General features: G+C 36.3%; 3 protein-coding genes across 3 annotated transcripts; 2 read left to right on the forward strand and 1 right to left on the reverse strand.

The window, feature by feature from the left end:
- The first annotated feature begins 3742 nt into the window (after window positions 1–3742).
- Window positions 3743–34074, forward strand: LOC110689012 (vacuolar protein sorting-associated protein 18 homolog). The gene is made up of 24 exons (XM_021865762.1): window positions 3743–3889; window positions 3987–4247; window positions 4597–4809; window positions 6137–6276; window positions 7311–7406; window positions 10208–10275; window positions 10805–10906; window positions 11290–11434; window positions 13552–13695; window positions 13799–13918; window positions 14078–14134; window positions 15768–15827; window positions 16724–16831; window positions 19956–20095; window positions 21549–21627; window positions 22728–22790; window positions 23090–23220; window positions 23855–23960; window positions 24913–25101; window positions 27955–28182; window positions 28265–28420; window positions 28788–28949; window positions 32546–32665; window positions 33614–34074. Exons 2-24 carry the CDS (start codon window positions 4085–4087, stop codon window positions 33785–33787), a joined length of 2964 nt encoding a protein of 987 aa, XP_021721454.1. The 5' UTR covers window positions 3743–3889; window positions 3987–4084; the 3' UTR covers window positions 33788–34074.
- A 7778-nt stretch (window positions 34075–41852) lies between these two features.
- Window positions 41853–43899, forward strand: LOC110689013. Its single transcript, XM_021865763.1, has 2 exons — window positions 41853–43365; window positions 43405–43899. Exon 1 carries the CDS (start codon window positions 41925–41927, stop codon window positions 42684–42686), a length of 762 nt encoding a protein of 253 aa, XP_021721455.1. The 5' UTR covers window positions 41853–41924; the 3' UTR covers window positions 42687–43365; window positions 43405–43899.
- Window positions 43900–45718: 1819 nt separating this feature from the next.
- Window positions 45719–48827, reverse strand: LOC110689014. Its single transcript, XM_021865764.1, has 3 exons — window positions 48464–48827; window positions 47325–47438; window positions 45719–46350 (listed from the first exon to the last, which is right to left on the reverse strand). Exon 3 carries the CDS (start codon window positions 46345–46347, stop codon window positions 45868–45870), a length of 480 nt encoding a protein of 159 aa, XP_021721456.1. The 5' UTR covers window positions 46348–46350; window positions 47325–47438; window positions 48464–48827; the 3' UTR covers window positions 45719–45867.
- Window positions 48828–72089: the final 23262 nt, after the last annotated feature.

Consider the following 72089-nt stretch of genomic DNA (forward strand, 5'->3'; position numbering starts at 1 on the left):
TAAGAACTTGTAAACCATCTACAAGGTGAAGGTTACACCCCTTCACGATCCTAGAGATCGCTAACTCCATAGTGGTCTGGAACCATGACTGGATATTCGGGAATGAAGGTACGAATCCAACCTAAAAGAGATTGAACCCGCTTTTATCATAATTTTTTTTATTTTTTATTTACTTGGACTAATCAATCATTTGATGTTGTTGAAGAAAAAAGAATGATGAGCTTTCAAATGTTAACAAGTTTGCATTAAGTTATTATCAATATTATCTGAATTCTGAACCTTGATCTTATTACTTTGGTTAAAAAACACAATAATTATAAGTTATTTTCAATTTTCATCCAAATTAGTTAAGATACCAAGCTAAATATCTCAAAATTCTCATAAAAGATGTGTTAGCATTCTATTTTGGCAAGGTGATGTATTGCTTGGTTTTCTTGTGTAGTTGACGATGGCTAGGATTACTTGAGCTTTATTAACTTAAGGTTTAAGCTGTAGCTCGGGATTAAGAGCTCTGTAAAATAAGAAGTAAAAATGACATTGTAGCAGAAGTGGCCCCTGTGATGAAGAAGAAATTTAGTCTTAATTAGAGAGTAAGAAGACCCTGGGATAGACGAGCTTACTGAGTGTGAAATAGTACTTATTATCCTCTTTAAAGAGATTTGTCATCAATGAGGTCTGCTGCTCTCTTTTACACATGTTTGTGTTTCTCACATGTCTTTGTTTCCCTATTATTCTGCCTGAAAGTCTGAAATCGAGGCCCTTATGGTGCTTCATAGTAAGATATTCTACGAAATTTATTGAATCAAGAATGTATTGTTTGATTATGTAAATGTGCTGGAAAAATTTGTATTCTGTGAAATCTACCAAATCAAAAATATATAACACTTAGTAGTTGTTATGCTCTTATTTTGGGGTTACTTGAAAATTAGCTAAGTGATTGGCAGCACTCATTTAGAAAACCATACTCTGCTAAACAATTATAGTTTTCAATTTTTGATTCTCTACATGAAAGGAATACAAGGATCATATATCTTAGGGAAAAGCTATTCTATGTAAAATAACAATAAAAAAATAGCAAATAAGAAAAATATCATTTTTTTAGTTCGTTGTGTTGCTACAGCCGCTAGTTCTAGTATGGAGCCTCAATTGTGTTTTTCCCTGGCTTTGGCTTTAACTTCCGAAGGATTACTGCCCCTTGTCTTACATCCTTTATATATATATATATATATATATATATATATATATATATATATATACATATATATATATTATTATTAATTTTTTGGTTTGTTGTGGGGTGGATGGTTTCCAATTATCTATTCTCTGTATATGTTTTAATAAGTATATGTTTTAATAAGGATTTGAAGATATATGGCAATAAGCTAACAAAGATAAAACATGATTGGTTTGATATGGCTTAATTTTTTACAAGAATAATGGTTAAGCCCTATTAAGATTTGGTGCATGGTGGATTCCATATAGATGGTGGTGGTTATTTCTTTGGTCTCCTATACTCTAGGGAAGATGACAAAACTCATAGAACTTTTGTATGAATTGTACAATTCTCTATATGTTATATGGACTTTGAATGTTGCTGAATGGAATTTCTTCTAATCAATCTACCCAGGACTAAATGATTAGTAACTCTGTGAGATTATTTAATATATTACATCATAACTTTTGAATTTGCACCCATATAAATCTAATTTTTTTCTGTTTGATTTTTATGCTGAAATGTGCCGTTCAACATTATCTTTTAAGTGAATTTACTTTTTGTGTGAAGCTGAAACATTTTTATATTGTCTTACTATTTCTGCATAGTTTGATCTAAATTCTGAAATAACCAAGAAAGTCTGAATGGTTAATGGCTTTTTATTTCCTCTTTGGATTGTAGGTCTAATTAAGCATTTTGTCACAATCTGAACTTTGTTTTATTGCCCCCTGCAAGCAGATTAAGAAACTATAGTTGTGGCTTTCGGCTAGACGTGAAACGAGAATATCCAAGAAGAAAAAGGTACTTCACCATCCTCTCTATCTCTTTCTATCAGGACTTTGCATATTCATCTTTTATTAATATTCATTGTAGAAATCAAAACTTAAGAATTTTGATAATACTGACAACTTATGTCTTGTCTTCTAAGTGTATGGATGCCTTGATATTTTTGGTAAGTTCTTTACTCCATAATTTTTTATGAAAGTTGGTTGTCATTTTGGTTTTCTTAAATTATTAGATGGAAAATACCTTTCAGAGATTGTATGTATTTTGTGTTTTTTGGCAGATGCATGGCTCCCTAGTATTAGTAATTTTGATCTATTATTAGTCGTTGGAAATATATTCGTTTATGGCTGTTGGGTTCTAACGACTATATCCAACGGCTATAAGCACGAGTCGTGTGCCGTGTTGGGCCGTGCCGGCGTGCCGACCCACGGGCCGAAAGTCGTGCCCGTGCCGGATTTCAAGATTTTGTTCACGGCACGGCCCACGGCCCACAAGTGGGTTGCCGTGCCGGAATCGTGCCGCTCGCGTGTCGGCATGACCCATGCCCACCTTTAGGGGAAATTAGTACTTGTATAGTTTTAGCAATGCAAATCATAATAAAAATATTAATGTTGATGAAAATATTAGGAAAAATTGCCTAAAAAAATACAACCTTTTGCCTATTTTTTTTTTAATAATACAACATTTGGATTATTTTGTCAATTTTAAACAAGATGGTGTGTTGGGGGAGGGGAGTGAGGAGGTGGCTGGAAGGTAGGAGATGTGGTGGCTGGGCCATGGGGGGAGGGGGAGGGGTCGGTTTTATTTATTTTTTATTTATTTTTTGATAATAAAACTAAATCACAATTAATGTCTTAATTAGAAATCAATTAAATGTTAAATTTTTTTTTTATTAAAAATCTAAATTTATTTAAATATTTTGATAAATTAATATTTAGACCAACTACACGGCGACACGTGTCATGTGCAACCGGCTGTTCAGGTCTCAAGTTTTTTTTGTCTTGTTAAAAGTTTCACCCCCAAAGGTTTTATTATTATAAAATAGTCCAAAGGTTGTATTATAAAAAAAAAAAGTCGACCAAAGGTTGTATTGTTTTTTGCAATTTTTTTTTTTAAAAAAATATTAATGTTAGATAAAAAGATTCCTTTTTAAATAAAAAAATGACCAAAAAAAAAAAAAAAATCAATGAGTCATGGTCCCTAAATTAATGCTGACTAGGCTAGGTCCCTAAACTTTTTAGTCAGAAACACCAACCAAGGTGGTTGAGGGACCAAAATTGCACAAACAAGAAATGAGGGACTAAATTTGCACAAATACAAAAGAACAGGCAGTAGTTATGCTTAATTCTACAAATTTGTTTTGAACGCTACCTTGATTTTTTTTTTATTTTTATAATTTAACTTTATCAACAACTATTTAAAAGTTATCTCTACCTCTAACAGTTACTTAAATCACTACTATATCACAATAATAATTTTTCTAGGTAGTGTTGGGATTAAGTTTAAAAGCTAACTTCCTTTTAAAAAAAAAGTTCAAAAGCTAACCGTTACCTAGAGGTGATAAAAAATTGAACCGAGCCGGGCCTTAACACAATTTATCACAAGAACCTCAAAAACTTCCACCGAACATACCAAAAAAAAAACCTCTAACAGGTCAGCAGGTTGCATGGGTTATATGAACTATGGCCCATGACCCGATACTTGCATGGGTTGGGTACCCGGCCCAAAAAACCTCCAATGTGTCGGGTATTTTTCGGGTCGGGTATTGTTTTATTTTATTTTTTTTTGCACGAACCTCCAACTCGGCAACTCATTTTCATTCATCTCCTTTAAACTTGTTTTTTTGGTCATCTAGAAATCGAGCGATTTGTTCTGTTATTGTTGCAAAAAGTAAGAGAAATCCAAATACACTAAATTTTGCACCATTAATGGCATTTTTATGCTTGATTCCTCAACAATTTTGATTATTCTTCTTCGTTAAATGCAGGGTTTAATGTCAGTATTTCACAATCTGAATCAATCCTCGATTCATTTTTGCGTCACTGAATTTTAGTTCAGGGAATTGAGGAAAATCCATGTTCAAAAATGGATTCAGGGAGCAAAGTATTTACGGTAGATTTGCTTGAAAGGTATGCTGCTAAAGGCCATGGAGTTGTTACTTGTATGGCTGCTGGTAATGATGTCACCATGTGGGGTACTAGCAAAGGCTGGATCATCCGACATGATTTTGGACTCGGAGATTCCTATGGTTTGTTTTCTTACTTTTTTTTACCAATTTATATGATTGTGAATATTATGTACATAGTATAATTTCCATCAATTTTTTATTAGTTTATGTAATTTAGAAAATGTCCCAGTGTTAGTTGCCAAGGAGGAATAATGATTGTGAATATTATGTACTTAGTATAATTTAGATGCAATACTTGTGGAATTATCACTTTTGGTTTGTGTAGCCGACCCTATTGAGACTTTGATTGCTTGTAGAATTAGACGATTAGTTGATGATAGAATTTTTCATGTTATTGTAGTTGAATGCATTTTAATTAATAAAAAGCATAAGTAGTCTACTTGGAGTTCTTATATCAGTTGTAAATTAGGTATTGATCTCTGTGGTGGTCGAACCGGGGATCAGTCAATCCACAGTGTTTTTGTGGATCCTGGCGGGAGCCACTGCATTGCAACAATTGTTGGTGATGGAGGTGCTGAAACATTCTACATTCATGCGAAATGGAGCAAACCTCGTGCCTTGAGTAAACTAAAAGGCCTTGTTGTTAATGCTGTTGCTTGGAACAGACAACACATTACAGAAGGTAGTTCTTTTTTTTTTTTTGGTACAAATATTTCCCTCGTTTGAATAAGGAAATCTTTTGCTGTTTGATTGGCTTTCTTGTGCCCTCAATTTGTGTATTCTAGAAGTTCATTTGATGATAATATCTGATGTATCATTTGGGAGTTAGCTTGAAATGGAATTAGCTGGGAGTCTTTCATATAACCTGAGAAATTGATATGTGTAAAATATATGGTTTGAAAAATCAGTTCTAATAGTTTGCAACTGTTGTTGCTCCTGTAAATGACTGCAAACATTCGAAATGATATGTAAGGCTCTTATGATATCAACATTTCATCAATGCATATATGCCGTGATATAGAGTGCAGATTGCTTTGTTAATTCACTTGATTCTCTCTGCATAAATGTTGCCATCTTAGCCAATAGCTAATTTGTTCTAGTAATATATTGGGGCTCTATACTCAATGCTAGGAGAGTCTTACCAGCTGCTACCTCATGCAACACATGATGCTTAGCTGGATTGAACATTCACTTAAATATGCATATATTGGCTTGTGCAGGCATCAAGATGCTAGCTTTTTAAGCTTGCCGATGCTGCTTTTGAAATCTGGTCACTCTTTAATTTCATACCTATAAAAGGACCATTCCTTAGCTACAGAGTCTTCCAAACCACTAAGAAAGCTTGTATTAGCTAAGATAGAAGCCTTTTGAATAGTGTGCGTCAACCACTTGGTGTTAATAGGTCGCGAGGAAAATTTTTTGTTGCAAAAAAGCATATAAATCATCTTTTGCTACCTTAGAATAATTGTATTAAAAGTTTAGGTCTTTGAGAAATACAATTATTATGTTGTAGCAAAAGACTATTAAATATTGATAATAAAAAGAATGATTTCTTTTCTCATTGTACCAAAAATTTCTAGCCAAAGTATCTCTCTTTTGTTTCCCATTTTGTTCCTCCCTCCCTTGGTGTGCATGATAAGAGAAAAAGGTTGGTGAACCATATAGTCTAACTCATATGAGTAAGTCAACTAGTGCTTTGTGTTTTTCAATCAAGCAAGCTATTCACAAGGGAAATATCTCTTATTAATATGGGTTTCATGCTTTCATGCTAGTACTATGCCTTCATGTACAAGTTAACTTGAATAAATATCATTCTACTCTATCAAAGATCATTTCGGACAGTTTCTTATACTTTATTATATGTTACTTTCTAGAAATCTTTTATTTATGCAATATTTTTATGCTTGTTACTTTTTGGTGTAAGGGTGTGTTGGTTCAGATGAGGTTCCTTCTTTTATGGTATTTTGAATACATCAATTCTAATTTCATTTCTCTTAATTTGAATGTAGCTTCCACAAAGGAAATCATTCTTGGTACTAATAATGGTCAGCTTCATGAGATGGCTGTGGATGAGAAGGATAAAAGAGAAAAGTACATTAAACTTCTGTATGAACTTTCAGAACTTCCTGAAGCTTTTATGGGATTGCAGGTAATATGTCTTGTGTCTCTTTTTTTGTTGCTATATTTGCTGAGTATATCATACTTTCTCCGTTTCTTTATAGTTGCAACACACACTTTATAACGGTATTTAAGAAAAGTGGACCTCACATGATAAAATACACTTAAATTAGGGTGGAGAGGTTGTTAGGAGTATAATCAAGTGGGCCATGTGCTTTAAATAAAGGTAATACTACAATTTTCATCATAAAAACCTTCCTTTTATGGTGTGTTGCAATTATTGTGACATTTCCAATTTTAAGGAAGTGTTGCAACTATAAAGAAACGGAGGAAGTATGTTTTTTGGACCATACCACCTCAGACCTATAAATTACTATTTAAGGAGATTTTGTTGCATTCAACACATTTAAGAACTTTTAAGTGGGCTTTTACCAATAACTCATATGTTTTGCTATCTAGGCCAATGACACACATAGTCAACTTAGAAGAGGAGGGTTGGTGACTTGTTGTTTGAAAAGTTACATGGCTGTGAAATGTCTAATGAAAAATAACTCAATTATTGAAATTTATAATTATCATATACATAAATATGAGGAAGAACAAAGAAGATGGAAATTTGGAGGAAAAATCGATATATGGTTGTTTAAGCAATGTTATCAAAGCAGCACTAAAGCGAAGTGCCCTTGATTGTCTGGATAATCCCATTGACAAATTAAAAATTCAGTATAATTCATTCAATAATGTTAGGTTTAAAGAGGATAAAGAGGTGGTGTTCCTGGCCTCCTTGTCAATGCCAACTTGTTGATCATTTAAAAATTTTCCCTTTGTATAACCTTCTGGACTCTTTCCTGAATCAAGGATAACTCCATATAAGATCTCCCACATTCCATTTCTGTAAATTTTTGTGGCAAGCTTCCCAGTGTTGGCCATATTAGATTATTAGATCTCCCATGATATGCTGATTTACTTTTGTTCCAAAATTCAAAGTTCTAAAACTTTCAATGCTCAAAGCTAGACTTGTATTTAGGAATTTCTGATTTGATTTTGTGATTTGACTTTGTGCAGATGGAAACAGCTAGCATTAGCACAGGTACTAGGTATTATGTGATGGCTGTAACTCCAAGGAGGCTTTATTCGTTTACAGGAATTGGGTCATTGGAGGTAGGGTTTAAAGACATTACTGCAATCTACCTTTCAATTTCCTAGGGAAGATATATGTCTCTTTTGAATTTTTTGTTTTCCCTTCTTTCTTTGTATATTTGTTCTCTCCTTTTTCACTCTTCCCTCTCTTAAACTTCTAACATTTCTCAAGTGATTGGTCCTTTGGAATTACGGATTCCAAATTTCCAATGGGTGGAGGATGGCTCTCCCCACACAGCGTCAGTCCATATCAATTTAGGTATGGGTTGGGTTTTGCAAGTTTACTTAGACTTGGGCTATTTAAAAAGTTTTGTGATCGGGGTTATTAAATAATGTATATTATGTTTCTTAGGTAACTTAATGTTTTCGGTCAATTAGTATAATTACAAGTCTATTAATTGCATATTTTTCAAAAAAGTATAATGGATGGAGTGGGCAGGTAACCTTTTTAAATTATTAACACCCTAATATCCTTGATGGGGACCAATGTATAAAAAGGCTCAAGGCATACCAAGGCGTTTTAGAGTTCCTTCCGCCTTGGTGCGCCTTATTGAAGTAAGGCACATATAATAAAAATAAAAAATTTATGAAAAAAAAAATCTTTGTGCGTGGGTGCGCCTAGGTGCACCTCACCAAAATCGCCTCGCCTAGACCATAAAAGGCGCATGGCCCCTAACGTCTTGCGCCTCAGACACGCCTTTCAAACACCAATGGGGACAACTTTAACCCCCCAATACCAACATCCTACTCATGCACAAATTAATGTGGGTTTTTGATATTAACTTATTTCACCTCCCTTGACATTGAATTGCCATTATGTACTGGTTTGTGGGTGTACCCAAGGGTATTATTTGCTCATTAGGAGAGCTCCAAATGAGTAAAAAATTCTCATGAGAAAAAAGATTACTCTTGAATAAACATATTTCTAGGTTTACTTGTTTACATTCTCTCCCTGTTTGCAGCTCTCCTCCATGCATGCTAATTAAAGAAAACATTGTTTTGTTTTCTAATGTAATCCAATAATGGAGGGACTTTCAGCATGTAAAAAAAAAAGGGTTGGAAAACCATCTTGGATAGTGGCGTCGTATCATGGTGCACTAGTTTTGGGAGATTCTTGGTACTTCCTTCTAAAGGACTAGAGATGTCTTAAGTGCCATTAAGAACAAGCCTAATATAGTTAGAAGAATGTTTTCCTTTACTAATTAGAGAAAGCATTCTTATATTAACTTGGTAGGCTTTTAGCTTCACTCAAATAGGGAGTGGATTTGACACATTTCTATTATGTAATTTATATAGAGAGCCTTAGGTTAGAATATAATATCGTCATAGTATATTCTATGGGATCTTGAAGACATTATCATATATTTTTTGTTATTATCTCCTTATTCAAATAAATTTGACACCTAAAAATTGACAAAATTTTGGTGTCTACAATGCCAATGCTTTAAAACCCTATATCTTGTACCTTATAATAATGTAGGCCTAATTACCGATGTAGAATTTTCCGTTCAACATATGGGGCATGTGAGGATCACATAAAATCCTTGAAGCCCCCTTTCACTTTGACTAACTTGCTTTTATTCTATGAGCTAGATCTCCGTACAATTCCCCATCCTTTTGAATAATAGATCATGGATATTGGTCATGACAATTCTTTCACCTAAGGTGTCTCCTAGTTTTCAACCTTGCTAAACTCACATTCCAAATATTCTGTCTTACTTTTGCTCAGCCTAAAGCCTCAAGATTAGCGTGTCTCCATAATTGCAACTTACTTTCCACACCTTTTGTCTCTTCAATCAACACAATGCAAGCATCATGAACCATGGTACATCATCTTGTATTGAACTTATCAATTTATCCATGACTATGGCAAAAAGAAAAGGCTACGTACTCCCCATGTATGGTCAATGATGTACTCCTCATGCATGGTTAATGATGTCAATATATGTACGTCAAATGCCATTCTTGTTTAAGCCCACCAAAGTATTTCTCTTGGTACCTTATTAAAGGCCTTTTCCAAATGAATGAAAACCATGTGTAAATCCTTCGTCTTATCCTCATTGTTATCCAATTGTCTCCTAGTTATTTGAACTAACCACCACCTAAGTGGTATTGGCTTTTACATATACTAAAGGCATCAAATTAAAGAAAAACAAAATTATTTAAGAAATTTCCTAATACACATGGGAGTTTAAATCAAATTTCACCGTATTATCTCTGGTTCATCCTGATTCTGAAGCTATACCAGTCAACACCCCTTTCATGTTTTAGGGATGAATCTAATTCATGAAAATTGAGATGGATATGATTTGTGATCCAAACATTTATAATGGAAAAGGAGTGGAACAATTTTCTTACCCGTTCTTTAGTACCTCTCTACTAGTTGATCCGTTAGTATGTTTGGTGCTTTCGCTTTCATGCTAACTTCGTCAAACAATTTTCTTACTCAATCTTTAGTACCTCTCTACCCCATATACTTCTCGGCTTGCATGAGATTTGTATGCTGCTTTTCTTTGACACGCTAGACCCTAAGGTATAATCTTTTATCTTAGAAGTTATGCATATATTTTTCGCATTCAAACATCTTCTTCACCTTGTTTGTGTTTAGGAGGAAAAAAAATTCTAGAATGTGGAGCGTAAAAAATTTATAATCTTGTATCTTAATAGTTTTGTCCTTGACTATATTTCTTTCTTAATTAGGGGGCTGCATTAGTGTTTCTCTAGTCTTCTCATCTATTTGTGCCATATATTCTGGTTCTTTGATGTGGTTTCTTTCTTGCTGTGTTGCTTTATTCCTTTGTGATTTCACATTTTATTTGCAGAGTGTCTTCTTGGGTTACCAAGATCGAGCAGTGCGTTTCATGGAACTTCCAGGTGAAAATCTCAGTAGGTAAGCTCTATTTACAAAAAATAATAACCTATTGAAATTTGTTCACTATGGTACTTCCACACTTCAATGTCTTACATATCCCTGCTTTGTGTTTGTAATTGAAGATTCGAAGAAGTGGATTGATGCGTGTAGTAAAGGGCACTAAGATGCAATGGGCTTGGGGCTAAATTATTTTGCTAGAATCATACTACCTATTGTTTTTACATAGATATTTATTTTGTATCTCACACATGTGCGTTCATGGGTTATAAGATAATGTGCTTCTGGACTCATTGCCATTTGTTCTGTCTTGTGCTTCTTGTGCTGATTTGTTTTTTGGTCGTCGACTATTTTCTGTTTATTTTTTGGTAATATTTTTAATTTTTATAGAGAATAGCTTGTTTATTGGCAGTGCTGAAAATGATCCCCTTGCAATATATATAAAATATAATTTTTATTAGAATTTGTGCAGGCATGTTTTGATTAATCAATCCTACTCTTAAAGATAAGCATCTTTGATATAATTGATTGTGACTGGTTTATTTTGCAGTGAGCTGCATTTTTTTATAAAGCAGAAAAGAGCAATTCATTTTGCTTGGCTCTCGGGAGCAGGAATCTACCATGGTGACCTGAACTTTGGAGCAAGCCATAGGTAACTCTCAAACATATAATTTATTTATGTCTGACTCATATTCTGTCTAGTATATAATCCACCAAAAGTTTGCATATTTTGTCTCTGCCTGAGAGCTGAGACTATATTTGTTTGGTTCTATGTATTTCATTGCCAGACATAAGTTGTGGTGATATAGCTCATAATTTATTTATGTCTGACTCATATTCTGTCTAGTATATAATCCACCAAAAGTTTTCATATTTTGTCTCTGCCTGAGAGCTGAGACTATTCTTGTTTGGTTCTATGCATTTCATTGCCAGACATAAGTTGTGGTGATATAGCTCATAAAGTTAAAATTTCCAGATAGACATTAGTTGTTGTGATATGGATTGTAAAGACTAATATATGAACACTGTGGTTAGTTCACAGGATGGAGATGAAAATTTTGTGGAGAATAAGGCATTGCTGGATTATTCTAAGTTATTTGATGGTGCTGAAGCAGTTAAACCTAGTTCTTTGGCAATCTCAGAATACCATTTCTTGCTTCTTGTTGGTAATAAAGTTAAGGTAGGTTAATGCCTATTGGTGACGATTTACAGTCTAGAAATATCTGTGCTTTCATGCAAGAATCACTTTTTATATTTTTTCATTTTTGTGTTAGAGTGGATTGCATAAACAATCTCTCAAACTTTTGTCTTTTTTTACTGTTATTTTAATATAATATTTAAATATATGAAAAAAAAATTAATATGAATGATTCGAACCTTTTCCCAGCTTCATGTATTACGGCCACCTTGGAGGCTTATAAATAAATTAGAATAAACCCAAATATGGCGATTGCTGTAGATTGGATCTCGTAATAATTCCAAGTTATCTAAGACTTACATTCTTTAGCTCTTTTAAAATTATGAGGTGTGAAACATCTTTAGGATGTCATGAGATTACTATACCATAAGATGGAGTTATTTAGATTTTGATGAAGGGTTGTATTATCTTAGAGGATGACGAAATAAATTGATAAATGATAATTTGTATTTTCTTGTTGCAAAATACTATACATAGTCTTCTACACGCATTTTAAGAAGCCATTGCCATCACCAGACACTTTCTTGAAATCGTACACCTCTAACGCTCTCTCCCTCCTCCTCCACATATGTCAAACCTCCTCCTTGACCCCACGCAACCACTTTGCTCCTATTCAGGTTTAGAGAGAGAGAGAGAGAGAGAGAGAGAGAGAATAAAGGAAAGAAAAGTAGTTCAGATGTGAAGATAATAAAGAAAGAGGAGTTCAGGGTGATTTTGAGTCTTGTTGGCGACGGTAGTGGTGGCTGTGAGGTCGTGGGGGTGGGATTGTTGTTGAGTTATGGGTCTAATGGTTAGGGGGAGTGTGATAGGAATGAGGGTGAAGGTAAGTGTGGTTTCCACTTTTCAGTGGGGTGTGTTACTTGGACTTATGTACCCATGCTTAACACGGGTGTCCGACCTGACTGTTTTTTAATTTTTTTTGGTCGGAAACGAAGGGTTAGAGTGTCCTATTTATGTGTCATGGATCTAACACGGGTAGTTGGGGTGAAATGAAGACTTCATATAGCATAAGATTAAGTGCTGATTTACGGTGGTAGTTGGGAAGGAAGGGTGGTTTTTCATTGAGTTTGTTGGTAATTGGGTAGGGTGACTGGATCCAATGTGAAGGGGAGTGGTGGGTAATGGTCATGGTGACCTGATTTTGATGTAAGGGATGATTTGAGAGAGACGTATAATTAATACTCAATTTGTTTTAAGAGAGAGGGTTTTTAAGGATATTATAGAAGAAGGATTTGATTAAATTTAGAAGTGGACAAACGGGTAATTAATACTTAATTTGTATCTTTTTGATATTGTTGTTTGAAATCTTGCAACAATTGGAATCTTGAAAAAATTTTCTTCCATGCCAGAAAAAAAAAAAAAAAAAAAAAAAATTGTCTTGTGGGACCTCTTGTTTGATTCATATCAATGAGTGCTTTAGGAATCTCAAATATTGTATTTTTTGCTCATATGAAATTAGAGATATTAGTAGTTAATGATGTGCATTGGCAGATATGAGTAGTGAAAATAGGAACATAATAAGTAATTGTGACTTGCATGTTTTATAAATTTCCAAAAGGAAAGCAATGTATGCTATATGAAACAAAGGTCATATTACCTTTATTTTATTTTAAAACTTTTTTTTTTATTTTTAAATAAAAATAAAACTCATTTGCAATAATATGAGGTAATGAATTTTTCTTTTTAAATAAAAATAAAATTCATTTGCAATAATATGAGGTAATGAATTGTTTAATTCCTCTAATTAAGTGTGTAGGTAATAATGTGGACATTTACTCTAGCCTCCCACCTTAGCCTGCTCAAGGCAGGAGTCTTATAGAGGCCCAGGGCCTATGGTTTACGATGTGGTGTTTCATTGCATCCAGAAGAGTCATAATTTATTGTTGGTTTTCTTTTTTCAATGTCCCTTTTACTATATTAGACGGTTCCTTTTGACGATTCATGGTAGCTGACCCCAAATCTTTTTGGGACTAAGACTTTGTTGTTGATACTGTTGTAATGTTGAGGTTCATAGGATAACTTGGGAAAGTTATAAATCTTGGGTTTTCATGGTTATTCATTGTATTAATGAATATTTTTTTCTCTCTTTTTTCTTGCAGGTTGTGAACCGAATTAGTGAACAGATCATTGAGGAACTTCACTTTCATCTAACATCCGAGTCATCGTCAAAGGGCATTCTAGGTCTTTGTAGTGATGCCTCTGCTGGTTTGTTTTATGCATATGACCAGAACTCTATCTTTCAGGTATCTTCAATGGAAACATTCATCTACGTTTGACCATTGATTTTCATTCTCTGTTCATATATACGCTAAATCTTGATCAATTAAACAAGTATATGTTTCTTAGGTTTCTGTAAATGATGAAGGCCGGGATATGTGGAAAGTTTATTTGGACATGAAGGAATATGCAGCAGCTTTGGCGAATTGTCGGGATGCATTGCAGAGAGATCAAGTCTATCTAGCACAGGTGACACAGTTAGCTCTCATTGGGATATACTAGTCAATATCTTGCATGTGTGGCATGTGTGCATGGATTGGTGACTCAGTGTGGATAATAGTTGTAGTCATCACTAATTAATACATTTTGTTTTCCAAGCATCTTAGTCAAGTCTATTTTATTCTGCAGGCTGAAGCTGCTTTCTCCACCAAGGACTTTCTGAGAGCTGCATCTTTCTTTGCAAAGGTTTTTCGTAATTTCATTTCTGATATTTCAGTGAACTTCAGAAAAGTCATATTATTTTCAACCTTGATTAGACAGAACTAGACTAACCATTTAGCAGAAAATGAAAATAGCTGGGGTGAGATTGCATCGATTTTACATTGAAAGAAAAAAAATGACCACCTTTAAGTGATTCTGCCATTGGCAGTGTAGGGTATGGATTGCTTAATTGTTTTTACTGTAATATTTCTTTGCCATGTTCTCATCAAGGCTTGTTTAGGCATGTGAATTACTTGGTGATCAAGTTTAGTTTTTACATGTACCTCAGGTTATGAGGTTAGAAGGATTCCTATGTTAATGTCTGATACGCCAACTGGTATGCTTAGAAGTCTATGATTTAAATCTAACAAGTAATTTTTAAGATTTTTAAACCTTAAAAAGAGAGTTCTTGATAAGATTCAATTAGGTGTTATTTAGGATTTTAAGGTGATTGTTCATAAGATGAAACCTGGAAGTTGTTGCCGTTTTTGGCCTGTTCATCCTTTATGCTCTCTTAAAAACCCTTAAACACAATAAACCGTTAGATATGTTTTTGTAGCTTTCTTTAGAGCATCTTTATTCTCATTCATTTTTTTTTGGGGGCGGGGGAGGTGGAGTGAGTTGTTAAGGAGTGACCATTAATGGTCTTTCGTCACCGCGTCTTTTCTGTAAGTTTGTTGCTGTTGCACATAAGATTGAGATGTCAATGAGGAAAGGGCACATAAGTTTGTTGCGAAAATCTAGTTAGTTGGGATGTAGTATGTCATTTGAGGCACAACCTCATTTAAATGTAATTTGTATTAATCTGATATGGTCTTTTTTGGTCTAAGCTAATACAATAAGAAATAAATTTTTGAAATAAGGTGAACTAAATAAGGCCTGAATCTATATGATCACACTGCTAAAATGAAGATGGCTTAAATTGACGAAAAGGCCCATATTAAGATTTTTTTTTTTTAATATTTTTTTTATAGATTATGGATCATCAGTAATTTTCCGTTAAGCCTCTTTATTGCCATGCATATTAAAGTAATGGAGTGTATGCTACTTTTACCTTTTAATGATATATGTTGTTTATCTGTTCCATAATCTACCCACAATTCATCTAAGACGGGATAATCAGTTTCGCAATCAGTCTAGCTCTCCTGAAATATTTTACAGTTGTAATTCTGTTGGTTGTGTATCTATTCTTGTCAGGGTTTTGATTATAATATACCTAATTATTGGTATAACAAAGCTCTTACTAGTAGTCTCACCTACATTTTAGGCGTCTAGTGTAAACAAACCTAGTTTACTACAGTAAATTTTGGAATCATGCGTAGTTGATCAGTTGATGTTAGTGACAACATTTTGATAAAAACCAATTTAGAGTTGGTGGGTGGGTGGGTGGTTGGGTGGGTCGGGGTGGGGGAGTGGGGTAGGGTGAGGTGCAGGAGTGTTGATATTATCTCGTTGCAATTTAAAGCTAGTTGAAATGAACGTATTCAATTATCTGTCATCATTGATGAGCTCAGAATCTTTGGGGTAAGACTGTTTTTGGGCTTCATTACATTTATAATTAGCTATTTAAATTGTTTCTTCAATTAGTATGGTGAGTTTAACAGGATTTTTTTTGCAGATCAATTATATACTCTCGTTTGAAGAAATCACTTTGAAGTTCATTAGTGCAAATGAACAGGTGAATTTTGCCTTCTCACAGTTACAATTGCACCTACCAGCTGATATATAATACTTAAACACTCCATTTTAAGCTAAAATTTCACAAAATGGTCTCGTCTCTCACCTGGACATGTACGTGTATGGGCCAATTCTGACATTTTTAGCAGGATCTGAGTAACATAGTTTACTTATGCCTTAAAAGCAATTGTGTATATGTTCATGATGTGCAGAGATATTATTTAGTCATGCATGCATGCATGCCTTCCTTCATTTTGAGGTTGGTGTGTAATCTTAAAAGCAGGGTTTTTACTGAGTGTGGAGTCTTGGGACTTACCGTGTACTGTGTTGGAGCTTCTGTGGGATCGTTTTGGTTGTATTGAGGGGGCCAAGGAGAAGAAGATGCTTAATGGCAGTTCTGTGGTGTTTGAATGGAATGCAAACATTTTGTTGGAAACTGTTGTATTTTGTGACTTACTGTGCAATAGAATTACTTATTGAACGTCTTTATTTTGGGGACAACTCATCCTCTTACATTGTATATTGTTTTCTGTAATGTATGCATGAATTGTTTTTTAATCCAAAAAAAAAAAAATAAATAAAAATGCATTGCCTTGTTATAGCTGACGGTATAGTTTCCAATTTCCATGTTTGCAGTCCACATTAAAAACTCGATGAAAGTATCTTATTATTGGTTTATATGAAGGACGTTTGAAAATATGTGACATGGCCTGTGACAAAATATTCTCAAAGTAAAGAAAGGTCCTATTTGGGATGGCATCGATGACTTTGGATTTAAGTGATATTTAAAAGTGACCGTCCTTTCACTATTTCATAACTTATAATGTATCATCCTACGCATATGAAATTATGAATTATGAATTATGAGTATGAATTTCAAGATTTTCTGCATTGCAGGATGCTTTAAGGACCTTTTTGTTGTGGAAAGTTGACAGTCTTTCAAAAGATGATAAATGCCAAATAACGATGATTTCCACATGGGCCACTGAATTATACTTGGACAAGGTTTGTGTTGTCTTCCCTTGGCAGCCTTATTATTATTATTATTATTATTATTATTATTATTATTGTTGTTGTTGTTGTTGTTGTTGTTGTTGTTGCTGTTGTTGTTTTATTATTATTATTTTATAACCTTTCTAAACAAGTTTTGTTAAAATTTAAACATTCCACATAGTGCCAGGAATACTTCGAACTTTTCTACATGGTAACTTGTATTCTTTTATATCTGAATGGTGTTCAAGAAATCTTAAAAACTATTCGTGGAGTAGCCTTCCTTTGGTACTCCTTTTGTAACTAGCTATATCTCGTTGACTAAACTCCTCAAAGACTATTAAAACTTTCCAACTTCTGTATAGTGACCATCAGATAAATTTTGTTGCAAGATGTCTCTTTTCTATGTCTTGAATTTCAAAACTGCCTTCGGATTTTAGTACTACTCGTAATCTTTTCTAATGGCATTGTTAAAGTTGTAATTGGCCCCAAAGTGTAGACAGGAGAGTAATTCAACTTTTCCAAGCAGCCATTTATGTCCAAGGGACGTGAAAGTAGTCAATACTGAAAGGCCCCATGTGAATTTAAAAAATTTTGTCCATCATTTCACCTTAAGTTGGCACCATATAGAAATTTTGTATTGCTTTTGTTCTTCAATGTCCTTGCTTGTGATGCCTTTTTGGTATATACTTTTGTATGTGTGCGTGTATTCATCTATATTACATTATTTACAGAGATAAATTGTACTGTATGTTGCCTTTGATAACGCAGACAACCTCATTGATCAATGCCCTTGTTCCATATTGATTTTCTGTTTGTCATTCTTGCTGAACAGAAATTTGGAATAGCCCTCTGTCTAGTATAAAAATGTTTGAGCGATTTTAATCTCTTTATTATCAATACAAAAAAGACTGTAATTTAGCATGACATATTTTTGTTGTAGCATGCTATACTGTAGATTTCATGGCAGGAGGTGGAATATTCCAGTGGAAGGAGCAAGTAAGATTTCAAAGGGCTACTTGGGATTTGGCTTTTTTGGGAGATGGTTAGATAATGATGGGATTTCAATGATGATGAAAGCCACCCACTTTTCAAAGATTGGTATGGGAGAGTGGGTGGAGTTTGAAATGGGTAATTTGGGCTGGTGGGGTCATGAGGAGTTTATGCAAAAAGGGTATATTTGTGCATCCAATTCAGAAAACAGTTGGGTGTGAAGTATTGGATTTAAATTTTGACTTTCTTTAGCAAGCTTTTTTCCTGAAAGGGAATTACTACCCCCTGCCCTTTTTTTTGGGGAAATTTTCAATGGTACCCTCTGGGTTTCGCTTCCTTGATTTGGCAAACCTTTTTAATTTTTTTTTTTTTAAAAAGGAATTCAAAAATACCCCTGTAACGTAATTTGAATTTCATCTATGGCATTAATAATGCATAATTGAATTAGTATCATCAAAATGCTAACCATGGTTCTTAAATAAGTAAAGTACTTAGATTTCCCTAGTGTCATCAACCCTCTCCCGCTTCACAATCACTTTACAACCTCCACCACCAAAACAATAACCGCCCCCAACATAAACACAATCATTGTACCTCAACATAATTGCCAAACTCATCACTACCCACTTTAAGAAAAACATAAAACGCAAAGCCCATAACTGCATCATCATCTTCTCTAGTTCTCTCACACTATTTCATAGCTTGTAAGATATTCCTTGTTGTGAAGATCCACATCATGACCAAGCCCGAGCCCGGAAGATGGCCCGCTGGACACCTTGTGAAAGGTGTACCGTTTGTGGGAACCGGCTGATGAGGCAGCACGGCTTAAGATGGCCATGTCAATTGTGAGGATGTGGAGGAGGATGAAGAGAGCCAGAAATTGAGGGAAGAGGCATAGGGATAATTATTACTTACATACTCTTGACTCATTATTTACATACCATTAAAGGAGCAAAAACTGCAAAATGTGATAAGATATACAGAGTATAAAACTATATATTCCAATGCTTGCTTGAATTTCTTGAAGGCAAATAAAGTTTTCTTTTCTCTTCTTTGAGATTCACTGGTGGTCTAGCACTTTTTCGTTTGGAAATCTCAATATTCTCAAGTTGATTATCTTATGTTAGCTTTGATGAAAGATTTCATTCCATTTCATTTCCTTCTCAAGGCATTTTTTTTTCAATAATTTCATTGGTAGGCAAGACCCCAAGTTTAGACATTCACAATGACAGTTAGAGGGATCAAATTTAGGTGCCTGCTTGTCGGGTGCTATGTTTATATATTAGGAAAGTAGGAACCAAAGATGGAGTTTTAACAAATTGGGATGGTTTTCTAATGAACACAACTTTCTATAAGGGAGCGAAAAAAGGGGAAGAGAATAAGGGTGAATTTATTTCATTTGAGGAAAGTGCTTAGACTGCTAGCCCCACTTGATTTATTTCATCGATCACTCTAAATCATTTACAGATGTACTGTCTCCGTTCATAATGTTTTAACATATTTCATTTTAGTCTGTCTCATAAAGTTCTTAACATATCTACTTCATTCCAATTTTGGCAAATTTCTTTGACTACTTGGCCCCCTTACCCCACAATATCTACATAGCTCAGCTCACTCACTCTCCTTTGCTTTAATTCCTGTGCAAAAAGTAAATGTTAAGAACATTATGAAACAAAGGTAGTAGTGAAATTTGAAAACTGATCAAATCCAATATAGTTTAAACTCCCAACATTTTCGTTATCTCTCTAAATCACAAAATCAAATAACCATAAAGTTAACCACAATGCAAAAACATATCGATCAAATTTGTTAGGTATCAAAGTGAAATAGAAAATTTGTATTCCTTTTATAATTAATAATAAATGGAGAACCTTATGCCTCTGATGGGTAGTGTTCGTATATTTCTGGACAAACTTTGAAGCAACATATATCCATAACATTATAAGGTTTGAATTTTGACATATTATATCAAGGAATCAAGGACTCCTTATTTGTTTCCTATGATGTGTAGAAAAGCTATTTATTTTGGGTACTTTGTAATTATCATCCCATGGTTAGAAGTAGTGAGTGCTGAGTGGCCAGAATAATTCCTATAAGTTTGTTATATTTATATATCAATTGTCTTATGCAATTTGTTGTTCTATAGATCAATCGGCTTTTATTGGAAGATGATACTTCAAGTGATCATAATTCTGAATATCGGTCACTTATCAAAGAATTCCGTGCTTTTCTAAGTGATTCTAAGGATGTATTGGATGAAGCAACCACATTAAAGTTATTAGAGAGGTAAAGTTTTTTTACTTTTATATAAGGTTGAGGAATTTACTGTGTAATCTTTTTCTTTATATGTGAAGTTCGGATATTTTTGTTTTTTTTTAATGCAGTTGTCTTGCTCATTTTTTTGTTTTGATGTGTAGCAATATGATGTGAACTAGAATAGACTTACTTTTATTTGCTCATGTGTAAGGTACACATTCTCTAACTATCTATAGTGCAAATTAATTAGAAGACCAAAAGGAACTTACTTCTTTCAACTACAAATGAAATGTTACAAAGAAGGGGAACCCGTAAAAATGGAAAGCAACATACAACATTGCTCCCAAGTAACCAAAGAAGATTACTGACCACTGATCCTATCATTTCTTTCGAATAATATCATCCACAATTTGGTGCAAAATAAAAAAAATAAAAAAATAAAAAATAAGGGGGGTGCATAGGTAAGTAGGTTTGTTGGAGAATTTAGGAGCCGAGGGGAGGGCGGGGCGGGAGCCCGAGCCCGAGCCCGATCCCGAGCCTGAAATGAAATGATTGGAACTGGACTGAACTGAACTGAAAATAAGCTGAAGAGAACATGCCCTAAATATTAGGACGTGAAATGAGAGAAGAAATAATGAATGTAGAAGTTGAAGAAATATTTTAGAATGTTATAGTGGGGACCAAAGGAGATAGAAATATGATTTAAAATGGTAGAGAGTTTCTAAAAAGACAATGTGCACCATTAAAAAAAAAAGAGAGGTTTAAGGAGAGTCGCTTGAAAGCGAAGGGAGTAAAGTGTAATTATGTCACATAGTCTTATGCTCTTCTACCTAGAGAATTTTGCATATTGTATTTGTAAATGAGCTTAGTAGAGGGAACAACCAAATAAACTTCAACAATATGTAATTTTTTTGGGAAAAAAATGGCCCTTGAACAATGTAAAAATTGATTATTCCTTGCCTCCTTACCATAGAAAAAAAAAAAAATCATGAATTCATCATGATTGCAGCAACAGTCGTGTTGTAGTAGAAAAGGCTTGTGACAAGTGAATAGAATGACTCGCGGCTCACGGTGTGAATAGTATTGAAAAATTCATGTTAATGAGTTTAAGACTTTTTAGTTTAATAAGTATTTTTTTAACATGATATAACCAAATATATCATAGTATGATTGGGTAATATACTTGGTAAATCTAGATGGCTTAGATAGTTTCTAGCTTGTTGGCATATTATTGTGGAAAAAAAAAGTCCCTGTTTGTAATGTTTATTTGATCTCTGTTGTTTTATTTCTATATTACACAAGGAGTCCAAATTTTATTTTCAGTACTTGTGTTTACTGTTTATTTGTTACCTAATCAACCACCATTTGCTAGAAGAGGTGATTCTTTTTAATCTGTTTGGTTATCGATTCATAGATGCACTTAATTGTTTATTTTGCATTACCGCATTTTGCTTATATTATTAACTATAAACTTCTCTCTCAGCTATGGTAGGGTTGATGAATTGGTGTACTTCGCTAGTTTGAAGGGGCAGTATGAGATTGTTATTCACCATTATATTCAGGTGATTTTCTTTCAACTACTTATTGTCTGTTTTAGTGTACATAATATTATTATTTCCGCCTGGCTCTCGTTTGAAGTAGAATATTTTATTCTAGATGATTTCTTTTGCTTGGATATGGGATAGATTGGTGGCTATTTCTTTCAGCTTCATGTATTTTGAATTATGATTCAGTAGTTGCACCTGCAAGCAATTATTAGCTTATGGCTCTAATCTTGTAAACGTTTAATTGTCAAAAGTATATTAAATCTGATCTGATGTTCAATGATATAGAAAAAGATTGCAAAAGTCAAAAAGCTTACTCAGCTTTCAATTATATCATCACAAGCACTACTTGCATCATCACTAAAACTAGGGGAAATCAATTGTCAAATTTCAAAGGCATACTAATAACATGAGATATTTCTCATACCTTCTTCTGTATTGGCTGATATAATCAATTGTCAACCTTGGATTGCAAATTTGCAAGAGTGAAGTTTTGTTACACTTTAGTATTGATACAATCTCATTCAATGCTATCAGTTAATGAACAATTATTATTAGTCTTGCCATGCAGCTCTTTTGAAGAAATGGTAAGGGCTTAGGCATATAAAAGCCTGTATCTGGATGAACTATTTTGAGACATTGAAACTGCATTTCTATTATTTTTCGAAGCAGAAATGCTGATTATGTTTGTCGCAGTATGTCTTATCTTCAAGATATATTATGTAAAACAAGTTACTTTTTCTTTCTAAAAACTGTGGATAAGCTCCTTGTCATAACTCTTGAAACTTTTTAAGCTGTGGACTAGCATTGATGGGATCCCTCATGTTTACCCAACTTTTGTAGTAGCTTGGAGCTGGAGAAAAGATCTTTTAGATGTTAAAGTTATGGGTCTTGGTGTTTGACCTCTAATTTGTATTAATAATCATAAGGTGTTTGACCTGTAAATTGTATTATTCATCATAAGTGGACCTGTAAGGTGTTTGTGTTTTTAGGAGTTTGAACCCCAAACCAATAGCCTATTATAGATATAAAACCTTTAAATTTTGGTTGTTTTTTTTTTTTTGGTTTCTTTCTAACAGGATTTTCCTGTCTGTTCTTTTTTGTTGTTTCATCTCTAGCAAGGAGAGGCAAAGAAAGCTTTGGAAGTTCTTGAAAAACCTGGTGTTCCCATTCATTTGCAGGTAAATGTCAATTTATCTGCATTCATTTATGAGTATGTTACTCAATCATTGTTCTTTGATAAACATGTTTTTTGAAAGAATAATCTGTCCACACATGATATTTCCCCCTTCCCCGAAGACCACCACTACCAATAGACCATAATTGATCACAGAACAAAAACATATAGGGGTATTGAGGAATGGGTCTTTTTTTTCCCCTCACACATGGTATAAATAATAATAATAAAAATTGCTTTCATGACATCTGCAACTTTATCCTGCTTACCTTATTCTAAAAGACATTTGGTGGTATTTTGCAGTACAAATTTGCTCCTGACCTCATCATGCTCGATGCTTATGAAACTGTTGAATCATGGATGATAAGAAAGGACCTTAATCCAAGGAAGTTCATTCCTGCTATGATGCGTTATTCAAGTGAACCGCATGCAAAGTAAAGTTAACTTGGTGCTCCAATCTTGAGTATTGTAATGTTGAGTTCTGTTAGGGTGCTATGAGTTATATGATGTATGCCACTTATATAGTACCATTGCTTTTGTGACCACCAAACATAGGCTGCTTAGCTGTACAATATCTGGTAAATCACATCATAGGCTTTTGTTGAACTGTGCCTTTTTAATAATTCTCATTCATCCATCACGGTCATCATGTTTGTATTGTCTATAATCACTCTTCATAAAAGAAGCTGGTCACAACATCACATATTTAAAGTCTAGTATTCCACATACTGTAAAACTCCTTATTCATAGTATTAGTTTGAATTTCATTTGATTTTCCTATCAAAGAAGAATTGGAGTTTTCCAAAAAAAAAAAAAAAAAAAATTAACGTACAAGATTTTTTTTTTTTTTTTTTTTTTTTTTTTTTTTTTTTTTTTTCCGATTAGCGTACTATTAGACACTTAAATTGTGGAAAGTTCTTGATTCTTACTTTGCTTTTGGAAATATTAGATCTTTTTAGTTGTTTATGAATTGGCCAGAGGTTTGAATGTATTCGTGTCTAACAGACAATCATTTGAAACATCTCAATTTGCACAAAGTTGTATTTTCTTATGCTGAACTTCTTGCAGGAATGAGACGCATCAAGTGATCAGATATTTGGAGTATTGTGTTCATAGTCTGAATAATGAGGATCCTGGAATTCACAACCTGCTGCTTTCTTTGTATGCTAAACAGGTTCCTATACTTTTACTTGTCTGAGAATTGTATTGATCAGCTGAGGAGAATTTTACCTTGGTTCCTTTACATTTAGATGCTTATGATCATAGGACACATGAGTGACTCATTCAGTGTGCCATGGTACTTGTCTGTCTTAAATCAAATGGAGAATGGTCAGAGCTCATATTAATGTTTTTTAAATTGAATTAATAGTGTACATCAACTCTTATTTAATTACTATTTAACATAAAACAACTTTCTCTACTTGTCATTAATTAGTGGGACACCTTAAGTATTCTGAACTCTGAAGTATACATAAAGGTAGAAATTGAGGAGCTTGAAATCAAAGTTGTAAACGTTGCATTAGTATTTGATTGCTTGCCAATTGTCATTGGTCCACAGGTTCTTGCTGATTTATTTTAATACTATCTCCGTTTCATATTATTTGCAACGATTAGACATTTTTTCTCTCTACTTTATGTCAAATCGTTGCAAATAATATGAAACGGAGGTAGTATAAGGCTTATACAAACTCAGTTATTTTAGAATTGGATGTTTGTTAAATCAGAAAAACACTGCTCACAATGTGAATCCTTATAATTTTTTTTGTTAAAATCATCTTTGATAAAGGTGTATTTCCAAGGGTTTTACCTTGGTAATCTCCTATGTGTTTGATTCTTGATACTGTTGTGATGATTTATTGTGCGAAGCATTGAGTACAGATTTTTGCCAGTTGACATTGTTTTTCATGCATTGGGCTACTTTTTCTGTTCTTTTTTTCCTGTTTAACACGAAAAACACTCTCCTCCCAGTCCCCCACTAATAAAAGAAGATATGGAAAATGATCTTGACATATATACTCATGTAGTATCATGGATCTGAGCAAAATGGATTTACTTTATTACAGTTGTGGAACAGAGAAGGATGTCTTTAGAAGTGTTAATATTAGCTTGTTGACATTTAAATTCAGGAGGATGATAGTGCTCTCCTGCGTTTTCTGCAATCCAAGTTCAGCAAATTAAGGGAAAACAGTCCAGAATTCTTCTATGATCCTAAATATGCTTTAAGGCTTTGCCTTAAGGAGAAGAGGATGCGTGCCTGTGTTCATATATACAGTATGATGTCCATGCACGAAGAAGCTGTTGCTCTTGCTTTACAGGTAATATCATCTTTCTTGTGCTGCCTGAATACTGTTTCTTTTATTCTATAGGTAACACTCAAAATCAACTTGTATGGCTTCTGCATGGATTTAATCTGTTCTAGTGCTTCCACATGTATGATGCAGCACCCTAGTTTCTGCTATCTCTGTTATCTTATTAAGTTAACATTTTCAGAACAGTATATGATTGCATATATTGCTTTTTTTGGTCACAGGAGTTGTTACCCTTCTCTCATTCAGAATTTAATATCCTGGAGTAAAAAGGTGGATGGGTAGAAGAAAATAAAGAGAGTTGGAGTAAAAAGGTAATATTCCTGGAGTAAGAGAGGCTAATAGTAAAAGGTGAATTCAAAAATTGGAATTAAAAAAAGATGGAAAGTGAATTGAACACCAGAAAACCTAGAATCCAATAAATCATGACAAATGATGAAAATTTGTGAATCGTAGCCATGTTAGTTGCTCGACTTTTGTCTCTTTTTTCTATTAGGATGACTTTGGTTTGAATTTACATTTTACCCTGCAGTCCATTCCTCAAAATCATAGTGAAGAACCATTTTACAGCAGCTTAAACTTAGTTTTTACAAGGTGAGTCAGGACGAAGTGAAAATCGCATTAGAAGTGCTTGGTGCAGTCCAAAACGTAAGCCAAGATGTGTGCATCATGGCACTTTCGGTGGAGTTGTGTGTGGTAGAGTATATCTGAGTTCAATTTAAACAAAGAAGGCAACATTTATTTAACTTCAAACATAAATTAAAACCCTCAGTTTTGTAAGAATCCTGAATTTGCAAATCGAGTTAGCAATGGAACTCGTCGAGTCTCTAGTTATTCTTTTTAGTCTCTAGTTATTTTATTGATTCCGGGTAGTGTCTGGCACCAGATCTGCCTGTGACCACCGATTATGCTGTTCTAGAACATTCTCTCTCTCTCTCTCTAAATTTTCATTCTTTCTCGTCCTATGTGGCCTGGAAACCTATGGTCTTAATTCTTTCTCCTCTCCTCTAATAAAATCTCACGACTTTATCTCGCATCAGTGTATAAGATGGCTCAGGTTCCTTTTGTAATGTGCCCCTCAATACAAAGCCAATGCGTGTTTGTTTCTCCTGGCTTTTTAAACCTAAAAGACCCCTATGCTACAATGACATGAATTATTTTAAAAATCTTTTGTGCTTGATTTCAATCTATGTCAATATGTTTTTAATTTAAATATATAGTCTTCGTAAAATTGTCTTGCGAGTTCCCATTATGAAAGACAAAACTTCTGTTATGGTTACTTCTTTGTTGCTGCAGTGCAAGTAAATCTTTGCTCATGTTTGCACTTTTCACCATTGCATTATACACTCCAATGGTTTCCTTTACTTTGGAGAATGCTTTAATTCTGTCCATTAATCATATTTAGCAACTGCCAACATTTTTCAGTCAGTCATCTATATATTCCAGGTTGTCCCAAAATTAGTATGCTTGACATTGGTTAATTTTTAAACCCTCGTTACTCAATATTCTGTCCTCATTAAAGTTAGTACCCACTTATGGGATTAAGGCTTTGATTGATTGATTGAAAAGGGACTTTTTTTTAAAAAGGTTAAATTTCTGTGAACATTTTATGTTGTGGCAGGAACAACCCCATGTAATAACCATGGTATTGATTTTAGGTGGACTATAGTATTTCTCTAACTTTTGTTCTTTCTGATGTTTCCCTTGCCTTGTTTGTTTTGGCAACTACCAACAGTGCCACTTAAATTCTGTATCAGTTCATTCACATGCCTACATTGTTTTCTAATAGATATACTAAGAAGCCCAAATCCTTGAATCTAGGAGCACTGGTAAGAGAGAGACAATTTGTGTGAAAGAGGGTTCTTGATTTGCGCTCAACCTAAACCGGATTTGATACAGTTCCCATTTTAAGAAATAATTGCTAGAATTCTAATTTTGTGGAGCATTTCTTTTCTATGCCTATTTTTCATGTCAATTATTTGTTGTTGGTAGTCTGGTACCCTAATTATTTATATATCATTCTTGCATCAGTAGAGGTCAAATTAAGTAAGCTGGCTGATCTACTGGACTATTAATGAACTTTATCATTTTCAAATTCTCTTGGTAGGAAGGTGTGGAATTATCGTGTGTGTGGTTTTTAAAGATGAATGAAAACAAAAACAAGAGAAGTCACATTTTCATTCTTTTGTTTAATTTGAAGAATTGCTTGCATTTTGGTCATTAATTTGAGGAATTCGAAATGAATTGACTGGAACTGGATTGTAGTTAATCTCAATTCCACCAATTTGAGGGATTAAAAAGGTCTCCTTTTACATGGGATCTGTAATAGACAAACCTAAGGAGGGTTAGTATGGGTATTCTAGTACTATTAGTTTACTAGGTTAATAATCCATAGTATAAATAGAGAGGAAGAAAAAGGTAGGCAGAATTTTAAGTTGGAAAACTTAGAGAGTTACGGCCTCAAGCCATTGTTAGATAGTGATAGCCTCAAGCTATTTTGAGAGTGATAGCCTCAAGCTATTAAACCTATCATTTTGTAAACCTTTTGCCATTATCAATCAAAATTCAAGCTTTAATCTTTATTTACTTTTTTTTATTAAATCAGAAAAATAAACCTGGAAAATCAGTCTATTACAGAATGGTTTCTAACTTTATGACTGATTAATCCTGTGTTTTTTTTTTTTTTTTTTCATTCTATTTAATTTACTGTTTTATTTAAGTTTACAAGACTGATGGGGCTAGCCATGATCTAGTAATAGGTTTGAAATTTCCTGTATCAGTTAGCAGCAAACATAGCACCTCCAAGCTATTACAAAAACTGAGTTAATATATTCATGAATCTGTTATTGTTTTGTATTGAAGGTTGACCCAGAGCTTGCAATGGCTGAAGCTGACAAGGTTGAAGATGATGAAGAATTAAGGAAGAAACTCTGGCTCATGATTGCAAAGCATGTTGTTGGGCAAGAAAAGGGGGCTAAGAGGGAGAATATCCGAAAAGCAATCGCTTTCCTAAAGGAAACAGATGGCCTCCTGAAGATAGAGGATATATTACCTTTTTTTCCAGACTTTGCTTTAATTGATGATTTCAGGGTATTCAATTGAGCTTCTTTATTATATTGTCATTGATCAATTTTTTTTTTTACCCGGTAAATGAATCTCTATTGTTCTGCAGGAGGCGATTTGCTCATCACTGGAAGATTACAATAAACAAATTGAACTACTAAAGGAGGAGATGAATGATGCAACACAAGGAGCAGATAACATTAGAAATGATATCGGTGCCCTTGCTCAAAGATATGCAATCATTGAGCGTGATGAGGAATGTGGGGTATATCTCTTTCTGATAATTTGATTATATTCTAAGAAGCACTATATTTCCGTACAGCACCCTTCCAAAAGGGTGAATGTGTGTCATGAAGGTGGTGATTTTTTATTTTTATTTTTATTTTTTTATTTTCTGGTTGGGGGGGGGGGGGAGGGTGGATGAGTTGCTTACCATGTTAATTTTCTTACCAGTTTGAATAGGGTGTGAAAATTGCATATTGATGCTGATCTGTCCTTGTGTGCATCTTTGACCTGTTTAGTTATAGAATACATTAGATTTCATTTTTATTGTTATTGTTTTAGCTGCTTGAAAATTTATGAAATCATCTGCTAACTAAAAAATATATACATGTGTGCCTTGTTTGGTTTAGGTTTGCCAACGAAGAATCTTAAATACAGCTGCAGATTTTGGTATTTCAAGGGGCTATGCTTCTCTTGGGCCTATGGCTCCTTTCTATGTTTTTCCATGTGGTCATTCTTTTCATGCACAATGCCTGATTGCTCATATCACTCGGTGCACTGATCCTGAAAAAGTAAGTATGTTTTACAATAATTATTTTCTATATTGTGGATATAGTTAATAATCTTAATATGCATGTGATTGAACCGTTAAGTGGAAACTGTTACTATTTCATATCTCTCTAATCCCATAGAACCCAGCAGTAGCTGTTATTAGATGAAGACTTTGGACTGAAACATGTTTATGGAGTTTGTTTATTACACTGTGATTCCTTGTGCTATAGAATGTGGTGTTTGATGTGAGAACTTAGCATATATCGTTATATGATAGGCAGCTCATAGGTCTACACGTTTTTCTATAAGAAGCTAATATGGAAATTTGTATGAGATTTGTGCTGAGCTAGTATAATATAGGCTCGGGGGGAAGGTTAGTATTTGGTGTGAGTTTTTACGAGACAGCCATTCAGTTTTTTCTTGGCTGGAAATATTAACAAAATAGAATTAGGAATTGTGAAAGATATCTTTTGCTCATACAATTGGAATGGGCAATTTTGTAAAAGAATGTAATTTCCTGGATGCTTGCATGATAATATTCAAGTGTTATGCATTGACTTGGCTGTTGATTCCACATTTTTCTTTACAAAGTCAATTCTGTGATAAGATTCTCACCCACCCACCCAAACACCCCCCCTCTGGACCTTCTTTCCCCTTGGATTATCTTTCTTTTAATATTTTAGTCAGTAATGATATTGTGGAATTCCATATACAATGGAAATGTAATGTGGCAATAACAGGGTATTATTGGCATTGTCAAACATATTTCTTGCTTAGTGCTTACTTTTAAGCATCAAATTCTACATAAGAAAGCTAGGGCTAAGTTAAGTCCTTGCATTAATTATTTTGCACCTCTCATCAATCACATGGACATAGAAAAGAAATATAGATACTTAGATGGTAAAAATTAGCACCTTAGGCGAGGAAAAACTACACAGTAGAAGGAAAATTACTAAGGAAGCGTTTTTTGATATTTAATTGTTATTTGCTAGTTCTGTTTATTCATACCCTTAACCTCTTCTTACCCTCATATTCGTCTACACCCATTTCTCACTAAGGGTGAGCAAAAAAATTGGGTAACCGGTTTTGGAATTGGAACCGGCTTGGAACCGGTGGGTTCAGACCCGGAATTGGTTCTACCAGTTCCAGTTTCGGCTCCATAAACAAGGACTCAGTTTGAACCGATTCCGGTTTTGGGTCCTTAGTTTTTGGACTCGGTTGGCACTACCCGGTGGACCTGGTCCCAAAGCAGTTGAAATTATTTTATTAACAAAACTAAAGCATACTTCTGACTTAGTTCTAAGTCTAACCCCTTAAAATCTCTCTAAAAAATATAAGAATCTACACTCTCTCTTAGTCTCTTATGCCTCCACTGTCTAAAACATCTCCCAGAATCTTTTACTCTCAATATTTTGTTTATTTTGCAGCATCTTTATCTTCAAATTAATCTTTGATATTTCCATTAATCCATCTTGATCTTTAACTGGCGTTTTTATTTTTCATAATCATAAACTTAGAACATTAGCACTTTTGCAGCGAATTTCTGTTCGAAGAATAACAGGGTTCTTTATTTTCCTCATGTCATTTTAATGTTAATGCATCCATCCTCTTTAGATTCACCTGACTTTAGGTTTTTGCTCCAAAAAGCTTCAACTATGAAGAGATTTATGACAATTCTATTTGAGCATTTATCAAGATAACAACGACCGGGTACCTAGTTTACGCCTTTTCGAAACCGGTCAAGACCGGTTCCAGAAATTTGGGAACAAGTTAAACACGGTTTTAATTCCATTTCTAAATTTCAGGAACCGGTTTTGACCGGTTCTGGGTTCAGTTCCTTAGAAATCAACCGGGTACCCGGATGTACCATTCGCCCTAACCACCAACGGTGACCATTAAACCACTCGCACTACCAACCTTGGCTACACACATAGTCCTCCCAAGCACCACCAAACCCGTCTCCACCCTATCACTTTGAAAACCTATCCACCACTCAAAATAACCCACCCAAAACCATCCCTTAGCTACAAAATCCAACAAAAAGGCACCCACCACCAATTAAAATCAAGCCAATGCCTCCAAAATTCGTGTGAAAACCCTTTTAACAACCTAAAAAGCCAAGCCTCTACTCACAAATACCTAGACAGCCATTATCAACCCCCACTTCAGATTTAATGCTGTAATATTCCTACTGTAAGAGAGGTAGATAGTAAAAGATGTACTCCAAAAATGGAGTAAAAGACTATAAGAGAAGTTTACTGCTGCTAGAGAGGGTAGGATGGAATGGTCCCTTGATGGTGTAGTGGTGGTGTTTGTGAGATTGAAGGGTGTGGGATGGTGGTGGTAAAGTTATTTTCGAAATCAGTGGTGGTTGTGGAATAAAAGAACGTGATCATGTTACTTTGGTTTCTATTTCCCTTATATTCACACAAACATCAATGATTTGGGACTTCTTTCCTTTCCCCTCGTATCCCTTTTTATTTTATCCCTCTGTCCTTTAAAACCTAACGCCCCCTTAACAGATATGAGGTGAAAATGGTAAATTGATATGTATCCAAATGAAATCTAAACTTATAATCAGCGCTACTTATATTACTTAGTGTTGGAAATGAATTAGATCTTGAATATTGACTTCCTTCCATCTTTTGTAGCCAATTTGTTCTTGTTATCTCCTTTCCACTCTTCAACTTCTTCTTAGTTGACTTTGTTTTACTCATAATCTCTCTATCCAATATATCATTCACACTATACCATTTCACGCTTGTCAATGTAAAACATTGAGCATTAATATCTCTAATTATTTATGTGTAAAAATTATATTTCCTCTGTTTGTTTTTACTTGCAACACAACATTTAGACACGCAGTTTTTAGGAGGTGATTAGTGAAGGTAAATGAATGATTTTTTCAAAAAAATAGATTAACACTCAGAGAATGGTTGAATACCACATGTAAAAATTATTTTGATTAATTAAGTCATTTACATTATATAATCTTGACCTCAAAGTGCATGCCGCAAAGATATGTTGAGAGCATTTAAAAATGAAGTATAAAGTTGATATTTGGAAAATTCATATTCAGATGAGTTTATCAAGACCCCTCGTGGTTATTTCTCCTTGTGTATTTACCACAAACTATTGTCAAATTGAAGTTTGTAAATAATACTAAAATTCAAAGTGGTAACGATTATGTTTAAAAGGACGGAGTATGTGATATCAATTGGAACAGTTTGGTACAAAATATCAAGTACTCATGAAACTTAACACTCAAGACACATTTTTGCCGTAAGTGATGCAAAATTTTCATATGATGGCTGTGTTTGACATTCCTAGCCAAGTTTGAGTAACATAGTATCTGTGTGCTGAACTGCTGATGCTTTTTCATAAAGCAATTCGATGGCAATGTCTCATTGTAAATTTGTAACGGAGAACGTTATGAGTTTTCATTTGCTCGCCAGTTAAAATTTGGGTTCTGGTTGAGTGTTTTATGTGAACCTTTATGAACATGTATTGGAGGGCTTACCCACACATTTATTGTGGTTTAGCTATTTTACCGCACTTATTTCAGTTATTTTTATTCTATTTAACATATCCATGTCTTGAATGGAACAATTTGCAGGCAGAGCATATACTTGATCTACAAAAGCAATTGTCCTTGGTGAGTGGTGAAACAAGAAGAGATTCTGATAGCAGCCTAACTGTTCATGAACCTGTTGCCACCATGAACCAAGTAGATAAGGTTGATTTCTTCACTCTACATATCCTACTTTTTAATTTATATTTTTTTTAAAACGTTCACTCAAATGCGCAATTGTAACTGTCGATTTTTCAGATCCTAGCTTTTAAGCTAAAAGTGCCCTTAGGCCTGTTTAACTTGGGCAATAAAATTAGGAAGAGGACTTAACTGGGAGTTCTTTTTTCTTAATTAATTCTTAACCGGAATTCTTGGGGATGCTTTGCATTTTTATGATATTCTTTCTATCATGAGGATGCCGTTTCTTCTCATGATTTTCTTTCCATCTCTAGTGAGTTTTGTATGTGTGAGTGCATAGAATGCATAAAAAAAGTTGACCAGTATAATTTTCTATGCACTTATATGGATTACCTAAATGTCCTCTTGCATTTCCTGCTACAAGGCTTTGTTACTATCCAACAGTTTGACTGTATCTTGCTTCAGGCTTCATATTAGTAACACTTCTGTGGTTTGTTACCAAGATTTTGCTACCCTTTGCCATCATATTCTCATGTCTCTAAGTAACTTAAGTTATTACTGTACCAATATTACTAGTATTTTTATTTGGAATGCTGCTCCAGCAAGAAGTTGAGAAATATGCAACAAAAATGTTTGTGGTTAGCAAGCATTTATATTAATAGACTAGAATGTTCAAAGATGATGGTGCTCCATTAGAAAGAAGTTGAAATATCAACAAAACTGTTCATGTGGTTAGCAAAGATTTTTATGAAATAGCCTAGAATGTGAAAGATGAGCTGAGTTTATTTAGCTCTCTTTTTTGTACCTGGGGTTACTGGCTAGATAACCCTAGCTACTATGTCTCCTTATGCTTTTCACTTCATATGTTTATGAAATAAGGAAATGTTAGGGTTATTCGTTTTGTTTACTCTTTCAGGATTGAGCTTTATCAGATTATAAATTCAGTCATTTGATGTGTAATTAATCTGTGGACAGATTCGCTCCCAATTGGATGAAGAAATTGCAAGCGAATGCCCATTTTGTGGTGAGTTGATGATCCAGGAGATATCTTTGCCATTCATTCTCCCTGAAGAAGAACATGAGGTCAATTCTTGGGAGATAAAACCGCTTAATCCCACTAACCAGAAGAGCATTTCGTTGTCTGCTTAATCACTATGTATGATGTTTGTACAAATTTTTGTTTATGTGAATATCAGGCTTTTAAGATTCAATCTCGAAGTTAAATGATTGTTTGGTATTGAGCTTTATTTTTTCATTTTTGAAATGTTAATTGTTCTTCTCTCCAAGGGTATATTTGTGTGGAATGTATGCTTTTCATTTGGTCACTCCAAGAAGACAATGTACTAGTATAAGTGAAATTGCCTTCTTTAAGTGTCTTGACACTTTACAATAATATATGAGGATTTGTGAATATGTATATAAATTTGACTTCCATCTTCGATTAAGTGCCATAATTTTGACCTTTTTCATTTAGCCTCTATGCGGGAATGTCTAGAAAAAATCTCTTTGTGAATGTATGCTTTTTTCAAGGGATGGAAATTACATGGGAACGTCTTGTCAAGGGCTCAAGGACTTGCAAGATAATTCATTTGTTATTTAATCATATTTTGTGATTTATACATTGGGAAAAATATAATTGATCTTGTAAGCCTTGTCTTAGACATATATATAAATAGAAAATAAAAACTACAAACCCTTCCACTACCAGCCCTCTCTCTCATCACCCCTTGTCTCTCCCCTCTCGTCCTTTCACTCATTCCTTCTCTCTCTTTCATCTTTCCTCTAGTCTTTATGTCCTCTTAAAGTTAAATTCTCTGAATTCTCATTCAAGTTATTCTCTTTCATAATTACTCTCTCATATCATCTTTCCTTTCTCATAATTCAACCTCATGAGCTATGAAGATCTACAGTTCAAGATTCAGCAGTGTGTTCGTTATGTTTCATTGTTTCAGAGGGATTACGAATTTTGTAAGACAGAATTTAATACATTTGTGGGCTTCTCAAGATTACTTATCAAATGATAGCGGAAGACCAGAAATGTTGGTTGGTGAAGAATATTTTGAGATATTATTTAATTATGGGTATTTCTCTGAAGTCACGGTAGAGATGGTGATGTGGATCACCATTGCTACAAGATGCACTACATATTGAATGAGTTTCTCAAGAATGTGGCAAAACCTCAATTTTGTTTGGTTAAGGAATTTATTGGGGTGGTTGATGATGCTAACATTTTGCACGTGAGTTTCACTGTTGAAGGTTCATGGGAAGCACCGCGTTAGCTACTTAATGCTGGTAAATTGCAGTCCCTTATTTTCTTGCCAAGGAAATTACATAATCGATGAATGTTACAGACTTGGAAGGAGTCTTTTCAAAATTGACGGGCTTGAAAACATTGGATTTGGTAGCAGTGAATTGTAAAAACCTTTCTCATTCCCTAGGAGAGCTTAAGCATTTGAGGTACCTCAGACTCGATGTATCCTTAAAATGCCTCCCTGAGAGCGTCACAAAGTTGCAGATATTGGATTTTCAACAATCTAGTGTTAAGAGTTTTGCAAGCTAAGTCATTTGAGGCACTTGTATACTTGAGGTAGATTGGTTGATATGCCACCGAGGTTTGGGGAATTAAAACCTCTCCAAATTTTAGATGTGTTTATAGTCAGAAATAATAACGGTATAGATGTGTTGGGTAACTTGAGTGATCTTGTTGGAAAGCTCATAATCAAATATGAAAAGCTTCCTTCCAATCCTGGTGCATCACGGACAGGTGATAAAGGTATATTGAATAACATGAATGTAACAGACTTGTCATTGGCATGGTCATCTTCGTGTTCAAAACCAGCCAACCTAGAAGAGTTTGATTACTTTCATCCAACATTTCCCCTACAACTTATGTTTGGAAAGGCTGTTTTTGATAGCCTTATTTCTATACATATTGAAGACTGTCGAGGATGCAAAGATCTGCCAGCTCTGAGTTCATTGCCTCATCTGAGAGCTATTCAACTTTGGGACCTAAATGTCTTGGAATACGTGGAGCCTGATGTCGATAATAAAAAATTTACAAGTTCTGGTTCATCTACACTCAGACACTATTTTCCTTCTTTGGAATACCTGTTGTTGGCTAATTTACCAAGATTGGAGGGATGGTCACGTTATATACAACAACAACTCCTAATCCCTTCTCATAATCTTACACTTTGTGTGAGCAATTGTCCAAAGATGTCATCGATGCCTCTGTTGCGAAGTCTTGTGTCATTAGAGGCACATGATATCCATGTGAAATTTCTAAGGCATCTCTTATCAACTACTGCAGGACCATCTCCTAGTGCCACGTTGAGGAAGCTTGAAATTGTCTCAATTTTCGATCTTAAGTCCACTTTTCCAATTAGAAATCTGAATGCTCTAGAGTCCCTGGCGATCAGAAAATGTCCACAACTTGAAGAATTGGTTTTAGGATCTTTGACATCTCTTCAACGACTAGAAATTCACGAATGCAATGGATTAGTAGACATTACTCTCGGAAACATTGACCAACTTTCTTCTCTAGAGACATTAGAAATCAAACATTGCAAAAAGTTCAAACTTTTAAACGGTTCAGAAAATTGGAATTGCTTCAATAGCCTCCGCTTTCTGAAATTGATCAGTATATTCAATTTAGAGTCACTCTAGAACGGTCTTTGTTCCTTTCATAAACTTGAAGGACTCTCTTTGTATTCAATTTACGAATTGAGATCCCTTCTTGAGTGGATTGGCGACATCAAACAGCTCCGTTCACTTGCTGTTCGGAACTGTCCTTTCATGATAACACTTCCTGAGTCACTTGGTAGCCTCTCTACTTTGCAGTAGCTTGAGATTCATTGTTTCCCCAAACTGAAAGAAATTCCGAAGTCTTTTACTGACCTTAAGTCAATACAAATACTTTTTGGTAAAATTATATATTGTGTAAAATTAGAGAAGTTTATGGATTCAACACTTTGGTGAGATCACTGTTAGACTTGACCATTTGATGAAGTCCATAATCATATTTAGTGCCTATTTAAGGTGTATCTTCAATAGTAAGTTAATGCTAACCTTGAAACAATTGTAATAGTATTTAATTATGAATATTACTGCAGTAATTTCTAGCCTGAACCACTGCCTAGTATTCCCACTTTTTATTCTATGTTATTAAGGATATATCTAATTAATTGGCATCCGCCCTTTGTTTTGAAATCTACTAATTATTGGCCTACTTAGTTAATATATACTACCTCCGTTTTTTTAGTTGACTTCGTTTTACTTTTACACTATTCATACACTACACTTTGACTCGATTTTGTGACTTATAGATACAATAAAATATAGTCATGTGGGATCTTGTTTGAATATATTTTATTAATATCCACTTTTCATAATTTTATAATTTTGATAATTAGAGATTTTAAGCGTTAAAAACATGTATTGGCTAGCGTGACAATAGAAAGGTGTAAAAAAAACGGAGGTAGTATGTCAGATTATTTAGTTGTTACGTTCGTTCTACTATAATTACTCATATTGGTTGGTTAATTGCGAAAAGTTTAAAATAATTTTTCCTTATTGGCGTCAATCAAAGCGCACTTGCTTAAACATGTATAAATACTCTTGGCAATCTTTCATAAGAAGTTGGATTTGACATTTTAACGATTAGGGTCGAGACAATAAAAAAAATAGGAGCCGCCAACAACATTTTAAGGAACTTGTAAGGCAACAACCAATATTAATACTTCCTTTGTTTTTTTTCTAGTTGCTACACTTTTAATTTTACGGTCTCCTGGACAATTTCTTAAGAGGAAAGATAGATAGAGAGAAAAATAAGAGGTCCCCATGTGGGTAGGAGAGAGATAGAAAGAAAGAAATATCAAAAATAGAAAGTGTAGCAACTAATTAACAATTTCTAAAATAGGAATGTGTAGCATCTAAAAAAAACAAAGGAAGTACATGAAGGTTATACCCCATTCATAATCCATTAGATTTTTAACTGCATATGGTCATTGTAGAGAATATTTCAAGCATCCCACACTTGAGCCCCACTGTGGTCATACACTTAAGTATGGTGGCGTCCAAAGGGAAAGAAGGTAGAGCAAAAGAGTCGCCAACAAGTTTTAGGAACTTGTAAACCGTTCACAAGGTGAAGGTTATACCCCTTCACGATCCACGAGATCGCTAACTCCATAGTGGTCTGGAACCATGACGGTATATTTGGGGATGAAGGTACGAATTCAACCTAAAAGAGATTGAACCTGCCCTAAAAATAGGCCTCTACTTTATTCTTCTCATATTCATGTGCGCTTTCTGACTAACATACAATCATTAGGTTAACCCTAAACCTATTTAATCTATGTTGGTTAAATCTTAATGCACAAACAAATCTATTATTGGCGATCACTTGAATTAAAATCATATTAGCCTATATAAGATTATTAATTATCTTATTAAGCGTGATTACAACTACAAATTCCTTTTAATCCTGCAATAGAAGGCGTGATCAAGCAATAACAATAATAATATAATATCAAGCAATAATATATATTGACACAACAAATCATCATCATAATAATATTCTCATAAAAGCATAATAATATTAGCAAGATCCTAGGCTTGATACTAACATGATTAATAACAAATCCTAACATGTCACTAAACATTAAATATTAAACCTTTAACCATAACATGATAGTAACATGATAGAAGAAAGTAGTAGGCAACCTAAACATGATACTAGAAAGCAATAAAAAAAATCCTAACATGATACTAGGAATTAATATAATCTAAGCATGTTTTCTATAGAAATAGAGTAATTCAATCACTTACTTCGATGCCTCGTATCTCTTTCTAATAACAAAATACACGCGTTAGTAAGTTCAAGGAAAATATTAAATTATACAATTAATTTAAATAATTGAAATAGGGATTTGGGACCAAACCCTCATAAATTATCAACCTTTCACGTTTAGGGCGAAAACAACTTCGAACTTGGCTAGGTGTGTCTAGAACTTGTGAATGCGGTATTTTGTTTGAAAAGGGAAGGTTTAGAAAGAGAGAGAAGAATAAGCTATTAGCTTGAGAGAATTGTTGATGATTGAAAACGGGGAAATACGACCCTGTTTATAAAGAAACTAGTCCGGAAACGATAGAAAAGAGTTAGAATTTGAACAGGGATAAAACAGGTCCTGTCGCGAACGACAAAACCCAGTGCAAAACGACAGGGATCACGCATGGCGACAGGCTATGTCGTCATGCGACAAGGCTGACGTTTGGCGCTGGTTTATAAGATGAAACACGCTTTTGTAAGGAATCCTTTTCCCAATATAACTAAGTAATTAGACTCCGCGTTTATCAGTTTTAACATAAGATTTATCATAATAAAACACTTATTTTATTCGAAATTAAATTCCTTATTTTTTAAAAGATATAATTATTAATCCTAACTCTATTAGAAATCAAAATAACATTCTAGTTTATTCTAGAAGATTAAAATCAACCCTAATAATTTTAGGAGTTTTAATTTATGAGCCCTCCACTAGATCATTGGGCCATAAACCATTTCAGGCCCAATTTAGTATTTTGGCCATAACTTCCTCATTATTCATCGGATGTTGGAGTTTGGTTAGTCCGACTCACTGCGGAAGGAAACCCGAACTAAGACAGCACTCGCAATAAATAAAACCATAACTAGTAGCAAAATGTAAAAGAGCACCAGTTCAAAACCCTCTTATAGCACCGGTTTTTAACCGGTGTTCATTTAAGGGATGCCAATAAGCGAAAGTTTTTGCCACCAGTTCAGAACCGGAGGCAATAACATAGTTATTAACACCGGTTCGGTTTAGAACCGGTGGGAATAACACAACTATTAGCACCGGTTTGGTTCAGAATCGGTGCCCAAAATGCCCCAAAAAAATAAAAACAATTTTGTTTTTTACATTTTTTTTACTTAAATTGATATATATTAATAGACTTGGCAAACAGGTCATTTAGGTCACTTTGGGTTTCGAGTCATTTCGGGTCGGGTCAAGTTTGGGTTCCGGGTCAATTTCGAGTCAGGTCATTCGGGTCGGGTCAATTCGGGTCATCGGGTCATGTTCGGGTCAACTCTATTTCGGGGCGGGTTTAGATCGAGTCGAGTTGATTCGGGTTTAGGTCATTTTCGGGTCAATGATTTCAGGTCAACTTTTGGGTTACGGGTCGGGTCATTCGAGTCGGGTCAATCAGGTTGGGTTAGGATTGCCAGGTTATAATTTTCATTAATACAAAGCTGTAACATGAGTACATGACAATTTTAATTCAAATTTTTTTTTTACAGAATATCGTTTTATATTGTTAATAGACAGACTATAATAATATTACAACTGTAGCGTAGAGCAGATTAGCTGCAGCGAGAGTAGAACAACAGTGGCGTAGAGCATAGCAGCAGCATCAGGAGCATAGAAGCAGCAACATAGACCAGAACAACAACAGGAGCATAGAGGCATGCAGCAGCAGCCTTGCAAGGCAGCGGAGGCAGCATAAGCCTTGCATAATTTTAAAGCCTTGCGAGGCAGCAGCTGCAGCAGGTGGTTTAAACCTCTAGGCCTTGGGATTTAAAGGTCACATGAACAGTAGGTTTACATATCACCACAAGCTATTTTACAAATCTAAAGCAAATTTCAAAAAGAAAAAAAAAACAAACAAACTAGCAAATGATTGTAGATAACATACACCATGAGCTCCTAGCTGTGTATAAGCAGCAGGCTTTGCAACAGCAGCAACTGGAAGAGTTACAGGAGCAGGTGCAACAGCTCCATTTTGAGGAGTGCATGTATGATCTGTGAACAACGTCTTGATATCAGGGTTTGGTCTTGGATTCTAACAAAGCTGATGCTGTCAATTCAACCTGAACAAATCAGAGAGTTAAAAAAATCTGTAAACATATATACCCAATCTTATTTGATACAACAAATGCAGTAATACATAACAATCAGATACCGAATAGATCAAGTCTTTCTAAGAATATACATGACAATTAGGTGCGCCTATTGAATACTTCAAGCCTAGAGCAACAAAACAAGCTCTGTCCTAATTCCCTAGTGCCTAGACGGGCCTTAGGTGTGCTTTTCAAAACACTGATCCTTCTGATTTTTAATTTTCTTCTGATTTTAAAACCATTCAACCAACAAACAAACTGACAGCAGGGCCTTTTACCTTTGATTAATTAGTGTACGCAGTCTTGAGCTTGTCACGGAAAAGCGGGTTTTCTTTTATCAGATATTGAAGCTCTACCAACATTATTTTACGAGCAGTTTTGGTGTCACCATACTTTGAAAGCTGCTCGTTTTCCCTAAGGTATCCAAAAAAGTTCTAAGTACTTTAACAATTTTATAAAAGGCAATCAAAGAAAGACTGCAAATCACATCGAACACTAGAAATGTTTTTCATGGTAATCTCCCCATTAGATAAAACATTTGAAATCAGGAGCAAACAAGATTTCCTGCTCCCAACTAACATGACAAGAACTAAATTATTACCACATCAGCTAGAAACACTAATTTGCCAAAGGCTAAATTAGAAAATAACACCTGTTAAAAGACCTAATTTTGTTTTTAACACCTTAAGATTTCGAAGTTTAATTATAACACCTGTTAAAAAATAAAAATTTTGCTTTCACCATTAGATAACAGAAACTGTCATTTATTACCACCAAATTCCACATAGTCGTTTACCCTCCAAATTTCATCCCCTTCAATTCGAATTTATCTTCTCTGTCATTTATTACCACCCAACTAATTTTGCTTCATTGAATTTCGTCTGCAAATCTTGAACAACCAAAATTACTGCGAACATTCAAACCCTATACTGATTGTTGTGATTGAGAAATTGAGTTGGAAGAGGAGGTGTCAATATTGGAGCGAAACAAGTCAGCGAGATTCCGTCAGCCATTTCCAACTTCCAAAAAGCTTGGACTTTTTCGTGGATTCTGACAGCAACAGGAGTAAGATTCCAATACAGGTACCTTTCGAACCCTTTAAAGTAGTTTTCAACAAGTACTGTGTGCTGCATTATGCCATTTGTGTGGGTGTAGTAGGGTAATTTGGGAAAAAAAATTAGGAACCCTAAGAACAGTAAAATGGGGTAATTTGTAATTAAAGTTGAATTTGATTAAATTAAGTATGATTTGGTGTAATGTGTGAATTATTTAGTTTAAATCATTGATTTTGTTGACTGTTGACTGGTTTGTCATTGTGTTGGTTTAAATATGTTTGATTTTGTTGATTAAAGTATTGCGGTTGACTGTGTAATGGGGTTAGCTATGTTGGGTTTTATTGATTTGCTTTGCATTTGTTTATTAGGTAGAAAAATGGCCAACAACGAAGATGGATTAACTGATATAGTATTTAGAGTGGGGGGTGCTTTTGTTACTAAACAAGTGTCAAAATCAAAGCATTTGCTTTGTTGGTGTGGTGGGTTATGTTATTGGAGGAGGGATGTGGTAGTGGATAAGATAGATTTGCATTATTTGAGGGTAGCTGCTGTGCATGGGTTTGTGAACTTTAATGTCCATGTCCCACCTAACTACAGACTTTGGTATAAAGAAAGAGGTAGGACCTTTAACACAGGGAGAAGGGAGTTAGTAAATGAAGAGGAAGTGAAGGGGCTGCTGGAGACAGTGAATGGGGAAGGGTATGTTGAAGTATTTGTGACTGCTAATGAAATATTAAGGCCCATACATGAGATCCAGGCCCAGTCCACTCCAGTAAAGGCTGAGAGAAAGGGGAAGAAAAGTTCAGGTAAGCCTGCTGTAGTTAGGAAGAGCCCAAGAATTAACAAAAATGAGCCTAAGGTGAGGGAGGGTGAAGAATCTCCTAAACCTAGATCTAGACAGGGGATAGAAAGGGTTGAAGGGGTTTCTGCTGAGATTAAGGGGGTTCCTGGTAGAGGGAAGTTGTTGAGTAAGGGGAAACAAAAGGGTAAAGCTAAGCTTGAAAGGGGTTCTGGCAGTGTGAAGGTGTTGGATAAGGGAAAGGGAAAAAAAATCTGTAGGCAAAGGATTGATTTTTGAGGATAGTAGTGAGGGCAGTGAGACTGGGAGGGAAGATGAGTTTTCTTCAAGTGATGGGAGTGAGATTGACATAACTTGGGAGCCTGGAGAGGAGGAGTATGACAGTGGGGATGAGAGGTGGTTTGTGCAGAATTCTGAAGAAATTTTAGCTAAGGTAACAAGAAGTCTTGGGAAGCAGTTTGATGTACATGATGAGGGGGTTTCCAAGGATCCAAAGGCAAGGTTGACAGATAACTTGGATGTGAATGAGGTACAACTACAAGAAGAAATTGAGGGAGAATCAGATGACCTAAGGAGCTTGGATGGTTCATCTGATGAAGAGGACAAAAGTCCATGGTTTAATGAGAAATCTGACTTCTCAAAGCCTGTTGTACTTGTTCATAGGCTTAGGTTTAGCAATGCTACAGTGTTGAGGAAAGCTTTAAGAGTGCATGCCATACAGAATAGGTATGAGTACTATTTTTTACACAATGATAGTACTAGGATTACTATTCAGTGTAGGAATAGGTGTGGGTGCAAGTTTGACACAAAGACAAGTAGGATGCCTTTGTGTATATGCAGGGGTGGAGTGAAGTGTAGTTTCAAGATCCATGCTACTAAGTTAAAAAGACAACAGACTTGGCAAATAAAAACCATGAAGTTGGAGCATAAATGTGTGAGAAGCAGGGAGAACAAGAAGGTCACAGCAGAGTTCATTGCTGAGAGGTATCTTGAGGAGTTCAGAACTAACCCATCATGGAAGGTTAAGCAAATCAAGGATAGGGTGCTTCATGACTTGGGGGTAGAAGTGACCTACTACAGGGCTTGGATGGCAAGATGTAGAGCTAAGTTGATCATTTTTGGTTCAGCAAGAGAGCAATATGCTAGGGTATGAGATTATGGGAAGGCTGTAATGAAATACAACCCTGGGTCTGGTTGTAATGTTGTGATTGATGGCATTGAAAAGCCTGAGCCTCCCTTGTTTATGAGGATGTTTATTTGTTTAAGGCCTTTGAAGGATGGGTTCTTGAAGGGTTGTAGGCCAATTATAGGGGTGGATGGCTGCCACTTGAAAGGAGCTTATCCAGGCCAGATTTTAGTTGCAGTCTCCAAGGATGGGAACAACAGCATTTACCCCATTGCTTGGGCAACTTGTGAGGTTGAAAACAGGGAGACTTGGGTCTGGTTTCTGGAATCCTTGATGCAATGCATTGGAAGTGCAGATGGGGCAGGCTTCAACTTCATGTCAGACAAGCAGAAGGTAATATTGTTTTGATTATTGTAGTCTTATTTTCTGTTCTGTTCTTTATTGTTTGAAGTGTGACAAGTAATTGTTGATGATGTTAAATAGGGACTGGTTGAAGCTCTGTCTGAAGTTGTGCCTAATGCAGAGACTAGGTTCTGTGTTAGGCACATTTGGGCAAATTTCAAGTTGAAGTTCACTGGATCAGTTTTCAAAGAGCTCTTTTGGAGTGCTGCAAGAGCAACAACATTTGTAAGTCTCTAGGTGACCTTAAATTATTTTGAATAAGTAAATGCATGATATTGTTCCTGTTCATGTACCTACTTCATGTAATAATGTTCATGTTGTGTATAAAAGCAAAATAAGAGCAACAACAGTTGTGTATGTTATTCTTTCATGATAATGTTCCTGTTGTGGTTGTAGGTTGAGTTTCAGATAGCCATGCAACAGATTAGGGAGCTTGATGAGGATGCTTACAATTATTTGGAGAACATCCCCACTCATCACTGGTGCAGACATGCATTCAGTGACAGTTGCAGGTCCAACATGTTACTAAACAACATGTGTGAGACTTTCAACTCTGTTATCAGAGATGCAAGAGACATACCTATCCTCACCCAAATGGAATGGATGAGGAGGTACATGATGAGGAGAAATAATGAGAAGTGGGAGGACTCCAAGGAAATCACAACCAACATCACTCCATATGTGCATAAGCTATTTCAGAGGATGAGCTATGTGGCTAGGAATTGCATAATTGAAGCTGCCAGGGATGACACTTATGAAGTGCAGCTGAATGATGACCAGGTTCTAGTTGACTTGCCAAATTGGTCTTGTTCCTGCAATCACTGGCAATTAACAGGCATGCCATGTATTCATGCATTTGCATGCATAATGGATCAGAGGGTTGATGTTGAGCAGTTTGTCCACCCCTATTACACTATGGACACTTACAGAGCATCATATGAGCCTGCAATTCAACCTATGCCAGGCCCAAAGCATTGGGAGAGAGTGAACATGAGATAGCCTCATCCACCAGCATTCAAACAGCAGCCTGGAAGACCTAAACAGAAGAAGAGGAAGCTGGAACCTGGGGAGGGAACATCTGCAACAGGAGGGGAGCAGGGAAGAAAGAGGAGGAAAAGTCAGTGTAGGATTTGTGGTGGATTTGGCCACTATCCCAAGACTTGCAAGGGCCCACATGAACCTGAACCAACTGAGCAGAGAACTGCAGGAAGGCCTCCTTTAAATTCACCTTGGGTAGTTGAGCAAATGAAGAAGAGGGAGATAAAAGCTGCTAAGAAGGTATGCTGTTGGATTTGTAACTTTTCTTTTAAAATTTGTGATGAAATTGGATGTTGATACTTGTTTATTGGTATTTGTGTTTAATAAACAGAGTGCAATAGGGGCTGGTCCAAACAGCATTGGGAATAGGACTTTTCCCCAAGAGCAACCTGGCTGTGAACCATTGAGTAAGAGGAAAGGTTCACACAGTCAACAAGGGCAGCCACAAGCCAAGCATCACACCACCCCTTCTTCCAGCCAACCTGAACCCAATGCTACTAGAGTGCAGACAAGGAGGGCTAAGCTGCTGACTTCCAGACAAGGAGGGTTGACACAATGATGTTTGAATTGTTTTTCTGAACTTTAGTTGTTGGTTGTATTTTCTGAACAATCAGTTGCAATATTTGTAGCTTTACTTTTGGGTTTAGGACAAGGATCCTGTTTTGTTAAATTAATACTTTGCTTTAAGGCTTTACCAGCCAATTTTGTTAGGCACTGCAACAACAAATTTGATCAACAACTTAAATGCAATATCAACTACTTAGGTACTTACTTAATTCATTGCTTTCATAATTGTGTACATTAGTTTGCTTGCAATAGTGGTTCACTGCCACTTATAAATCATTACATTACCATATTACTGTTTCATGCAATTACTAGCATTACAAGTTATACTTAATGCATTACAAGCCCCCTAATAAGAAGGATCACTAATATGACCAAACTAATCCCAACAGCAAGACTAAGAACAGAGTGATCTGATCTAGCATTCCTTCCATGCATCTCTCTGTTCATCTTGTTCCTGTCAGAGTTTAAAGCCTTGCATTTCATTTTCAGCCTGTCCACTTCATTCAGCAAACACCTCAACTGTCCACCAAGATCATCAACTTCCCTCTTGTAATCACTAATTTCCCCCTTCAACAGTTTCTTATCTAACAACAAATTGTTGATCACCTCTGTTTGCCAGGCTGTCCCATCTTGTTCATCCACCCATTCAAATGCTTTACAACCTCTGCTCTCAGTTACAGGATCGTAGAACTTGCATGTTTTGAACTTACGACCAGGGTTCTCCCTTGTCCAACTGGTAAGCTTTGCAAAGGGAACACCACATTTGCACTTCTTCTCCTTTGAAGGTGAGAAACTTGTAGAAGACATTTCCTGCACCAATTTGCCATCCATAATAAGCAAAATCATTCGTACTATGAAAAAAATACAATTGAACCAAGGGAATTAAACAATCACTCCTACAAATCAAAACCCCCAAATTATTTCTACAATGAACCCTAATTTCATTTTCTCGCAAATTACAGCACAATTAACACACAATGAACCCTAACTATTTACGAATTACATGACTATTGCCAGATGCGACCTGAATTATGCATTTAAGTCAACAACATATAGATTAATTTACGCCTTATTTTTGAAAGATAAATTAGGGTTTCTAAAGTGCTATTGACACAATTACCTGATTTGATATCTACGTCCCCCAAACAATGATGGTAAAATCAAACAATTTCGCCAATTTGTTAGTCGAATTCGCAAAATGTGAAGCAATTTTGTGTAATCAGCTCAACAATTCTACATTAGTGAAGGATGTCGTAACTATATAAAGCAGTTTGGAAAAATAGCCGTTATTGTGGGCCCAGCTAACAGATCCTCTAACGTTGTTCCAATTTAGGTGGTGAAAGCAAAATTTTTATTTTTTAACAGGTGTTATAATTAAACTTCGAAATCTTAAGGTGTTAAAAACAAAATTAGGTCTTTTAACAGGTGTTATTTTCTAATTTAGCCTTTGCCAAATTATTACTACAGCTCTTGTGACCACTTACACTTTGGGAGTTGAGGTCTTGCACGATAAATCTCCCCGGGTGCATGCAATATTTTCTATTCTCAACTAGCATGGTACAACCGTACAAATTAAAAGGATACAAGGATCCATCCTTAAATTATTACCATCACCAGGGAGCAATAGCTCGATAAACTACCGGAGAATACCCCAATATTCACTAACTAATTTTCCAAAAGCCAAAAGACAAAAGTCAAGGACACAAAACAGTCTATTAGTTGTCCACATGTTCTATATCCTATAAAGCATTAAAAAGAACAATTGTGGGGTTTGTAAAGTATACCTGAAGTTAGTTAGAGTTAAAAGTTGTGTGATTTCCTTGTAGAGCTCTTCGTTGAATGTCGAAAATACTTTCAAATCACCAACAAGTATCTCAACCGCCTTGGACTTGTCTTGCCTAAGAAATTCAAACAAACACCACAATTTTAATACCAATTTCACTCCCCCCATATGCAAATATTCAACTAGTACACCAGCATACTATAACCCGATTCACATGTTCCTAAAGAGCTTTATTTCTCTGTAGTTTTCAAGAACAAGAACCAGTACAATCTCTACATATTCAGAACAAAAGAAGCATTCAAAACCTGCAACTTTACTCAAGAAACACCACATTCTAAGCTGCAAACATCATCATGTCTCATCAGAAATGTACTCCCCATACACCTACCAAAAATCACACAACGAGGTTCCCTCGGTTCTACTTCTCTTTGATCTCAACATCTTACTTTCACTCCATCTATAATAATATCAATGAGATTGTCATCAATTAATCACAAAATTCATCTAAACTACTCCACAAATTACCCACAATTTAATCTTAACTGTGTTTTTGGTCAAATTACAAGAAAATTCATTAAAATTACTCCAGGAATCACCAGAATTCATCTAATATATAGTACTAAGTTTTATTAAAATTCATCTAAATTACTCTACACATTGCCAGAAATTTATCTAATTTACTCATTTTTGAGGTCAAATTTCCAGAATATTCGTCTAAATTACTCTACAAATTGTAATTATCAATAAACTACTAGTTTTATAAATGGAGATTAATTAAATTACAGGAAAAATTCACAAAACAAGAAAAAATGATTCTTATGAGAAACATGAATAATGCATATAAAATTATTTACTTGAATCGTCATCATCATTATTTCTAATATTAGGGTTTGTACATTTCGATTGATGATTCATCACATTCATATCTAAAAATTCGAATCAAGAGTTCTTTCACTTCCCATTCATTCGAATTCACTTCCCATACATACAAATTACAATAATTATCAAAACAAGAGGGACAAAATCAAACTCAAAAACAACAACCAAATCACAAAATCCAAAATCAAAACCCAAAAACTCAACGAAATTGAAACCCTAACCTAAATTACACAAAATTAACAAAACAAAGGAGGGTTAAACCTTGTGAGGAGCAGTGTCGCCATTAGAGATCTAGGCATCGTTCTCCTAGTTTTTTAAGGGCTTACGCCATTAGTGACGACTACGGTGGTGGTGGCGGAACGCTAGGATGGAGAGAGAGGAGGGTTGCGTTGGTTGTGCTAGTGGTGGCTGTGGTGGAGCGAGAAGAGAGAGGAGATAGGAAACAGAGGAGAGAGAACCTGTGAGTTAGAGATAGAGAGGGAAGAGTGAGGAGAGAAAGCGTGTTCTAATTTTAGGGAATATTGGGAAAAGGCCACCGGTTAACCGGTGCCCTATTAAACCTGTTTTATTTTTTTGGTCTAGGCTTGTATTTTTGGCACCGGTTTTCAATGACCGATGCGCATTTGTCGGTGCGTTTTTATCTTTTCCTACTAGTGATAAAGAATAAATAACTTAATGACAAGATTAGGATAGTAATTATACCTTTGACGCGTGCTTCGCCCGACATCAAGGCGCTCTTACTTTGAAAGCAAGTCTCAAAAGTACTACGACCTCCAACGGAAGTCCACCCACAACTCGAACACCGACAAGGGTCTAATGCCTTGGAGTTAGCAAGGCCCGACCAAAACCCGAGTAATTAATGTGTTCAAAGGTTTTCACAATGGTGATGCCTTTTTCAACACTTACTCAAGTGAACAATCCAAGCCATCCCTTGGCTATTTATAAGGAAAGCTTCCTTGTGAATTCCACTCATTTTTCAATGGGGGACTTTTTCACAAAAAGATCCCACATGGAAAGATTGATGAATTCAACCCTTAGTTAAATAAACCAAGGAACAAGTGACAAGTGTCACATGGTTAGGTGTGGACCACTTTCTCACTTGGTCCCCAAGGTAACTCACATGCATTGTGAGCTAACCATGTGTCACCCAACCTTGAGCCCCAAGTTGGGTTCGGTTGGGCCACTTCCTTTTGGCCTGTGACCATGACCCGTCACCCAGGTCCATGGCCCCTTTGCCACATGTCGCTGCCAACGTGGCACGCTGCCGCTTGGCGGATGCCAACGTGGCTTCCACGTGTAATGCCACATGTCGTGCTGCCATGTGCAATGCCACGGGGCATGCTCCTATTTGGCGCGCTTCCCTAGTTCGCGTGGCTAGGGTTTTACTTGTTACTTGAAGCATTTTCTCGTCTCGCCAAATCCTAAATTTTGGCTCGACATTTGAGATTTGGTTCCAACGCTCGGTTTCGACCCTCCAAGATCGAATTTCTGACGTTTAAATATTAATTACTCAGTCAAATCAGTAATTACTTCCGAATTAATTCGTCGCTTTGCCCCGTTTGTTGCTTGGGTGTGACCCTAAGGGTTCAGTCAAGATTAAACTGTAATATTATTAATTATACAATTAATATTAAGATTATTGATCGAAAGCGGCCTCCACTCAGGCATTCCGATAACTTGAATTCACTGAAAAATTAGCTTTCTAATAATTCCAAAGACATGTTCGAAGGACACCATTCCTTTCAATCTCCCGCTTAACCTTCGGACAAGTGAGCTTTTAGTGTATAGCCTTTTTCCTATGTCTCTTAATGCCTCTTCATGAACTATAAGGTAAGATTTATTCGTCATCCTTATTACATCCATAAGTGTTTCTCGAAATCCGAGTCCGACTGTCAATAAATAGATGATTTCTAAAATCTATCCGAGCAAGGCCATGCATTTTCACAGTCTTGCTCTTCGAGAGGCCTTGTAAACAACAAAGACATGTTCCTTATTATTAGTAGGGGTACATTTCCAGTCTTGTAATGTTATCTTCTCTTACTAAGAGGACCTAGCCTTCCTTTTGTCCTTGTTATAATCTTAGCGTACCGCAGACGTTTGACCAGCAACAAAGAGAACTAGTACTCAAACAAGAGAACTCACAATACTCATGGTCGAGGAAAAAGGTTCTGATAGTAATAATGAGAAATATACTTATGACGATTTTTGAATCTCTTAAAGTATTCTCATAGGTTGATCCAGTACGATTCTAAACCAATATCTGTGTAAATGATTTATGACTATCATGACCTTGTAGCACAAGAAACAGTTTATAAATCAAACTACACAATAATCTCAAATGGTCATTAATCGTCCATCGCTTAAATGACCTCGATTAATGATAATTTTCGATTATAATATTCAATGTTCACTTAATAGGTGTTTCCTTATCCAAGACATTGTCTTGATACCCTATTTTGTATATTCTCAAAATCAAATGGACTCATTATTTAATCCTAAACCACAATTAAATAGCAAACAGAGTGATAAAATTGCATGAAATTTTGAATTACTCCAAAACCTGAATGGTTCATCTTATGATAAATGGTTTTCCCGAATGTTTTAAGAGTAACACTCTTTATAAAACATTTATAGAAATCACACCCATATCTAATTTTCTTGATTTCTTTCATGCAATTGAGAATGTTGTCGTTCACTTATTGCATAGGTTTAGTTATAATTACTTTGCTAATCTTAGCATCTTCTTTACTGATCACTTTCATAATAAGATGATAAAATTTGAGAGTGTAATTGGTTATATGTGATTTAGGATTTATTGTCCAAGTGATGGCTCCCACTTATTTTCATGATTGAGATCTTCAACTTGACAACCTACAATCATTAACATTCAACAACGAACTCTCCATAGAACATCTTCTTTATTATCGTCATTAAGGCAACAATATTCTCAACATATATTTTAGTAGACTTCCTAATGATGTTTTTCTTGGGTTTCACTCCAAACAACTCACAATGATTTGGGGTACCCTAATCGCTCGTGATCATGGAAATTTACTTTAAATTCCCGCACATTACACATGGATGCACATCCATATTACCATTCTTAAGCCATGACTCATTGTTAGCTCGTGCTTATAAACAACTTCCTTGTTAAGGATCTAATTCTTGTTAAGGTTTGTGCTTGAAACATCAATTCTCAAATTGTATTTGTTTCCACAACTCAAGAACTCATCCTGTTACTTATCCAAGTATACTTTGGATGTTCTTGGCAATAATCTAACGATCTATTACATAGATTCAGGTTGATTGGTACTATATATACATACTTCACATGCTCTAAGCAAGTAAGTCATGTAACAATTCCATATCGTAGCATACATGATGGATTTAATTGTAGAATGATTCTCAATCTTTTTCCACCCACGTTACATTTTAAGTTACATTTTAACTTTGGATGATCTTGGCCGTAATCTAACGATCTATTACATAGATTCAGGTTGATTGGTACAATACATACATACTTCACATGCTCTAAGCAAGTAAGTCATGTAACAATTCCATATCGTAGCATACATGATGGATTTAATTGTAGAATGATTCTCAATATTTTTGCACCCACGTTACATTTTAACTCATCCAGTTTCACTGAGTCTTGCTAAACTGTTTGCTGTGTGATATGGTTGAAAGTCTCTAGTAGAGTCTTTCTTGTTTGACTTAGTATTTAGCCTAGCTCATACTTAGTCCAAACATTTACTTATTAGTCTTATACATACTGGTCGAAAGTCTTTCAAAGTCCTTCAATTTATGTTTAACACGGTAAATTCCTTTACACGTTCAAACATTCTATTAAGTCTATACAATAGATCTTAATACCCAATATGTACTAAGTATCGTCTTTTGCTTGGTCCATTGTCGAAAATACTTTCAAATCTAAGCATTAAGCATTTGACATTTAATTTAAAACATAGATTGTAATATTCTTATTGGACCTTACAAGATTGACTCTTGCTCCCACTAAACTTCTTATTCATAAGAATTTCTATTGTTTCGTCATAAGTCAATCTTATTATTAACTTTATGAGAAAATACGTTCCAATTCCTTTATGCAATGTTTCCTTCAATCCCATAATGGATTTCTTGAGCTTGCTTTCAAATCTAGCATTATTTAGATTTTCAAATCCCTTAGACTATTTTCATAGTCACTTCCAAAATCCTATTTTAGGAAGGCAGTTTGGTATCTATTTTGCCATATTTCATATGTGCAATTTTGCTAAAATAACCACAAAAAGACTTGAGCATTTCGATTAGTGAGTAGGTAAATATTAAAATCAACTACGTGAATTTAATTATATCCTTTTCAACCAATTTAGCTATATATGCATATAAATTTCCACAATTGTTAGTTTTCTCCTTGAAAACTTATTTGCAATCGATGGGTCTTTCACCCTTCATGCAAAATTAATCAAGTTTTAAAACATGATTTTCAAACATGGAGTCTATTTCGGATCTTATGGCCTCTAACCATTATTTGGAATTTGGATTTGTCGTAGCTATCTTACAAGGTATTATTCCCTTACTATCTAATAGTAAATAGTATGCTTGTAAGTCTTAGGTTTATTGCTAACTTAATAGAAAATTTATAGGATTCAATCCAAGCCTTTGGTGAACTTTATACCTATACGGAATTATTGCATCGAACACTGAGTTTCAAGGCACTTGCAAAGCCCTTTAATTATCTTGATCTTACTCTAACTTTTCAAAAGTTTTGTGAGTAATGAATTCTCTTTTAAGGCACGCGTAAAGTCCTTTTGAGTATTCTTGATCAAGTATTCTTACGAAGCCCTTTTAAGGTCTTCTGAGATTCTCAGTTTTAGTTTGTTGCTAATCTCGATAGTCATCGAGTTCATTTTCCTCCCACTTGTCGTTTTGGAAATGTGTCACTTTCCAAAAAGACACCACTTAGAGTAACAAACATTATGCTCTTATTTGGGTTGTGGAGGTAGTGCCCGTAGTCTCACTTGAAAGCTTACAAAGAGACATGTATATTTTCTTTGTATAAAAGTTCGTTGTGAAACAAACAGTTAGCTCCCACTTGAGCTATATTAGCCTTTAATGAGCCATTAAGCTCCCACTGAGCTAGTGAACTCCTATTGTGGCTAAGAGTTTTAGACATATACTTGAAAAGACATTTAGAAGTTAATTCTATCCATAACTGAATATGGTGTCCTTTCTTAGCTCCGACATTTTATTTAGTGTAACATTAGTCCTTTGTGAAAATCTTAAGAACTTTATAGGAGGAGATGTGATCCATCATTGTTCGAGTCATTTTTAAATGGCATCGAGGTCTCCGTGAAGACACACTATGTTATTTGTGGAGTTATTTATGAAAATTTCAATTTCATAACTTTGTGATGGTCATGCTTGGCTCAAGAAAACATCGCTTGATCTAACCTAGACGTTTTGATATCTTGCTAAGTGGATTCTGTACTTCATTGAACTCTTGAACTATTCAAGGTCAAGTTTGTTCACATTTGATGAATATAGCCATATTCTTTCAAATTCCTCGTGAAACATTTGAAGTAATTGAATCCTCTTTAGCTTTCGGAGTCAATTATCTATATCAAGAACTATAGCTATTTGCTTTGTCGGGTTTTAACAAGTAAGACTTGCTTATCTTAAAACGATTCCGAGTCGATCAGCTATCAAGAGCCTATAGAGCCTTAAGTGCGTTCTTGTCAATGTGACATTGCTAAAGATAATCTGAACACAAATCATGCCTATGATTGAACTTTTGTGAGTTTTCATGTTAGGGAAATGTTTATTTATAATCAAGCATTCTTGACTCATGGTTTAGACAACCATGCCATTCAAATAAATTCGCAACTATTGCTGTTTACTTTGAATGTGAAACTTTTCGTGTGTTAACGGATTATTTGCTTATTATGGACATAATAATCATTTATTTTTTCCAGCCTTAGCTTAAAAGGTCTTTAAACAAAGCATATGACCTTACAACTGATTTAACACCACTTGCTTCATTCTAAGCTTGTAAGTCAATGACTTAGCTTATCTTCAATAATTTGAGGTCACTTTCAAAGTGGAACACTCAAGCAATATCTGATACTTGTGAAGATAATAACTTGAAAAGTTAATTAGAATAACATGAACTCTTTAGCAGAAATGGAATCTTATTCCTTTTCTTTGTTCCTCGATTCCTATAATTCTTATCATACTTTATTTCATAATCTTTCATAATCATTTCTTTAAGAGTCTTTGACTTTTATGCTTTGTTAGCCATAATTAAGCATCTAATGCGTCGTATAACAAAATTCCATATTTTCCTTTAATTCGTACTTGAATTAATACATCAATGAGTCGTACTCACCAGCGTATAAAGCGAAAAGACATATTGGTTGTCAAGCATTGACAAATTTGAGTTTCCAACTCAATACTTCATGTTTATCAAAACTACCTAGTATTTTGAACACATGCTGTCCAACCTTCCTTTCGGACTTATAAAAGTCATTTATGAGAATTGTATTTTTAGAATTGCCTTTCCTTTCTTTGAGAACCATGTTCAAAGATTTCCTTTACCAATCATGGAAAACATAATAAGTTGGAATTCTATAAATATAAGTGCAAAGTATAACCATTTATCAAGTAAATAACATAATAAGTTTGAAAATTAAAAAGTATTCATGCAAATTTTCAATCTTATTAAACGTCTTATCCACGCATTAAATTTGTCCCCATTTGGCGAGAATAAGTCGATTCCAAGATCCAAAGAAACAAAGAGTGGTTAAGCATGCTTTGGTTTGTCTTAACACTCAATCTCCTAAGGTAAGCAACGGTTTGGTAATGGCTCCAAGCCACTCTTGGTTGAATAAATCGTCGCATCTAATGCTCTCTCAACAATTTATTCACTTTGCCACAACATGTTAGGACTCCATCACTCATCTCGTTGAGTATAACCAAAACCAACTTGCATACACAGTATGCCTTATGAGTCTAAGGAGTAATAGTGATGCCTCGCTTTGGCGTAGCCCATCACTACTCTCAAGAGGTCGATAAGTTTCGTTTTGGAATGGTAATTTCACTCAATATTTTAGGGACCTAGGGTTTCTATGTTGGTTGATGTAAGCGAACTTAATTAATCATCACAACATTCGAAATCCTAAACATGCATCTAACATATAATTCATATATAAATCATCATAAATATATATCGAAAACATAAATAAAGATGCATTTGGTAACTAGCATGACCCCATGAATCTTCAAGTCTTCAAGAGGTCTTCTTTTGCAACTTCATGGCTTCGTCTTCCAAGAACCTCCGTCTTCAAGACTTGACCAAAATTATCCAACTACTAGTATCTACGATTAGGGCTAATCTAAATATTAAGATACAAAAATACTCAACTGTTCGCATACTGTATTTAGATTTACAAAAATTACATCACGGATTGCAGTCCGTATTTTCTATCCTAATCAGGCCCCACTAGTTTCCATTGTATAAAACCTGTGAGAGAATATAGATTACATTCATCCATTCACTATTTGTGAATGGCCCATGAATTTTACAACGATAAAACAAGTAACAATGCATAAACACCCGATAACTAGTAACTAATCTAGGTTGTTAATCCGATTAACACGCCTAACTAAAACTAGTCAAAGTTGTTTTAACTGATAATGTAAATAAGCGCAATTAATAATTGAAGCTCCCACTAAATTTCGCATCCATCTTAATTAATCCAATTAACTAAGGCGGTAAACCCAAGTATTTACCAAAATTGAATTTTTGCAAATGTCGCTAAAAAACCAAGGCCTATCCTCCAAAAATTGATTAAAATAATTAAAACCAAATTAAATTAATAAAATAATTAAAACGACAAAATAAGCAAACACGAAGCCAACCGCACTCAAGTGGCTCACGCACTACATGCGTGCCATATGGAAGCCAAGGTCGTCTAGCAACCCCGGACTATGGGGATTGGCGCATGTGCCTCCACCACCCCACGTAGCACTAGATAGGTCGAGCCTAATAGTGTTTGCTATGGGTTACCTGGTGCTAGGCACATGCCCACGACTGCTTTCCCTTCGCACCAAAGCACCAAGCATCAAGCATGCACTAGCCCATGACACACGCATAGTCGCACTAAGCCTCTGCCAGCTCACTTAGCAGCCACATATGGGCTGCTATGCAGCCCGGCTAGCTAAGTAAGGCACTTGCCTTGGCTTGCGTGCCTTAGGTTTGGGTTTCCAACCCGATTTTTGCATGACTTTGCAATTAATTCTAAATTTATTTTAAAACTAATAATTTAATGAGCAAAAATGAAAAATTAAACAAGTCCAGTGACAAGGGTTAAATTGGTCTCTACAATCTAACTCTCAATCAAACAATACTTATATGAACACCCTATAACCAAGTACAATGGCAAATAAAGGTTCGGTCCACGAGGAACGAGAGTAATTGCAAATCAATCTTAAACCTAAGCTAGTTCGAAATCAATGGAAAATGGTGTTCTAAAATACTACTAATAAGATGGAATAAATCAATAAACTAAGACACTAGGGAGAACGGGAATTCACCAAACCATCGGTAACTACGCAACAAGGAATCACAGAGACAAACGGGATATGCAAAGACTATATGTCTGATCAATATCATGTGATAGGAAGACAACGGGCAATACTAAGCTTGGATTTCTCATGCACTTTACATTACTCGATACATAATCAAACCACATTCAATAATGAAATACTCAATTCACAATCTCTTGTTCAAATCAAGGATATCATGCAATCAAATTCAAGATTCTAGGTTAGCTACTCCTATTATAATGAATTAACATGCAATCGCATATAATCAATTTAATCATAATCCGTTTATCAAAATCAATCCTCAATTACATAGATTACCTAGGCCGGGTTTCATCCCGAAACCCTAGCTAGGAGACTACTCACACATATTCATAATCAAAGCAATAATGAATTCCAAAAGCATAATAGATATAAACATGAATTCTGATTAAGGAATAATAAAGCTTGATTAATAAACAAGAATGAATAATACCAATTGTATTGATGCGAATCAATGGAAAAGTTCAGAACTTTGATATCCGTCGTCAATGAATAATACAAAGAATCTTCGCAAATCTTGCTTCAAATCAATCCAAGAAAACTAAAATCTCTAGAAATATCTCTAAGAAAACGAATCTCTAATACTAAGAACGTTCTCCAATAACTCTCTACAAAGGCTCTCAAAACTATCTCTAAAACTCTTTCTTAACCCTTACAATCGGGCTATATATATATGTTTTAAATCGGAAAGTAAATCGCAGGCTGCCCTTCGTGAATCGGCACGGCCGTGCTGGAAGTGGCACGGCCGTGCTGGAAGTGGCACGGCCGTGCAAGCATGGCAGTAGCTGATCCGCAATATCTTCAATTATGGCACGGCCGTGCTGAATTTGGCACGGCCGTGCTAATGCCTGGCACGGCCGTGCTGAATCTGGCACGGCCGTGCTGAAAATTGGCTTGGCACGGCCGTGCTAATGCCTGGCACGACCGTGCTGAATCTGGCACGGCCGTGCTAATGCCTGGCACGGCCGTGCAGCATAGGCAGGAAGGTTGCAGGCACTTTGGTCTTCTTAAAACAGTCACAACTTCTTATCCAGAGCTCCATTTGAGGCGTGCAATATATCGTTGGAAAGCTCTTCAAGTCTACTTTCCAATGCAATTGGAATCACTCCATTATCATTTGTATACCGAAAGTTGTGAGCAAAATAGTGAACAGGTGTCATATTTGTGAACTGTTCTGCCTTGCCTGCTACTTAACTTGCCTTTCAAGGCCTTGAGAACCGCAGCAAAGCCTTAGCTTGGTGGACTAGGATCGATAATAGCCTGATTACGCACCAATGGTTTGAGACTCGACATAACTTGGTCAACTATACCTGTTAACACACCAAAAACAGACCGAAACCCGTGAAGCACGTAATATGAAGGAAACGAGTGTAACAAGGCAATAAACGACCAAAACGGGCCTAAATACATCCAAAATCACCCATTTATATGCCTTAAGCGCGCCCTAATGTGCGCTTGTCAAAATCCCCCAAGCTACACTTTTGCTAGTCCTCGAGCAAAACTAAGGGATACACACACACACATGATCAAATAAACTATTGCCATTACATTAAATCCAATTTAGCACGGAATGAAGTCAATGGATCCTACTTAGAACAACCATGCACGGAATGAAAACTCACTCAAACAAGCAACGAGACACACAATCCAAGGTATCGTTGATCAAAATGCAAACAAAACCTAAACCAAGCATAGAGAACAAAGAAGTCATGCTTCCCTCTAAACCCAACCAAACCGGCCACGTCCTCCCCTTTTGCTTCAAATCACCACCCTAATTGGCCCCTCGTGATTCCTCGAAGGAACCGGAAAAAGTGATATTTTGAGGAAATAACAAAGGTATCCCGACATCTCGATTACGCATAATCTTTCCATAGGGTTGAAAGGTATCTCCCTCCACCGTTTGAGAACTGAACACCTCTAAAGTCTAAGGGTCTTAAAGGGTTGTAATGTATTGGCAATGGGTAAGGTAGGTGAAAACAATTTAAAAAATGGGGTTAATTTCTAAATGAAGCGCAAGAATCACAATTCTCAAAAACAATAGTTCAAAAGATGCAATTCACATTCCACTATAAACATTGATCACACTTTTACACATCCCAAACTCTCTATGTTATACACACTCAAATCACCTTTTTCAAACTTCAAAGCTTTTATTCATATGTCCTCGCCTTTTTCACAATTCGGACGGCTTTTCTCCTTTTTTTTTTTATTTTCTTTTCTTTTTCTTTTTTTTTTTCAAAAACAAATTTTCATATTACATCTTTACAATTAAGCTCACTTTCAAACTTGCTAAAACCAACTATCGATCATTATTCTTGATTTATACACAATAAGCTCAAACAAACCTTGCGAGGTAAACGCTTCACAACTAAGGGTTGGTAAAACATCGGCCATCGGGTTTGTAACATGGGTAACCAAGAATGGAATTAAAGGCTCAACATGGTTAGCAAGTAAGATGATGTAAAAAGAAAATTAATTTGTAACAAAACAAAAGGAACAAGAATAAGAAAAATGAAAAAGGTGCCCTCTTCCTCCCTTAAAAGTGTCAAGTCGGTCTTGGGAGCTACAAGTCAACACAAAGATCGAAACATGCGTAATCAAGGATCCAAATATGCCACTCAAGAAGAATGATGAAGGCTAGAACAATAAAACCTCACGGGATTCAAAAACAAAGCAACTACCAATTAAGGGGATCAAATCCACAAATGGGAAGCGACTCCATCTTACCACAGCCCAAAGGCATAGAGTTTCACATGAGAAAAGTGTTCTAACCAACTACCTTCGCCTAGACTCGTCTACACTGATCAACAATAGACTCAAACTGTGTATTCATCACTGGCTTAAGTAGAAATAGATATTCCACACACATTCATTCACGTTTCGAATCCAAATATGAGCATTATTCCAAAAGTTTATGCAATTAGACAAGTTTATCATGATCCAAAAATATAGGAAAAGACTATGAGGCAAATCATATAAACTAGACTACACATTCTCATAACATAAGCTTTTCCTATATTGCACACAAAAAACAAAAAAAAACTAAAGGAAAAAGGGAAAGATTTCACCAAATGCTTCTTGAAAACACACTAAGACAACATGAGATGCGGCGAAGCTCCTAATGCTACCTCCATGAGTCTTCATATCTGCACAGGTTAGATAGAAACAAACCAAAACGAAACCAAAAGAAACTCGTTTTTTTTTTATTTTTTTTATAGGAATATGAAGAAAAACAAGGGAAAATCAACAAGGAAACCATTCACCCCCCCAAGCTAGTATAGACATTGTCCTCAATGTCAGGCATCGAGAGACTACCTAGAAGGCAAAAAGGGGAAGAGAAAAGTACCTCATTGACTGGGTCTCGGGTTGCCTCCCGGAAGCGCTTCTTTAACGTCATTAGCTTGACGCAACACATGGATTACAGGTTACCCATAATCAATACTTGCCATTGCAGTGGAGATAAGCTCACCATTCTTATTCTTGACAATAGTCACCGCCCCTTTCTTAGGTACTACAAACACAGGGGAAACCCTTCCTTGATGTGTTGGAAGGGGTTTAAGCTTTACCTTTGGTGCTTCATTAGCCTCCTTTGCAGTGGCCACATCTAATGCATCTAGAAATTGCTCCTCCATGTCCCTGTTTTCCTTGTTCTCATTCAACTCAAAATCATGATTAGTATAGAATAATTCTTTACGCATATCAGAGACAATGGAATTAACAGTGTCAACCATCATGCAATTATCAGAATTAGAACAAGGATATTTCATAGTTTTATTTAAATCAAAATCTAAAACCTCATTTCCTACTTTCAATGAAATCTTGGCACCCTTTACATAAATAAGGGCACCCGAAGTAGCTAGGAAAGGACGTCCTAGAATTATAGGTATATGAACATCCTCATCCATATCTAGGACCACAAAGTCAACAGGTATGACAAACTTCCCCACCCTTAGGGGAACATCTTCCACTTTACCCTTTGGAAATTTGATCGATCGATCGGCTAATTGAAGGGATATGTTAGTGGGAAGAAGTTCTCCTATATTTAATCGTTGATAAACAGAATATGGCATGAGACTAACACTAGCTCCAAGATCACACAAAGCATTATCAATATTCATTTTGTTTATAGCACAAGGGATTGAAAAGCTACCCGGATCTCCTAACTTAGGAGGCATTTTGTTCATTATTATAGCACTACAGTGTTCAGTGAGGTTAACAGTTTCTACCCCTTCACAGTTTCTTCTACCACTCAATATATCTTTTAAAAACCTAGCATAGTTAGGCATTTGCTTAATAGCATCAGTGAATGGTATAGAAAGGTGGACTTCTCTCAAAGTCTCCAAAAACTTCCCGAATTGGGCATCTAGCTTATGTCTCACATGTTTTTGGGGGTAGGGGAGTCTATGTAATAGGTCGGGTTCATTGGTTTGTGCTCCCACCTGTTCCTTTGGGACCTCATTAATTTTATCTTTTTCTCTGGTCCTCTCATCCTCACTTCCTACAACATTATCAGTGATAGGTGGAGTCACAGGTTGACTCCTAGGGGGTACTACTTCATCGCTCCCCCTCAATGTCTTTCCACTCCTAGTGGTGATAGCATTTACAGAGTTTTTAGGGTCAATACCTTGAGGCGGTAGTTTTGAAACTCCAACCCCATCTTTTATAGCACTAGCCAACTGAGAAATCTGGGTTTCAAGCATCTTATTATGTGTCATCACTTCACTAAACTTTTTATCAGTGGTGGACATAAAAGTGTTGAACATTTTGGCCTGGGACTCCATCATTTCCTCCAAGCTAGATCTCTGTGGTGGTCCATGAGCATAATAATTATCATTTGTAGCTCGGGAACCACGCACATTAGATTGTTGGGGATTTTGATTAGAGTACCCCTTATTATTATTCCAGTTTCCCCTGTTATTAATGTCGTTTCCCCCTTGATTGAATTGCCCTTGGGAATTATGATTCATTTGATTACCCTGTTGGTATTGGTTTTGATTTCCAAAACCACCATGTTTATTATAGGGTCCTTGGGAATTTTGGTCCCTTTGGCCCCTATTTCCCCACTGGTTTTGATAATCAAAATCATTACCTCCCTGATTATAATTGTTCCCTCTTTGATTAGGTGGCAGATATCTATTATTGTCATTCCTAGGTCCGTTATCATAAGACATAGCATTGACCTGTTCATTATTATATCTATTACCATCATTATTATTAGGATCATATGAGGGATCAAAATTACAAGCATTAGTATAATGATCATAAGACCCACAGTTTTCACAGAAAATACATCCTACAGGCATATTAGAAACGGAAGGATTAGGATTCATACCTCTCCCCTTAGATTGGGAGGGAAGATCTTGCAATGGCACGGAATCGAGCTTGGCTTTAATCACTGACATCTCCTTCCCGAGGTTCGTAATTTGTGATGTCAGGTTGCTAATGACATTGAGGTGGTCCACTGAATAGACCGCTCCTCCACTCTTACTCATGGCCTCTCGCTCTCCATCTTGCCAATCCATGTGGTGTCATACCACATCTTCTATGATATCAATGACTTCTTCTTCGGTTTTGTTCATAATGGGGCCACCTGCTCCCGCATCCAAACTGGTCTTCCCTTGAGGACTCAATCCTCCATAGAAAATCTGTAAAACTTGATATGTTGGGATTCCGTGGTGTGGGCACTCTCTTTGATACTCCTTGTACCTTTCCCAGGCTTCGTAGATTGACTCCCCACTCCTTTGCCGAAATCCCTGGATCAAAGCTCTAGCATCGACCGTCTTCTTTTGGGAATAAAATCTTCCCAAGAATGCTGTCGTGACATCATCCCAAGTGAGTAGAGAGTTCGGCTTCACCTCCTTCTCTAACCATTCGAGAGCTCTCCCAATAAGTGAAAAGGGGAAAAGCTTCAATCTCACGAACTCTTGATTCACCCCATTAACCTTGATGGTATTGCAGTACTTCTCAAATTCGTTCAAATGAGCCAAAGGGCTCTCATGCTTGGCACCACTAAACTGCCTTCTCTCGATGAGGGTGATCATAGCCGGCCGGATCTCGAAATCATTGGCCTCAGTAGTGGGTGGAGCAATCCCACTTGAAGCTCTATACGCCCCAGGAGTTCCCAACTCCTTAAGGGGTCGTGGTGCTGGCCGATTGGGTTGGCGCGGTATGTCTGCCATTGGAACCTGTTGTGTGTTGTGTTCCTTTCCTTGAGAGTTTGATGACGTCAATCGAGATTTACGATTGCTCTTCAAAGTTCTTTCGATTTATGGATCGAAGGGTATTAATTCTCTCTGTTTAGACCTGCGCATACACACTAACCAAACCAATTAAATAGCAGGGCTACAAGTGTAGCCAAAAGGGAAAAATATTTTTTGTGATTTTTACGATGAACTAGACTCAAGAAATCAAAAAGAAATTAACAAACACCGTTCCCCGGCAACGGCGCCATTTTGACAAGGGTTAAATCGGACGCTACAATCTAACTCTCAATCAAACAATACTTATACGAACACCCTATAACCAAGTACAAAGGCAAATAAAGGTTCGGTCCACGAGGAACGAGAGTAATTGCAAATCAATCTTAAACCTAAGCTAGTTCGAAATCAATGGAAAATGGTGTTCTAAAATACTACTAATAAGATGGAATAAATCAATAAACTAAGACACTAGGGAGAACGGGAATTCACCAAACCATCGGTAACTACGCAACAAGGAATCACAGAGACAAACGGGATATGCAAAGACTATATGTCTGATCAATATCATGAGATAGGAAGACAACGGGCAATACTAAGCTTGGATTTCTCATGCACTTTACATTACTCGATACATAATCAAACCACATTCAATAATGAAATACTCAATTCACAATCTCTTGTTCAAATCAAGGATATCATGCAATCAAATTCAAGATTCTAGGTTAGCTACTCCTATTATAATGAATTAACATGCAATCGCATATAATCAATTTAATCACAATCCGTTTATCAAAATCAATCCTCAATTACATAGATTACCTAGGCCGGGTTTCATCCCGAAACCCTAGCTAGGAGACTACTCACACATATTCATAATCAAAGCAATAATGAATTCCAAAAGCATAATAGATATAAACATGAATTCTGATTAAGGAATAATAAAGCTTGATTAATAAACAAGAATGAATAATACCAATTGTATTGATGCGAATCAATGGAAAAGTTCAGAACTTTGATATCCGTCGTCAATGAATAATACAAAGAATCTTCACAAATCTTGCTTCAAATCAATCCAAGAAAACTAAAATCTCTAGAAATATCTCTAAGAAAACGAATCTCTAATACTAAGAACGTTCTCCAATAACTCTCTACAAAGGCTCTCAAAACTATCTCTAAAACTCTCTCTTAACCCTTACAATCGGGCTATATATATATATGTTTTAAATCGGAAAGTAAATCGCAGGCTGCCCTTCGTGAATCGGCACGGCCGTGCTGGAAGTGGCACGGCCGTGCAAGCATGGCAGTAGCTGATCCGCAATATCTTCAATTATGGCACGACCGTGCTGAATTTGGCACGGTCGTGCTAATGCCTGGCACGGCCGTGCTGAATCTGGCACGGCCGTGCTGAAAATTGGCTTGGCACGGCCGTGCTAATGCCTGGCACGGCCGTGCTAATGCCTGGCACGGCCGTGCAGCATAGGCAGGAAGGTTGCAGGCACTTTGGTCTTCTTAAAACAGTCACAACTTCCTATCCAGAGCTCCGTTTGAGGCGTGCAATATATCGTTGGAAAGCTCTTCAAGTCTACTTTCCAATGCAATTAGAATCACTCCATTATCATTTGTATACCGAAAGTTGTGAGCAAAATAGTGAACAGGTGTCATATTTGTGAACTGTTCTGCCTTGCCTGCTACTTAACTTGCCTTTCACGGCGTTGAGAACCGCAGCAAAGCCTTAGCTTGGTGGACTAGGATCGATAATAGCCTGATTACGCACCAATGGTTTGGGGCTCGACATAACTTGGTCAACTATACTTGTTAACACACCAAAAACAGACCGAAACCCGTGAAGCACGTAATATGAAGGAAACGAGTGTAACAAGGCAATAAACGACCAAAACGGGCCTAAATACATCCAAAATCACCCATTTATATGCCTTAAGCGCGCCGTAATGTGCGCTTGTCATCCAGCTTTAATTAAAATTTCACAAAAAGTGCACACAACCAAAATTATTTCCAAGAACCATTCTTTAATAAATATGTTTAACTTGGTGCAATAAAATAATAAGGGCAATCACTCACTATTAATTTAATTAATTTAAAGTAATCATGAGATTTTGACAAAATAAAAGGGAGTTGGAAAAATGAACACAAGTTCAATAAAAATTCCAACTTTAATACTTGTGAATCCTTGAAAAATTATATCTTCCAATATGAAGATAAAACAAATTTCTATCACAAGTTTCAAACTTTATAATTCCAATCAACTTAAAAATGATTAAATCAACAAAGTTCAACAAAAATTCATGGAATTTAGTAACTCAAAGTTTCAATCACTTAACATAATTAAAGATTGAATCTTTAGTACTTAGAATCCTCAAAAAACAAAGATTTCACACTTTAATGCAATTAGTTTGCAATTATGTGAAATATAAAACCAAACTTTCATACACAAATTACTGCCAAGTAATCATTCCTAAAGAAGTTTAAAATTGCATACAAAATAAGGATTAAACCAATTACATAACCACCACAAATATTCAATGAATTTACAAGGTTAGAAAGACTTAAAAATTTTCGTCAAAACGAAAAATCCCTCAAAAAGTGCATTTCTAGTCGTTTTTTGGCTAAAAACACAGTCCTGAAAGAGGAAAACCATTTTCAGAACGCCTTTTCCACCCAAAATTCACTATTTTCGGGCAAAAATCTAGGTTCGGGAGCTAAAGTCGACTCTAATATGGGATTAAAATTAATAAACCGAGCTACTAATCTAATCAGCAACTTAAAACCAGAAAAATTAAGCCATAAAAGCACCTTGAAAAAAATATGATTTTAAAAATAAACGAGCGAGGCTCCGATACCACTGTTGGGAAGCTATGATTTGCAAGCGGTTTGTGTTATCCGCTTCCCATTACTGATTTAAAAAGAAAAAAAAAAAAAAAAAAAAAAAAAAAAAAAAAAAAAAAACTATGAATTGGCAAGCGGTTTTGGCGCGAACCGCTTGCTTTTTAACTAATGGCAAGCGGTTTAGGGTTGAACCGCTTACCATTAGTTAAATTGGCAAGCGGTTCAACCTTAAACCGCTGGCCATTTAAAAAAAAAAGGCGGGCTTAGCTTCTTCATTTCTTTCCTCTGCCTTAACACTTTCATATGACTCAAGCTTTTTGCCAAATTTGCATGTCCCGCCTTCACTCCGCCTCTGTTTTGTCTCTTCTTTCCCTCTAGTTTTTCCGGCTACCAAGTCCACCACTCTATTCATTTGCTGTTGAGGGTTTGTGGGTGGTGTTCGCGCGTGGGTTGAGGGTGTTTGGGGTGCTGCTCGAGTGTGGGTCGTTCTTGGGTTGTGGGTGTTGCTTAAGGCTGCTCGTGGATGGGTTAGTAGCTGCTCCTTGTTGCTGGTGGTGGTTAGTTGCTGCTCCTTGTTGCGGGTGGTGGTGTTCGTGGGTGGTGGTGAACCGAGCCCAACACACACCACAAGTCTTCCTCATCCCTCAATCTTAGGGTGAGTTTTGCTAAATTTAAGTTTCATATGTATTAATTTGTATTAATTTGTATGTTTATTCTAAAATTTCAAGTTAGGGTTTCAAGTAGTTAACTCAATTTTATTGTAATTGTTTTATCATTTGTTTGTATATTAGATAATGTTTATTGTTAATATAATTGTTGTTTAAATGTTATATATATATGTATATATATTGTTTGAATTTGAGTAGTTTTAAAGTGAAATTTTTTAATAGAATATATATTAGTTTACATTTTAGTTTGTTAAATTAAATGTGGTTAGTATAGTAAATTGCAATAATGTATGAATATAATGAATTTCTATATTGATTATTGTATGTACGTTAATTTAATTAGTAGCACTATTTAAATGAATGAACTTGTTTATTGTTGAATGTCAAATAAATGCAAATAATAATTGAATGCTTGCATCATCATTTGCCTAGATACCCGTTCAAGTCTTTCTCAATAGGAGAAAGTCTTGAATAGTCCCCAGTTGGAACTGTTCTTGGACGTTTAATCTCACTTAGGTAGTGAATGTATGTCTCTTTTTTGATTTTAAGGAATATCCGAGCTTCTCATTTTCTCACCATGTTCTCTGGGTACATATGTAGGTAAGTTATTACCTACATCGTGTACTTGGAGAACTGGGGGGAAATGCTGCCGGATTTTCCTTAAAATTAAAAAGTTGACATACATTCACTAGTGAGATTAGACGTTCAAGGATGGGTTAGGTTGGAGTGATAAGGACCTTTTGGGAGCATTCATTTTTACGATATATGGATGATATATATGCTATGTACTTTGATTGACATAATATATGTTACATTTATCATTGTTTGAAATGTGTTGGTATGTTTAAAGGCAATTTAAAGAGTCAATGGATCGCGGTTGGATGTATGGTAGACGTGATACATTGGAATTTTTTAATGGGGTTCAAGAGTTTTGCAAGAGTGCTTCACAGTATCAGCTTAGAACGGGTGTCAATTACCTTTATTGTCCTTGTGTCAATTGTAATAATGTTATAAGGGTCAATAGTGTGGATACCATCATGGCTCATGTACAATGTCATGGGTTTAGGCCTTAATATCATGTTTGGGTTTGGCATGGTGAGAAGGGATCGTATAGGGAGAATGTTGTTGGCAATGAGACGCATGTTGAAAGTACCGAGATTCATGTTGAAGAAGAAAATGGGAGTGATGATGGTGGTGAAGGGGATGACACCGAGGATGGTGGTGGTGATGATTACTTGGATGAGATGATGCGTGATGTTGAAGGTGAATTTGGTGACCGACCTGATGTATTTGAGTCATTATCAGAGGCTTCCAAAAAGCCTTTGTATCCCGGGTCCAAAAAATACACAAAACTCTCAGTCGTGCTTACACTATTTAACATTAAGTCTAAGCATAACTGGAGTGACACTAGTTTCACTTCTTTGTTGACTGCGTTATGTGATATGTTGCCAGATGGGAATGAACTTCCTAATTCCTATTATTATGCAAAGAAACTAATGTGTCCATTTGGTTTGGAGTATAAGAAGATACATGCATGTCCTAATGACTGTGTTCTGTATCGAAATGAATATGAAGAGTTGGAGGAGTGTCCACGTTGCGGTAAGTCGCGTTACAAGCGATCAAGCTGCAATGCTGGTAGTAAAGGACCTCCTGCCAAGGTGTTGTGGTATCTTCCTATTATTCCAAGGTTAAAGCGTCTATTTTCAATACCAAAAGACGCCAAGAACTTAAGATGGAATGCTGAGGAAAGAAAGAAAAATGGTTTGTTGAAGCATCTTGCTGACTCTCAACAATGGAATAACATCGATATAAAGTTTAGGGCATTTGGTGGTGAAGTCAGAAATTTAAGGCTTGGGTTGTGCACGGACGGTATGAATCCATTTGGCACTCTTAGTACTAAACATAGCACATGGCCGGTACTTTTAGTGATTTATAACTTGCCTCCGTGGTTGTGTATGAAACGGAAATATATAATTCTTTCACTTTTGATAACGGGGCCAAGGCAACCTGGAAATGACATTGATGTTTACCTTGAGCCCCTTATTGATGATTTGAGAAAGATGTGGGACGAAGGTGATACCGTTTATGATGCCCATAAGAACGAGATGTTTCTTTTGCGTGCTGCCCTTATGTGGACCATCAATGATTTTCCCGCATATGCCAATCTGTCCGGGTACAAGAACAAAGAGCATAAAGCATGTCCCATTTGTATTGATGACACACCGAACGTGTACCTTGACCACTATGGCAAAGATGTGTACGTGAGGACCCGAAGATTTCTTAGGCGCGATCACCCGTATCGTAAGCAGAAAAAGGCCTTCGATGGGCAAGTTGAGGAGGGGGTTGCGCCTAGGCCATTGAGTGGAAAGGAGGTTTATGCAAGAGTGAAGGGTATTCCATGTGTTTTTGGTAAAACAACGAAACCAATTGACCCACACGCTCTCTTTAAAAAGGAATCAATCTTTTGGAAGCTTGAGTACTGGAAAGAACATGATGTTAGACATTATCTCGATGTGATGCATATAGAGAAGAATGTTTGTGATGCAATTTTGGGGACAATTATGAACATTCTTGAAAAAACGAAGGATGGCAAGAGTCTGCGGTTAGATTTACAAGCGTGGGGTGTTCGTCCGGAGTTGTGGGTTCAAGCTAAGGTAGGGATGGCGAAGGTTAAGGAAAAGGGAAACGAAGATGGTGGTCAAAACCGTAAGGGGAAGTGCAAGGAAAAGGCCACGGGTATCGCAAAGAAGAAAGGTGATGGAAAAGGAAAGAACCAAAAGGTGTATTTACCTCCAGCTTGCTACACATTATCTAAGGAAGAAAAACGGAGGTTTTGTGCTTGTTTGTATGACATTAAGCTTCCATCTGGGTTCTCGTCAAACATGAAAAGGTTTGTTTCCTTAAATGGAGAATTGAAGTTGACAAGTATGAAATCCCATGATTGTCACATGATGATGCAAGTATTCCTACCGATTGCAATTCGTGGTATTTTACCAAAGCACGTGAGAGAAGTTATTATAAGCCTCTGTGGGTTTTTCAATACTATCTGCAGCAAAGTTCTTGATCCCTTTACACTTGATGCTCTCCAGGCGAATGTTGTGGTAACTTTATGCAAATTTGAGATGTTTTTCCCACCTTCACTTTTTGACATAATGGTGCATTTGATTCTGCATTTGGTTCGTGAGATTAAGTTGTGCGGTCCAGTATTTATGAGGTGGTGCTACCCTTTTAAACGATACATGGGTACATCGCAAGATAAATTAAGAAATCCCGCCCATCCGGAAGGCAGTATGATACAAGGAATTGTGTCCGAGGAGATTGGGAATTTCGTGGCAGAGTATGTTGCCATTGCCGAACCTATTGGGCTTCCTGTTTCGGGGTTTTCTGATGTCCTGCGGGAGAGTTACAATTCCGAGACTGGAACCGGACGTCTGTACCTGCAAAATAACGGAGACTCCTGAGAGCTCCGCCTCCAACGGTCAAGTTAGTACCTGATTAAGGAGTAATCAATACAGAAAGTAAAGTAATGAGATCTCTCTAGGTGAGAGTGCTTAGTGTTGGTAATCTGCGTCGTTAGCGAGATTAGCCGGTTGTTAATAAGTCTGTTCTTCTCTGCTTGATCTCTTAATTATTCGGTTGTTTTTTTTTGTTTTTTGATTAATGAGGATTAATCGAGTATTTATAGCCTTGGGAAGCGTGCAACTCTCTAGGCTTAAGGTAAACCTAGGGCTGATCGGGCCTCTAGACTGAAATGGGCCTTGATGGCCGGTTGTCCCACTTGGCATGGGTGGACACGTGGCGTGTCTTAAGTGGTCCGTGGAGGACGTATCTGTGACTGACACGTGGCAAGCTCCTGTTGGCCTTCGTGAAGGACACGTGGCGGAACCTGGTTGGTCCACTTGTCAGACGGTGATTGGTGGATAAAAATCCCCTAATCATTTGCCCCTCACAGGCGGCACGCGACTGGTCACGTGTCGCCTGTGACAGGTGTCGCACGGTGACAGGCGACGGCCCGTTACAGGTGTCACCTTGCAGACGGCCGAGAGATTTTCCCGCCCAAATTTGAATTTGGAAGCGACCCTTCGCCTTCTCATTTTGCCTATAAAAGGAAGTGCTGACTTCGGTCATTTTCACATTTGAGAACTTTTGCGAGAACATTCGGACCCCTGAACTTGCTCTGACATTTTCGGACTTTTTCTGCCTACCGCCTGTTCTGACAAGCCGACTGACCCGAACTTCCAGGACTTCATCAACCGTCACCCGTTCAGGTAACTCAGTTCTCTTACTCTTAATTTTCTTTTTATTTTTTGAAATGGCACCATGGAAGCACACGACACGCCCTAAGTTAGTGATCAGCCGGTCACCGGGGACGGCTGAATCTAGGACTAGGAGTGCCGCCTGCCCTTTTCTGGACCCATCTTTGCCCTTTATACAAAGTCCGACTGAATCTGTGTCTATGCAGAACGTGATGGCCAGAACAAAAAAGACTGCTATGATATCAAACTCAGACGGCTCCTCCCAAAGGGTGCTCCTTAGCGAAACATCTGACCAGGCGCCAGATGTAGAACGAGGCGACTGTCAAGCTGACAGTGCTGAGAGAGGGACCAAGGTGTTCCCTTCTCATCTAACCGTGGACATGTCTAATTTTCCTTCTGCTCCTTCTAAGGGAGAGGAGGCGGGCCCCTCTAGGAGAGGGGAGGAGTCGTCCTCTTCGGACTCGTCAGGGGACGAGTCCGAATCCAGCTCTTCTGACCATAGTTCTTCTGGCTCAGAAGAAAAACATAGCCGCCTACAAGAGGCGAGAAGTTCTCATGCAGTGGAGAAGGGGGATAATTGGGCAGAGCCGTCCGCCTCTTACAGAGAGGAAAACGCCCCCTACTACTGCAGGGTGCCCCGGGGCCGGATTGCAACCATGCGAGACAACGTGGCGAGCTTTATTGCTAACCACAAAATGGGCCCGGAGTATTTACTGTTTGTGCCGGATCCAGAAGATACTGTCGTCTGGCCGGCTGGTACCAGCTATGGTGACGGCTGCTTTGGCTGCTATGTGGCGGCCATCAAAGCTGGACTGCGCTTCCCATTACATCCGGCTGTTCAGCGGATTTTAGATGGGTATGATCTGGGGTTATGGCAGTTAGCCCCCAACTCTTGGGTAAACGTACTCGGCTATGTGGCCGGGTGCGAGCTGAACGGGGTGGAGCCAAGTTTTGAGGCTTTCGCCCACATGAACTATCTCAGCCGGACCCCCAAGTCGGGAGGTACCGGCTGGTATCAATTGACAAGCCATAGGGGTTACCTCATGACGAGAGGTAAGGCAAACAAATGGAAGGATTGGCGGAACACCTTCCTTATTATCGAGAGTTCAGACACGGAGCTGAACAAACGTTTTAATAAGTGGAACAGGGATCCACCTCTTCTCGCAGGCGGCCGCAGCATGCCGCCTGTTCCCCCAAAGGCTAAAAAAGAGATCCTAGACAAAGGACTCTTCAAAGTAGAGACTAGGATGAACTCTACTTCAGGGGTACGAGAGCA

The sequence above is a fragment of the Chenopodium quinoa genome, unplaced genomic scaffold (assembly GCF_001683475.1).
Source record: "Chenopodium quinoa cultivar QQ74 unplaced genomic scaffold, ASM168347v1, whole genome shotgun sequence".
Classification (NCBI taxonomy): Eukaryota; Viridiplantae; Streptophyta; class Magnoliopsida; order Caryophyllales; family Amaranthaceae; genus Chenopodium; species Chenopodium quinoa.

Coding starts and splice junctions, on each gene's coding strand:
- LOC110689012 (XM_021865762.1), top strand. CDS start 4,085: ATGGATTCAGGGAGCAAAGTATTTACGGTAGATTTGCTTGAAAGGTAT. Junction 10,276..10,804: donor CCAGGTGAAAATCTCAGTAG/GTAAGCTCTATT, acceptor TTTATTTTGCAG/TGAGCTGCATTTTTTTATAA. Junction 13,696..13,798: donor ACCAGAACTCTATCTTTCAG/GTATCTTCAATG, acceptor TATGTTTCTTAG/GTTTCTGTAAATGATGAAGG.
- LOC110689013 (XM_021865763.1), top strand. CDS start 41,925: ATGGGGTTAGCTATGTTGGGTTTTATTGATTTGCTTTGCATTTGTTTA.
- LOC110689014 (XM_021865764.1), bottom strand. CDS start 46,347: ATGTCTTCTACAAGTTTCTCACCTTCAAAGGAGAAGAAGTGCAAATGT.